The sequence below is a fragment of the Lepidochelys kempii genome, chromosome 1, assembly GCF_965140265.1.
Source record: "Lepidochelys kempii isolate rLepKem1 chromosome 1, rLepKem1.hap2, whole genome shotgun sequence".
NCBI lineage: Eukaryota > Metazoa > Chordata > Testudines > Cheloniidae > Lepidochelys > Lepidochelys kempii.
Window position 1 is genome coordinate 179,114,364 of NC_133256.1, and position 72,089 is coordinate 179,186,452.

A 72,089-nucleotide genomic window follows, 5' to 3' on the forward strand; every position below is an offset into this window, starting at 1 on the left:
CGGGACTGCCAACTGACCTGTACCTGGAGAAGCTACTGACTGCTGCTGTCTGTGAATGCCGGGGAGACAGAGGAACCCCAGTAGATGGAGGTACACTTAGGAGGGGTAGTAGGAAGTAGCCCAGGGACACCAGACATTAGTCTGGTTGTGTTGCCAGAGTCCAGGTCAGTCCTGACCCAGTAGCGGAACCCTCCACCACTGTCAGGGCCCTGGGCTGGGACCTGCTGATATAGGATGGGCCTGGGTTCCCTATCCCTGCTGCTGATACCCCCGGGGGTGGAAGCCTGCTCATCTTAGGCTAAATGGCCTTTGTTGGTTTGCTGTCTGCTCTAACCAAGAGCCTTTGGGCTAAAGACTACTTATTGCTCTGCCCTGTCAGAGGGCTTGAGCCCCTAAAACTGCTTATGGTTCTGACCTTCCAGAGGGCCAGAGTCCCTTTGACCACTAATCCCCCTATTTAGTCTTACATTTATAGTCACATCATAGTGAGGGGACATGGTCTCTCTCTGAGACTGATGGGGAGGGACGGCCACAACCCCCTAGATACCCATGAAGATACTACAGCCAAGAAAATTTGTCCTATAGGCCTGAATTCTGGAAGAAGGAAATAAAGGTAGCTGACATGAAAATTCTTCATATTTCTTTGCTGTCTCACTCTCACAGGGCTGAGTTAGGAAACAAAAGCGAAGATCCCCAGTGTCAACCTGGATTAGCGCTAAAACACATTCAGTGCTGACAGATTAATACAACTCTGTCACCTTTTGGAACCACAGACTGTAACTCATTTGTGTATATATGTTGCATGCTTTAACATGCAAATAACTCTCTCATTTCTTTTTCATAGTTAATAAATCCTTGGTTAGTATTGGCTTCACGTGTTGTCTTGGTGTGAGATCTGAATACAAATTGACCTGGGATAAGTGACTGGTCTCTTGGGACTGGAAACAACCTGTCTTTTCTGATCTTTGGTGTATGGCAACCATCAATCACTGAGTCCAGCTTGCTTGAGTGGCAAGATAGACTGAAGTGCTCAAGAAGACTGTCTGTGACTCCATAGTAAGACTGTTACAGTGCTTCAGTGCTACAGTGCTACATTTGTTACTGGGTTGGTGAAATCTAATTATAGAACATGCAACTAGTTGGGTTGTCTGCCCTGCTTTTTGCCAGTTTGCTCTGAGTTTGGCACTCACTGTTGTGAACCACTCCAGACAGCATGACAACAGGCTGAAGTAAATCAGAGGTTTTTGGATCCCAGAGAACTGGATGTAGTAGTCTTCCAGAACTGAATGAAGTGTTCTGGATAAGCCACATGGAAAGGTCTTGTAGTGTATTCAACCACCGTCCTTTTAAGTTGGTAGAAGTCTTACCATTGACAGATATAGATTCTGAAGAACATTTGCTTCAGCTCTCAAACCTCAGTTGTGAATGTAGCAAGCATAAAATATATTTAACCAAAAAATACTGCATATTTGGCCAACGTGTATTCCTTTTTTTTTTTTTTTTTGGTATAAGGAGATTCTTTTCTATTGTATTCTCTCACAAAATGTGTTCCGATATGGAGTTGACTGATTTTTTTTTTCATTTGAAATTTCCTTTTAATGTGAAAATGGCCTTTTGTTCCAAATTGAATTTTCTGTGCAACCTTTTCATTTTTTGAAAGATTCTGATTTTTATATTTAAAAAAAGCAAAGCAGAACAATGACATTTTTGAAGTGTTTTCCCATTTTCCTCACCTTTTCTCCCTTTTTTCCTTCCCCCTTTTTATTCTCTCTCCCTTTCCCCCTTCCCTTTTCCCATTTTGCTACTGAAAAGGGGGAGGGAAGAAAAAAAGAAGAGAAAGGGAAAAACAAACAATTTTTTTTTTATTTGTTGAAAAATTGGACAATTTCAAAACACTGTGAATTTTTTTTTAAAATTAAGCATTTTGACCAGCTCTACCCCTTCATGCTTTAACTCCCACCTGCCCCTGCAACTAAAATACTTTAAATCAAATATGTCAAAAAAGACAACAAAAGAATTTTCCCCAAAGAGTCTACCTAGACCTGAAACAAAACAACTACCCCGAAGCTGCAGCTGCCATAGAATACAAACACAGTGACATTATATCAGGAATAATCTTCAAAAAAATCTTTCCAGTCTTAAAACAAAATGAATTCTTTCCCAGCACCCACCCCAGAATAACACCAATCAAACACCATCCTCCAAGAAATCCTTGGAGAAGAGGGCACTTTTGCAATATGCAACCAATCTTGTCTCTGTATATCCCATGTGGGAACTTCTGAGCCAAGGACCCCTTAGCAATTATGCCCTGGTAGCAGTACTCTCCTTTTAAAACCAAGAGAGTGATCATAGTTGCTGTGGTAACACCCAGGAAGGTATTTCTCAAAGATCCTCATCCAGAGACCACTGAAGCCAATAGGAGCCTTTCTATTGACTTCGATCAGGCCTATAGACAGAAGCCAAACCATTCAGGGTTTCATGGGTTAAAACTAACACTTAAAAATTCATGCAGAAATGAACTGGGGAACCACTGAAAATACTCCATTTATGCATCACTGTAATCTAATCATTGTTTTATAGATCCAAAGTCCATAAGGGAGTATCACAAGCCCACATATGTCCCTCAAAGCTCAATTTAATATTTTGATCTCTATGTTAGATGTCTAAAATTTCAAGTAGCCATATAACTCCCTCTTGGTTATGCATTTGAGAAGGCTCAGGAGCATAAATTATTTCAGGAAAGGTCAGCGGAATTTACATTCATAAATAGGTTCAGTATCTACCTATTCCAAACAGTGAAATAAATAAATTAAATAAATAAAAATATTCAGATCTATTTTTGTCCCTTTTTGAGATCTACTGTTACAAATATGAAAAACTTTAATGTTTGGACAGTGCTTTGAACATGTAAATTACTGCTTAAGTGTCAAATATTGAACATGTAAAATACTGCGTAAGTGTTAAATATTATTATTTCTTGCAGAGCCACAATTTTGCAAGACAGTTTAGACTCCATTGAGACTACCTGGGGAAGTATAGTGCATGCTTTTTTGCATTAGAATTGCAGAATTGGACTATCACTGAGTACCTTCATGAGAGTAACATGCACCTACCTAATTCTATTGGATCGCCAGCTACAAGAATCAATGTAATTTTAAATAGCTTACACTGTATGCAGTTGATATTACTCTTACTGCCTTTTGAAAGTGCATGATCCAATAGTTCAGTGTCCAAGAATCTGCCATTTACCCAGATGGATAGGACAAGAAATTGGGAGGAATATTTGTTTGGGAACATGTAAAACAAAGGTATAGTTTTAGAGCTTCATAAGAGTCAAGTGAAAATAGAACAAAAGTCTTCATTAAAAAACAAAACAAAACAGGGACAATTTAGGGTGGCAGAATCTAATCACCCGAGTCAGAAATAACTAATAAACTGGATTTAGTACCCTGCTGTTGTGAAATGCTTATATAACTCTAATGCCCACAAGTGGTCAGGCCTTTGATTGTATGTTTCATCTTACAGTTGCCATCTCAAAAAGGACAGTGCCCCTCTAACAGCATGCTGGGACATTGGTTCAGGATTGATTCAGGTCAAAGGGACTCCTCACTTATTAAAGCTAGGCATCTGCTTAAGTTCCTTACTCTATCATGGCCACATTCCATCCTTAATCATTGTGCACTCCTGTCTTTGCTCTGTGGCCCAAGGTTTTCTCTGGGATGAGAGAACTAATTTTATGCCCTGGTGCTTGGACTGTAATTAAAAATTGAACTTGATCCTTTCCACAGAGTAAGTTTGATATCCCTGCCTTGATGGCTGCAGACTATTCATGAATTATAGATGAGAGGTGTTTGTAAGCTCTACGGACCAATATGGAGGGGGAATTGAGGCCATGGCCCTGCCTCCTCCCTGCCCTTTTATACCAGCTTTGGGGCACACACAAGAACAGTCTATTCACTCCCTAAAACTCAGGGACTGCAGTTATTACGGACCTTTGTGCAGGCTATCATAGTGAATTCTCCTTGTGTGCTTGTTCCCTACTCCTGCCCATTCATCTGTAAAGACCTGTCATGAAATAATTAATACTTAGTAACCCGGTAATAGTGGGAGATATTATTGTTCCCGTTTTACAAAAGAAAACACTCAGACACAAGTGAAGGCTTACCTTTTCAAAAATGTCCTCACATTTTGGGGGCCTCCTTTTCTAAATGACCAGCTTGAGACATCTACGACTTACTTGTCAAAGGTGCTGTGCAGGAAGTGTGGGTTCTCAGTGTCTCTGAAAGTCAGGCCTATCAGTGTCTGAAGTTGGACTTTTTTTGAGAAATGTCTCCTAAATAGTCTGCAGTCACACAGTGACTCATAGACAGAAGTGTATGATAGCAGGACTTGAGCATCTGTGGTAAATTCAAAGGAACCTATCAACTTGCAAATCAAATTTCTGACTGGAACTTTTTGACCCACTATAGTTACAAGTAACATCTAAGATTATTGAAACTGCAAAGAAAATGAACAATCATTTTTTAGTTTGTTTATGTGATGCATTTGACATTATTTTGAGTATAGTCATTTTCACTACGTAAACTAATAATCAATTTTCCTTGCTGGAAACAACAGAGGTACAAAACAAAAAAAGCCCCTTATAAAAAATTTAAAGAAAAATTGTTCACTGGTAATTCACATTGTCAGAGTTCCCCCTCCACCATCCTGTGGCAGATTCCAGACAATAAGCATAATGGCACCATCTATGAGGGGGAAAAAAGGAGGGGGGAAAAAGGCAGAGGATAAATAATTGCAGACGTCCTTCCCACTCCCTCCCCTTTACTCAGATTTAAATCTGAAAATTCCCCTCCTACATAGACTCCCCGGTTTCATAAGGGGAGAAAGGATAAGCCTGACTGAATTACCTGTCAATTCAGCCACCTCTTCTCTTCTCCTGTGGGAGTTTCAACTCAATCAAGCAGACCCATAAAAAGAGGGGAGCTTAACTAAGAGGCCCTTCAAAAATTTTATGAGCTAAGCTTGCTTCTGGCATCTAAGTTATGGGATGAATGTGCGAGGCAAGGATGGCACAGATTTCCTGTGTGGTCACTTCAACCTCTTGCCCCAGGAGGTGGAAATACCCCCAAGAGCGTCTCCTTTCTCCTTTCATAGGTGGTCTCATCTTTTCACAAGTCAGGCTGATTCACAGAACTTGTCATAGTCAACAGATGCAGGGAAACTTTTCATGCATGACCTCAGACTGTGGAGAAGAGAAGACACACTGAAGGGTAATATCTGTGATAACTGGTCTCCGTAAAGAGAGGGCTTTGAAAAACTTGGGTTGTGAGGATGGAAAGTAAAGCCCATTGGCCTCTGGGAGGCCAAAATAGCTGAAAATCCAAATTCTGAGATGGGAGAGTTACAAACCCTTCTTGAACCTAACTAAAACAAACTCAAAGGCATGTCTTAGGGCACAGATTGAGGGGTTCTAAAACAGAGAACACCCATAATGTCTCTGTGGTGCAGTAGGAAGGACCTGAAAGCTAATGAGGGAGAATTTTGGCAGGCAAGCCATTGACCTGCCTGCTTTGAGAGGAGAAGTACAGCAGAGAAAGGCTCAAAGAAAACTGGAAGGAAACCTGACATTGATGAGCCAGGAGGAGAGAGATGGAGAATATTTGGTAATTGAGAGACTTAACATGAGTTCATGTCTAGGCAGAGGTGAAAGTAAGCCGGTATAGTTCAGTATGGCGTACTGGCAAGAGCCAGTACGCCGTGCCGAACCAGCCCGGCTTCCCCAGGCTGGCACTTTAAAGGGCCCCGGGCTCCCCGCAGCGGCCGGAGCCCCGGGCCCTTAAAGTGCCGCCCAAGCCCAGCTGCTGGAGCCCCTGGGGTAGCGGCGGCAGGGCTCCGGCAGTGATTTAAAGGGTCCGGAGCTCTGCTGCGGTAGTGGCGGCTGGAGCCTGCGGCCCTTTAAATCGCCCCTGTGCCTTGGGGTTCCCAGCTGCCTCTGCAGCTGGTAGCTCTGGAGGTGATTTAAAGGCCCTTGATATTTAAAGGCCCCACCTCTTCCAGTTGAGGCCATGCCTCTTCCAATCGAGGCCATGCCCCCCTGCTCAGGATTCCGGAGTACCGGTAAGGCCTTTAAGTTACTTTCACCCCTGTGTCTAGCTAACAGAGGCTGAGCTCCCTGGGCTTCAGCAGAAAACTGGAGGGAAACCTAGAACTGAGGAGCAGGGGTAGGGAAGGCTGAAGCCCAGGTACTGAAAGAAACACACATTCCCATTGAAACAAGAGGTTCTGAACTACTAAGCCAGGGCAAAAATGAAAGGGAAACTTTACACTGTGGAGTGAGCTACACCTGATGTGTGAAATGCAAATAAAAGTTCTTTCTGAACAAAAGATCCTGGGATTTTGGCTTGTGCATTAAGTGTTTGATGGGAGGATTAGGTAGAGTCCTGTGTCTCAAGATGCAGTAGTCACAGTTTGCTGAGGGAAAGGAGAGCCAGAGTATGAGCACAGCACTTCAGCCCTTGAGAAGCTAGGAACAGACTGCTGTGCTGAATCACATCACAAAGGAGCTGTGCTCTGAGGTGTTAGACTTAGTCAGACAGACCCTCCTTAGAGAAAATTTGCAGGGAAAAGCACGCATTTACATCACTTAACAAGTTGTAGTGCCATTCTTTTTGGTGAGGTTTCTCTTATTTTAAACCGCTGCTTGTGGGAAATTATTTATTATTTATTTATTTATTTATTGTTAAGCGCAATAGGGAAACAGAGTGTACATATGTCCTTGCCTCTCTTCCTCCTGCTTCAACCCCAAATTAAATTTCAATAGGTCCACAGTATGAAGTAAATACAGGAAAAAAGTGAATAACTGTCAGTGCAAATTTTTACAATGAGCACTGCTGCTAAGGGGCTACTCATGTGCTTAAAATTATGTATATGCTTAAATATTTATTCTACTGAGACATACATTATGTAATACTGTACTCTGAAGAAATACAAATGTTGTATTGAATGGCTGATACATTCTTAACTGTCATACAGCAGTACGAGCAAAGTGGATTCTGATATCTTTTAATTTGCAATACTTTTCTACATATATTTTTGTCAATTTCAAATTTCAGCAACACTTTATACATTGAGGTAAATGAATGTTTTCATGGATTGACCTATATCACAAGCTTAAGGTTAATGCAATCTAATCAACCTATAACACTGGAGTTGATGAAATGATTAATGAATGAAACTGATAAACCCTTGAATGAAATTCTAAACAGTACTAAAGACAAAAATAAAACTTTGCCAGGCTTGAACAATTCTCACTGCACCAAAAATCTCCATTTAAATAAAAATGGTTGTTGTATAGGGAGAATTGTCATGAAATGACGTGTGCGGAGTTAAACTGCATTTTTAAAAAGAGATGTCCAAATCTAAAATGATTTAAAGCCTAATCCTGCTACCATCACAGTCAGTGCTGGACACTTCCATTGCCTTCAGTGGAAATAGGATTGAAACCTGTATGATTATCTTGACAGCAATAATCAAATGTTTTGGAAGGAAAATTTTCGAGTGCTAAATGTAATCTGACATTTGAATGTATTTCAACTGTTCTTTTAAAGTTAACCTGTACTTTCATCCTGTGACATAAACTATTAACTAATCTAAGAAAGTAAAACATGAAAATAACTTCAGCTTTTATAATAATTTAGGTGAAATGTAGCCAGGAATCTATAAACCTCTGTATACTCCTCATCTCCTGAGAGCTGTACACATATTTTCATTGGGGATTATAAGTATCGTCATTTACACAGTATTGCACAGGCTGGATGTGGATAAATATATCTCTTGCACAGATGTGCATTTTCAGAAGCTAGATGTGCAAACAAAGTGCAAAGAAATTGTCAATACAATGGCTTTGGACTGTATCCTATTTGATTCAGGTTAATATTTGTCATTCTGAAGCCTCAGTTTTTCAGGATGTGAACAGCAGAAGTAAACTTGCTAAAAATGTCTTCTGACATTTTACTGCTATTTTGAAAGCTTTACTACACAATAGACAATAAAGTTAAAGGTCAGAATCATAAATAACAGAACTTTTAGTAGCGATTGTTTTCATCTTTGTGAACCTAAGACAGCTAACTCAGTTCAGATTCAGTTTCAATCAAAACAGTGGGATGGTTTTGTCATTGACTTCAGTGCAGCCACAATTTCACCTCAGATTTCTAACAAATGCACACTCATTATGCTAACAAAACTCATATTATTCTGTCATTTTTCAATTTGCAGTACTACTAAGGAAAGCTATCTGAGGTGTAACTACTCTAAGGGTTCATAGGTACAAATGCTGAACACTGGTGAGAATCCAGCAAAGTGCTTAAGTATGTGCTTAACTTTAAGCACATTGAATGATCTAATTAAAGTCAATGGGACTACTCAACATGATTTGTCATACTAGAATGAAAGAGCTAGGTACCTTGCAAGATCTAGCCCTCTATAAATTTTTAAAATGTAAAGGGGGAATGAGAAGCAGTGTTGCATGTTGAGTTTTTTTTTTCAATTAATTGATGTGACCAGTACTATATTTTTATTTGGTATGTATTGCCTTACTCTGCATCTTATCACTTTTTCTGTTAAATAAATATATAATATTCACATTATTCCAAGTTTTTTTTTTTTGCTTTATAATACAGTACTATAGCAGAATAGCAGAACGTAAAGCACGTTTTTTGCTGCAATGGTTATGTTAATTGAATTTTAATGTTGTTTTATTTTCTGGTTATTCACCAGCAATCTCTAAAGTTTAATAAAGCTCAAAACATTTAATTTTATTGCCTTGAAATACTGATTATCTGTTTAAAACCAAGAATGATGTGATCTACTACCTGTGCCACACTGATTGAGTGAATTATCTAAAAGAATTAAGAGATGTGGATTAGAAGAGAATCTTAATGCAGTGAAAATATTATTGTATGCATTACTCATGGCTGTTTTACAAAAACATGCAAACCTTTAATCTCAGTCTTATAAAAGAAAGAAATTTTATTACTTCACAACTGAACTAGATATTCCCTTGGGCATTACACTAGCATTTACATCTCTTCTTCTTGATTTTATTGCCAACATAAGTTATTTAAATGAATGAATAACAGACTGTCTATTTAAAAGGAAGAAGAGAAACATTAAGAATAATACTTTAAAAAAATTGATTTATCAGGGGGCTTTTATTTAATTTATTTAAAATAATATTTTATGTAAGGAAAATAAAAAAGAATCATAACAATCACAATGAAATAAGACCAAAAAATACAAAGGAAGGTAATTACAAAGCTATATTAATTGTATCCTAGAATAATATTTTACATTTATGTACTACCTAATGTTAAGAAAAATCAGAAAAAAGAACAAAAACAATGAAAAAAGTGGAATGAGCTATTGGAAAGGAGGAAAAAAATGGCAATTAGAAAGCAGTTTGTCAGACCAAAGAAATACAATTTAGAAAATTGTCATGGTACAATGCTGTGAATCTCAAGTACTATTTCACCAGACCATTAATACAGTTCATATGTACCTCTCTATTCCATAATTATCTGTTAATGCATTGACTCAAGAAATAAATACTAAATGTGATCAAATCAATGTACTTCTATTCTTCTTTCATAAGTTTCTCTTTCAAAAGATGCCATAGTACTTAATAAGAAAAGGAGTACTTGTAGCACCTTAGAGACTAACCAATTTATTTGAGCATAAGCTTTTGTGAGCTACAGCTCACTTCATTGGATGTATGAAGTGGAAAGTACAGTGAGGAGATTTTATACATACACACAGACCATGAAAAAATATACATTGTAAGGAGAGTGATCACTTAAGATGAGCTATTACCAGCAGGAGAGTGGGGTGGGGGGAGAGAAAACCTTTTGAAGTGATAATCAAGGTGGGCCATTTCCAGCACATTTCCACGAGTTAAGGAGAATGTCTGAGGAACAGTGGGAGGTGGGGGGGGGGGTTGTGCGGGGGGGGGGGGGGGGAAGGAATAAACAAGGGGAAATAGTTTCACTTAGTATAATGACTCAACCACTCCCAGTCTCTATTCAAGCCTAAGTTAATTGTATCCAATTTGCAAATTAATTCCAATTCAGCAGTATCTAGTTGGAGTCTGTTTTCGAAGTTTTTTTGTTGAAGAATAGCCACTTTGAGATCAGAAATCGAGTGTCCAGAGAGATTGAAGTCTTCTCTGACTGGTTTATGGTATATAAGCCTTATACAGAGCAAAATGGATTTATTTGGGGTTTGGATCCTATTGGGAGCGGTGTGTCTGGGTGCTAGAGACAAGAGCACTTTTTAAGCTATCTTCAGTTAAGTCTGCAGCTTTGGGGCGAGGTTCAGACGCTGGGTCTGGGTTGGAGCTGGCATGTCTGACTTGACAAGGCAGAGTTCTAGAAGCCCAAACTGGCAGAGAAAACGGGCTCAGAGGTAGTCTCAGCACATCAGGTGACAATCCCAAGGTGGTCTCTGTGACCAAATCCATCACACCATTTTCCCAACATCAACGTGGGATGATTGGGAAAGGTGCATGAGGGGTGCATTTTTAGGAACACAGGTCTGTTCAGAAAGCTGCAAGCAGAGACTTTCTTTCCAGACTGCAAAATAACCATTGGTGATGTTGAAATGCTAATCGTGATCCTGGGAGACCCGGCCTACCCCTTGCTCCCATGACTCATGAAGCTGTACACAGGCAGCCTGGACAGCAGTAAGGATTGGTTTAACCATAGGTTGAGCAAGTGCAGAGTGGTGGTGGAATGTGCCTTTGGACATTTAAAAGGTCGCTGGCATTGTTTGCTTCCTAGGTTAGACCTCAGTGAAAGCAATATCCCCATTGTTATTGCTGCCTGCTGCATGCTTCATAATATCTGTGAAACAAAGGGAGAAAAGTTTCTGGCAGGGTGGGGGGTTGAGGCAGATCACCTGGCAGGCAATTTTGAGCAGCCACACAATAGGGCAATAAGAAGAGCACATCGAGGGGCTTTGCGTCTCCGTGAGGCTTTGAAAACTAGTTTCAGCAATGAGCCAGAGAAATGTGACACTTATCTGTGTTGTTCCTTACCAAACTATCCCCTTCAATGCATTTTCTCCCCTGTAAACTCCACCCCCACTAACCACCATGTGTTGAATAAATAAAGAGCCTTTTCTCCTCAATCCATTAATTTTTATTATGCACACAAAGACATAGAACCAGCAAAGAAAAGTAAGATATCCTGGGGCAAAAGGGCTGATAACTCTGTGGGGGGAGAAACAAGGACAACCTGCTTACAGATGCACTGCAACAACAAATAAAGACGAGAGAATAGGCACCTTCTGGCCCTTTTACCCTCTCCTGGGGTTGAGTGCAAGGGATACTGGACTCCCCCACCCTACCCCATCTCATAGGAGGTTTGGGGGAGGAGGATGTGCAACTTAGTGATGATGGCAGCAGGTTCAGCCTAGGTTGCAGAGGGACTCTAGCATCAATCTGCCTTTCTTGAACCTCAACCAGATGCCTCAACATGTCTAACTGCTCCTTCATAATCTTCAGCATCTCTTCCTGCATGGCACACTCTTGTTCTTGGCATGCTCTCCTGTCCTCTCTGTCCATGTCCAGGTTCTCACACAGTGTGATCCTCTATGCTCTGAGCTCCATCTTGTCACTCTCAGAGACATGCATTAACTCACTGAACATGTCCTCCTGAGTCTTCTTTTTTCGCCTTCTAATCTGGGAAAGTCTCTGTCCCGGTGTGGATGATGCGCTGATGGACAAGGTTTCAACTGCAAAGAATACAAAGCACAAGAGTAGCATTGACAGTATATACATTGATTCTGGTGCAAGGTTAATTCTTTTTTTAAAAAGCACCCCTCAATGTACTTCACAGCAAGCCACAATGTAATCACAGCTGCTGGCTACTACAAGGGTTGGTTTACTGTTTCAGCCATGGTGAGTAAGGCCACAAGGCATGGGTGAGAAGTCTTCAACTGCAGTTTTTGTGAAGACATCCTTGGAATCACTGGTTGGAGCTTCAGAAAAGCCCCTTTTCTCCTAGCCACCTAGATGGTGCTTGAGGACAGGCCACAGTGTAAAGCCCCCCAAATGGTTTGTTTTTTACAAAAGCGGCAATGGGTTGTGGGGGAAGGGAGACAAACAGGAAGCCACCCCCTTTTATTTTTTAAATACTGGTTGCAATACACAGTGAGCCCTTCCAACCATAATCATGGCACATTTGGGAAAGCGTGGTTGTGTGACACAGATTTCACCAAACAGGGGCAGATTACTTATTGAATACTTTGCAGTTTAAGGACTAGCTTTGAAAACTTCCCCCATTTCCCCTAGGTGGCCATATGCATTATCACTCTCCTGAGTGTAACAGATGCTGCAAGCATCTGGGTACAGACCTGGCCTTATGCTGCAATGCTCTGTGCTGCAATGATGCCAGCAGAGTTAATGCTGGAATAGTGTGGGAAAGTTCTACTGTGGTGGACGAAATAAGGCAGCCCTTCCCAGAAACCTTCTGCAAAGGATTGCAGAGTACCTCCATGAAACCTTCCTTGAGATCTCCATGGCAGATTCGCGGGCCATCTCCGTGCACATAAACAGTCTTTTTCAGAGAGCATCCTCTTTGCATCTGGAGTGGCCACCAATACCCACTACACCTACATTTTTGTTCAGATTAACTATAAAAAGTAATATCATGTAACCCTACTGTTTGATTGGAAAGGTGTACTCACCAGAGGTGCCATCCCTGGCATCACGCTCCACCAGCAACTGGTCCTGTGTAGGGATGGGCTCCAGGGTTAAAAATAATTCTTGGCTGTTGGGGAGAATGGATCCTCCACTTGCCTGCCTCACATTCTCCTCCTCCTCCTCTTCTTTGTCAACAATGTCCTCCTCATTGTTGCTCAAGGTTGCTCGGGGCTCCTGGCAGATATCCACGGAGCGTTTTGGGGTAGTGGTGGGGTCGCTGCCAAGAATCACATGCAGCTCCTCATAAAAGCGGCATGTCTGTGGGGCAGAACCAGAGCAACTGTTCACTTCCCTTGTCTTCTGGTACCCTTGCTGAAGGTCCTTTATTTTCATGTGGCACTGCTGCATGTTCCTGGTGTAGCCCTTCTCCCCCATGCCCTGTGGGATCTTGACATAGATGTCAGCATTTCTTCTGCTGGATCGGAGCCCTGCCTGCACAGTCTCTTCTCCCCGCACAGCAATAAGATCCACCACCTCTTTTGTACTCCATGTTGGAGTGCGTTTGCCACCTTAAGTCTCCATGATCAGCTGTGCTGGTGAGCTCTCCATGCTGATCAAACAGGAAATGAAAAATCGAAAGTTCCTGGGGCTTTAACAGGGGAGCGGCTGTTTCCTGTGTATCTGGCTCATGTGCAGTGGAGTTGAAAGTGCTCCCCAGAGCAGTCACAGCGGAGCACTGTGGGAAACCTCCTAGAGGCCAATTCATTTGGATTACACAATGCAGTGTCAACACTATCCCCATGTCGACCCATGGATGTTGAATCAAGCACTATACCTCTGGCGGAGATAGAGTACAGAAATCGACTTTACAGCCCACTTAGGTCAGTGGAATGAACTCAGTAGTGTAGACACATACATTATTAAATCGACCTAACTTTTAGTTTGTGTAAATACAGTTTAATCTAAAAACGTTTTGACAAAATAATGAATAGGGATGTTTTGTCCAAGAGATTTGGAACAATGGGAGGTAACAAAGAGATGTCATAAAATATTTAAGGTGATGTGAAAGTTTTGTATTCCAGTTGTTTGACTAAGACTATAAATGACAGGGCACTTCACCTTAACAATTTGTCCAGCTTAGGGGGCAGTAGAAAGTTCTGCCACTGACTGAGCGGAGTCCATTGTAACAAGCACACATGTGTTAGTGTAACTGCAGACATTGATCCAGGGACCTAGTACCGTGCTTTGTTGACAATAAACCTGGCCAAACACCTTTGCCACTGAACTGAGCCTGTGGTCTTTCTTTATAGTAACATCTAGCTCTGCTGAATGAGCAAGATGCCTTATCTGCTGTTAGAAGTGATAACATTTGGAGGTCCAAGGGCAGAAGCCCTTGGCAGACTGAACAGTGTTATTGAGGCAACAACAATCCAGTTTTCGGCACTTAACTACACTGCTTAGTACTATTGAGGTCTGCTGAACTAGCTACCTGTGCAGAGCTGGATAGCACATTGAATGAACACACACTCAAGCCACTGAGAACAAGGGATAGAAAAACACATGAAGCAGAGTGCTGGGGGAAGGGACTTGCGATTAACAGTAACTTTTCCTCCAGAAAAAAAGAGAGACCACAGTTTACCTGCTTCCTCCTTTTAGGCCAGGGGTTCTCAAACTGGGGGTCAGGACCCCTCAGGGGGTCGTGAGGTTTTTTCTTGGGGGGTCGTGAGTTGTCAGCCTCCACCCCAAATCCCCCTTAGCCTCCAGCATTACATTGGTGTTAAATATATAAAACAGTGTTTCTAATTTATAAAGGGGTCACAATCAGAGGCTTGCTATGTGAAAGGGGTCACCAGGACGAAAGTTTGAGAACCACTGTTTTAGGCTGAGATTCAGGCTTTTGGAGAATTTCTCAGGACTGTCTCCAAATTATCAGCCATTGATGGTGCAAATTCCATGGCACAGCACACTGTTGAGGGTTCAGAAATAAATAAAAATATATATAAATAAATAAAATAATGGCTGCTTGTGCTAGAAAGAGAATAAATGAGAAACAGAGTCTAGGTCAGCTGCAAAAATGAAAGATTCCATTTATCCAGATTCATTTAAGATCAAGTATATATTATTTTCCATATAATAATACCTAGCTCTAATGCAGTAATTTTCATCTGTGGAACTCAAAATGCTTTACAAAGGGGGTATCACTATCCCCATTTTACAGATGGGGAAACTGAGGCATGGAGCAGCAAAGCGACTTATCCAAAGTTACCGGGCAGGTCAGTGGTAGAGCCAGGAATAGAAGCCAGATCTCCTGGGCCCTAGTCCTGTGCTCTATCTGCTAAAGCAATACTGTCTTCCTATATATCATATGTACATAAACAGGAAAATATATCTTTGGTCTTAAATGAAGAGGAGGAAGATTTTAAAGACCTCCCACACAAAATAGGTTTCTGACTCTTTAACTATATACTATTTCCAACTGTTGAGTCCAATATAAGGAATATAGGACTGATATGTTCTGAACCAAAAATAATAACTATGAATGCTATTTTTAAAAAAAAATCATTTTCCCACCTACTTTCCTTTTTCCTGTAACCAAAATGTAATCTCAGTGCAACAAACTAAGTGAATGCAAAATTTTTGGAGAGTTTAAACCCAGAAATGTCAGAAAATGTAGAGATACAATTTCTATGGTAACATTAACTCTCCCCCCTTTCACATACATATTATGAGAGGATCTTTGATAAGGGCAATAAGATATAGTCATATGTTCAGCATATATCTATATTACAAACGCATGCTCCTATTTTTCATTTTAATAGTTCTACGATCACTGAAAGTAGTTCTCAGATAGGAATGTTTAACTTGGTGAGCCTATCCATCTGCTCGTAACATCTCTCATTAAGAGTTAATTTTGTAGTGGAATTAAATTATAAACCATGTCTAAACAGATCAACATCAAACTATAACTTGGTGAGACTTGCTATATCTTAGCAGATTCACCGTTTAAAGACAGGCTGTTTCTCTCCCCCTCCTCTCCATGCACACACGTGTACCATTTAATTCCAAAGAAACAAGTGGGATTGCTTTCCACATTCATTTTGAAAATAATTTGACTAGTGAAATAAAAAGAATAGTGCTTTTACTTGAAAGGATGACATTTAAATTGCTATTGATCTGTGGAAAGTTCAGTTTGTATAAAACTAAAACATATTTGATTAGAATGTACACTAAACATTAGATATATGCTTATTAGAAAAATGTATTTTGCACCTGCTGGAATCTATAATATTTTCTTGAGTACTCTAAAGTCTGTTGCAAAAGTACACATTGAGATATTGCTTAACTAGAAGTTATGCTAAGAGAGAATAAAAGATTAGGTCTCAAGGTTAAATCTGGAAATATACATGTAAAATCTTAATAGAGAAGAGAAAGAAGAGTTTGTTAAGAAATATATCTTTAACAAGTCTGGCATACTGGTGGCCTCTTTGGCAGCGTATTGGCTCAGCTGGCAATGCTCTGCACTATTATAAAAGATAGATAAGTTTGTTTTTATTCTGAGTGTCATCACTCTGGTAGGTGATGGGAGTGTTCTAGAGGCAAACAGCCTAACCCTTTGCAAGCGCTGTTATCCTGGAGGCTCTCCACTGTAGTGATGGTGACTGTATGGTTCTCTATTCCACTATAGGTTTTATTACTTGTATTTTTTGTGTCCTCCCCACTATGTGAAGTGACAACATAGGTTTAGTCTATGTTTTTTTGGCACCCTCTTCAATTAAAAACAACTTTAAAATATCTTGTGCTTTTGAATGCTAGAATGTTTTCTGTGTCTGGTTAATATTTCCCCTCTGATTTTAATCTATTCAGTTATTCACATGGCCCTCATCACAGTGGTATCTGATTACCTCCCAAGAAATTTAAAGTATCAATATCAATAACAATCTTTCTCCATTCCCAGCATGTTGGAAGAATGGCTTGATTAGTTTTTTAAAATGTGTGTGAGAGAGAGTGTGCTGTGTGTTTGAGGAACTTACTGAGGAAAAGCTTAGTCAAAGAAATGGGTTTTCCACTTAGTTCTCAAAGTGGTGAGGTCTGGGGACACTTATCTTATTTGTATTTTGATATTTGCTGTTTCCTTCCCCTTTTTCATATTTTATTCCCTTGTCTTTAATTAATTTCTCAAACTCATTTTCGTTTGCCCTCCTTACTTTTAACTACTTTTCCCATTCTCATTCTCTTTTATATGTTTCACAGTGTAGTACTACTTCTAACTTGTGCGGATACATCATGACTCTTTTCCTCTTCCTTCTGGAACATCTGGTATAGATAAGTATTGGAGATAGACTAGTGGACTAGATTAATTGATATGTTTAAGTTACAGGCTCAGGTCCTACAAACTTTATTTTGAATTTTGAGGACTCAGTGCTTCTGAAAATCAGGTCTATAAATGATAAATCATTAGAACGATGAAGGTTTTGAAAAATACTATACAGACACCACAATCAAGCAGGAACTTCTTATGGCAAGATATTCACATGATTCTTGTGTTTCAAGTGAAACCTGTGAGAGTAAAACTTTAGATTTCCCGGAAATACACAGGGAGAATTGGAAAGAGGAATAGAAACTATGCAGGGTTTATCTGTGTTCAGTTTGTTGGACTGTAAACTCTTTGGAGCAGGGAGTGTCCTCTTACATTGTGTGTGTTTACAGCACCTAGCACAATGGGACCCTAACTAGAGCCTCTAAGCATTACCACAGTATACTCATACATTAGAATAATAGTTGTTTGGTGCATTGGCTTCCTGACATTTTGTAATACACTGGTTTGAGGTGGCTTATGTTTAAAGAAACACCTTGAACCTACCTTTCATTTAAATAAACATTCAGGTTTCCTAATACTGATTGCTTGGATAGAGCTACGTTAAAATGTGTCCAAACTGTTAGTTAAAATTTCATGGAGACGTAAGAAATAAACTTCAAATTAAAAAGACCTTGTTTTAGTTGAATTAGCAAATATGTGCAGCTAAAATATGAGCTGATATTAATCAGAGAGGATTAAGCTGTTATACTGTTGCAAAGATACATTGGCATACTATGCAAATGAATGGTTATGATGATTTTATGACCCACTCATTTCTTTAATACATTATCTGGGATGAAGCAATTGATTGACTAATGAGATCTTAATGGGAGTAATGGTCTAAGATAGGGAAGTGTAATTGCGTCTTGATTTAATCCAAAAATACAGAGCCACCATGCAGTTCCTTATAACACCGGAACTGGCATTGACATCACTACATACATATGTCAGTTTGAAATGTGCAGCAGCGAGTAATATGGGAATGAATCTCAAATGGAAACATCAGCAAATGTGATACAATAGGTTCTCAGGAAACATATCCACAAGCTATGGATTTATGCACAGAAGTAATTTATGCAACTTGTATCAGAATTGTTTACCAATACCAAACAGAGCTGTCCAACTCTGTGGCAATGAAGACAACATTGGCAACTTTCCAGGAGTCAGGTTACAGTAGCTAATTTGCATATTGATTTATGTATGTACAGTTTTCATTTCAGTTTTCCTTTTTGACCAAAGAAATACAATAAAATGTAGATACATTAATACATGTACCTTGATGTGGTATGTGTTTCAATGTTTTTCCCATATCCTTATTAATTTATTTTACCTCCTACTTTAGTTACCTCTTATCTCCATATCATTTATTTTTTCTCTCCTTTCTGTCAATTATCTCTTTTCATTTGTGTATTTTATTTTTCCTCTATTTCTCTCTCCTAATTGCAGTGGGGGCAGGTTGACACTACCGCTTAATTTGATCTACCTTATGTTGCTCATGGATATGAAAAAGACCCCCTGAGAGACAAGTTTTGCACTGGCCACGCTGGTGCTATATTGGCAGGAGACGCTCTTGTGTTTCAAGTGAAACCTGTGAGAGTAAAACTTTAGATTTCCCTGAAATACACAAGAAGAATTGGAGAGAGGAATAGAAACTATGCAGGGTTTATCTGTGTTCACTTTGTTGGACTGTAAACTCTTTGGAGCAGGGAGTTTGACAAAGCTTCCACTTCTTGCCAAGGTGGAGTAATTGTGCCAATGGGTGAGCACTTTCCTGTTGGCATAATGTGTCTTCAGCAGACAGTGCCACAGTGGTGCAGTTGCACCGATGTCACACTGAAGTGTAGACTCTGATCTTTCTTCCATTTGTCTTCCCACCACTTTCCCTCTAGGTCCTGCCTCTGTCCCATAACCATAGTAGCTATGCATCTTTCTCTCTTGTCCGCTGGCCCTCCCCAACAGCCCTTGTCTATATATGCTTATTCCGTCACCCTTACTAGCTGCTATGTGTGCTTCTGCAGGATGGTTGGCCAAACCACATCTTGGATTTCTAGAGTACATTGTCTTCAGTCTTGCTTCTTACTTCAGACAGGAAGTGGAGCAGTGGTTAACTTTTTGTCTTTGTCAGCCTCTCTTTTAATACTTATGTAAGAAAATGGCTACTATTGTCAACAATTATATATATTTTATGAAAAAGTTAGTAACCAGAAGTGTTGAATTAGACCCTAATGAAGAAGCTGCAGAACATTTTTCTGCATCCACAGATACACATATAACATTCCGTGTTACAGAGCATTCCTTTGGTTTTCATCAAGTCTGTTCACTAGTCATTTAACCAATTAATTTACACTTCAGCTGAAATGGCTGATCTTTTAATTTAGATCACTATTAGGATGCCCATCACGAATTGCATAGCACATGATAGTGTCTTCCTAGGTGGCTAATAGTGGTCTAAATTCTCTTTTCCCACAGAAATTCCTCCTTCTATAGAACATGCTTGTCACTCTTTCCAGGAGTGAGAGTTTTGTCCTCCTGAACAGGGGACCCATGTGGGCAGGGAAGCCAACCTTCAAACACCTTACAGCAAAGTGAAGGACCATAGGTTTATGGAAAAAATCTGGTCCTACCTTCAGTTTTTTTCCCTTTCTTCTGTCTCATTCAGAATTTTATTTTTCCTTCTTAATTAAATGGAAACTTTCTAGCAGAGATGAAATTATCCAATAATATCTGCCTAAAGTGATAAAATAAAAGATTAATGTTATTTTAATACACAAAATTTTTGTGCTGAGATTTTAATCAAATTAAATGGATAATTATATTAACCAATGATTGAAGTTAAAGGAAGGCAGTGGCCCGCCTAAATTTTAAAATTATTTTTAATATTGTATCTCCAGTGTGATTTTCTAAAGATGCTCCACCGTTTTTTCAGTTATGTTGGCCTTTATGTATACCTTTTCTCAGAACCTTCAATTCCATTTTCTCTTACTCATGTGCCTATGGTGATTTAGGTTAATTCACTTCCAATATTACTTAAGACCATCAACTGCATACCCTGGAATTAGGGTTCCTTTGTACCTTTTTTTTCCTGTAATCATTGTATACACCTGTGACAGAACCTAGTGCATTTTTAGAAACAAAGTTGTGGTCTAGTGGCCTGAGTATGGGAGTGTAATTCAATGAATCCTGAATTTTAATCTGCCTATGATGTCATTTCTTTTTGTAGTGTGAGACATATTATTTTACCTTCTTGTCATCTTTTCTCCTGCACTAAAATTGGAATAATAATTTCCTGAGTCAGGAAAATACTGCAATGCATTTTCTGCAAATATTTATTTATTAAATTAATTCACTTTGCATTCATTTTCTGCCAACAACATGTGTAGCAAGAATCTTCATTGAAACAGTAAGTACTGCAGAACGGTTGCAGAAAGCAAATTTCACAGTGAGAGTATACACATGAGAAACTTGTTTCAGTATGAGTGCAACTCACAATCAAGAAAGTCGTGATGTGTCCAATCCAAACAGCTTGAAGTTTGAATATTGAATGTAACTGTCACAAATGACCTAAAACAAAGGATTATTAACAGAAACCATTCATTTAGAAAAGCAATCTGTTCAAGAACTATTTGCAAACAGAAGTCACTCCTGTGTAGTGGTGCTTTTTTCTCCTAGGTGGTGGGTAGATAATATTTATTTTTATTAGCACCTTATTTCCCCTTCCTTCCCCCCAAAATAAAATACAAATATCCAACCCCTTTTTTTCCAGTGACTGCTCTTCACATTTTTTGGCAATTGCAGGAATTGACTTAGTAAGTGATAGCAATTCTACAAGTGGTACAGTTCCTGGTACATTTAGTTATGTATGGCTGTGTTCTGTGTACTGCACTTTTAAATATTTCTGGTGCCTGGCTCCATAGCGGGTTAGCTGTCACTTTTAAAGGCAGAGCTTATGCTGTGTCAAAGAGTTAATCTTTGTTCATTCTTGTTTTCTTTTGTTGTTTACCTTACCTAAAATATGTCAGTAGTAGAACTGGTCAGGCAATTAAAAAAAACAAAACAAAAAAACCCCAAACAATTTCTTTTAATTGGGAAGTTCAGTTTTATTATTATTATTATTGCTATTAGTAGTAGCAGTAGTATTACCGTAGCATGTAGGAGCCCTAATCATGGGCCCACTGTGTTAAGCTCTGTTAGTGAAATACTCCCTTCCCCTCATTTTTGATTTGGTGTGAACATTAGGACTGAAAGTTTATAATTGCTTTTTGTGTATGGAAAACATAAAACGGTCTTAAGTGAAACATGATTTCATACATTTACTTGAGGGATATTCTGGAAGTAAACCATATTTACAGAACATAGAGCTCAAGGCTGTGGTGAATACATCAAGAATTTTACTAAATGTTGCCAAGATTATAATGTCATCTAACATAAAAAGAGTGAAACATTCCTCCTCTAGATATGTCTGGAGCCTCTTATAACCAAGAAAATTTACTTTAATATATATAGCTTCATAGATATGCATGGCACTTTACAAAACAAATCTGGACAGATTCCTTGATAAAAAAATGTTTGCACTCTAAAGGTATGCCTACACTTACAAAGGCATGTATAGACACTGCCAGCCCAGCTTGCATGTGTATAAATAGCAGTGTAAACGGTGAGACACTGCTTAGGTGACTAGAGTACAGACACACCAGAACCCTAGGATACATACCTGTCAAGATTCCTTCCCCACTTTGAACTCTAGGGTACAGATGTGGGGACCTGCATGAAAGACCCCCTATGCTTATTCTTACCAGCTTAGGTTAAAAACTTCCCCAAGGTACAAGCTTTGCCTTGTCCTTGAACAATATGCTTTTACCACCAAGCGTTTTGAACAAAGAACAGGGAAAGAGACCACTTGGAGACGTCTTCCCCCAAAATATCCCCCCCAAGACCTACACCCCGTTTCCTGAGGAAGGCTTGATAAGAATCCTCACCAATTGGTACAGGTGAACACAGACCCAAACCCTTGGATCTTAAGAACAATGAAAAATCAATCAGGTTCTTAAAAGAAGAATTTTAATTAAAGAAAAGGTAAAAGAATCACCTCTGTGAAATCAGGATGTTAAATACCTTACAGGGTAATCAGATTCAAAACATAGAGAATCCCTCTAGGCAAAACCTAAGTTACAAAATACACAAAAACAGGAATATACATTCCCTCTAGCACAGCTTATTTTACAAGCCATTAAACAAAAGAAAATCTAACACATTTTCTAGCTAGATTACTTACTAACTTTACAGGAGTGGTAAGGCTTGCATACCTGATCTGTTCCCAGCAAAAGCATCACACAGACAGCCCAAACCTTGTTTCCCACCACCCCTCCAGTTTTGAAAGTATCTTGTCCCCTCATTGGTCATTTTGGGTCAGGGGCCAGCAAGGTTACCTTAGCTTCTTAACCCTTTACAGGTGAAAGGGTTTTGCCTCTGGCCAGGCGGGATTTTATAGCACTGTATACAGAAAGGTAGTTACCCTTCCATTTATATTTATGACAATACCCGACATGTCTTTATATGTGCTGAAGCAGTGCCTTCCACACCTGCACAGATATTTTTAGCAGTGTAGTGTCCTGCTTTCTCCTGACTGCCAGAAACTTTCAGTGCTGCCGTGAAAGGCTCTAATAGAGGAGAAAGGCAGTGGGGAAAGGCTCCAACAGCTCCTGGCTGCCAAAGCCTTTCACTGCCACACGTAGCTAGACACCAAAGTGTGGACACAGCCTGCCTTTCACCGTGGTGTGTAATTACATGTACCCTACATGCTACCACAGGTGTAGAGAAGGCCAAAGGTAAGATAAGAATCATCGGAGAAGATTGCAAAATCAGGAGGGCTTGGAGAAGTGTGTGGGGGATGATAAACAATAATACTACCAAACTGTTATGTAGCACTTTTTGTCTGTAGATCTCACAGTGCTTTACAAAGACAGTCAATACCTTTCACCCCATTTTACAGATGAGGAAACTAAGGCTTGTCTATACTTAAAATGCTATGGTGGCACCTCTGTAGCCCTTCATTGTAGACACTAACTATGCGAGCAGGAGTGGCTCTGCTATTGGTGTAACTAATCCACCTCCCTGAGAAGCATTCTTCCATTGAGTTATGGCTGTCTACATGGGGACTTAAATCAGCTTAACTATGTTGCCCAGAGATGTGCATTTTTCACACACCCTGAGTGACTTAGCTGGGTTGATCTGTTTTTCTAGTGTAGATCAGTCCTGAGACACAGAAAGGGGAAGTGATAAGCCCAAAGTCACCCAGCAAACCAGTGGCAGAGCCTGAAAGAGGAACTCCAGTCTCCTGAGCACCAGTCCAATGTGTTATCCACTGGGCCCTAGCATTGCTCGGATGGGTATTATATGCATCTTGAGGGTTACAAACCTTATCTGTTTTGTTAATACACAGAAAACTGTTGTCCTGACTCTTCTCTCACTTACATCAGTGTAAATCAGGAATAGTTTAAATGAAGCTTGAGGAGAGTCAGGCCTACCATTTTATAATTCTCCTTGAAGAAGATAGGCTAGAGAAGGGAAAGAGTGGACACGTGGCATGTGAATTCAGGATGTGTGTCTCAGGAGTAGGAGGCTGCATATAATACAGAATACAGATGCACACAGAAGAAGGACATGCCAGGGTTAATCAGATAAGCAGCTTGGACTGAGTACAGAGGGAGTGCGGAAAGAGAATAAAAGCAGATGACTGTTATGGGGAGTTTAAGTCTCCAAAACTGAACAATCAGCTTTTAAGATGGCCAAAGACAAAGTAGAATTACTATTTTCATACCCTTCAAACATAAGAAGATGAACCCCCTAGGATGTAATAGTGAGCAATATCCTTTTAGATCAACGGAAGGGGATTATGTCATAAAGCCATTCATGAACTGGACACAATGGTTTTACCTCCACTTGCAGGACCCAATGGAAATAAAAGGTTAGCAGTAAGCAACAACAATTTCAGGAAAATCAACCAATGTCACCTTTTAGGGTACAGAAGTTACAGCAACTGATGTTTTATGTGGCTCCACAGCTCACTGGGATGACTTACAGTTAACATTCTCAGCACAGCGCTGCTAAGAACTAAAGGCTTACTCAGCAGAAGTAACTTAAGGGGAATATACATTGCTTGTTCACATGGGGTCAGTGTGAGCTGAAAATGTTTCATATTATACTATCATTAATATTACTAGATAGGGAATACAACCGAATGAAAACAGGGCTAGCAATGACCTTGGGGTAAGGGACAAACACCTTATTTCACAGTAGTTCACAAGTGACAATAAGTCATGCGGCTGACAGAGGTAGCCATCAAATATAAGTAATTAAGTAAAGTGATGCAGAGAGGATGCATGAGCTTGGGATGCAGGCCAAGAAAGAAGTAGAAAAACCAGACAGAGCGTAGAAGAAAAAGACATTGTCCGGCCATACAGAAAGAAGGACAGGAGACATTTGATATGGTTTTAATCAAGCTGCAACTTTATTATTAGATGTCTGATACTTCCTGGCAGATAAAAGTGTACAGTGCAGGTAACCCGATATTCATTCAATAACTACCTGGGGGCTTCCGCCAGCCCCACCCTTTTTCCATCCAGGGCCCCAGGCAATCCATTGCTGGGACCTTACCCTCCATCCCCCTTCATAGGAGGGTTAAGATGGGCTATAAAAAAGGGCTTGGCTCCCTGGCGTACCAATCATAGGAACCCCCCCGTTCCTTTAACCAACACCTCCTTTTTAAGTCTTTTTCCAAGCCATTTATCTGGTCACTGTATTCCTTTCCCATGGAGTACCTGCACTGAACATCCACCCCACACTTACATAATGAGTTGCTACATATAGCCTAACTCCCTTAAAAAAGCCTTCCCTGAACCCACTCTGGGGAAGGTGAAAAAATCCCAACTCCACCTAGGCCAATCTGGTGGTAAGGGAAAAATTCCTTCCCAGTCCCTGTAAATGGGAGCAGCTAGCATAATGCCCACAGCACCTGGTATTTCATCACCTAACAGGGAGGGAGGGTGGGTGCTGCCTCAGACTGCTCTGTGTAAAAGAGGCTTCATGCACAGGGTTGTCCCCTTTTAAACCTTTCTGCCCATCTGGTTCCAATGGGATGAGTCAGTGTTGCCATGCTGTCCCATTGTCCCCTTTTGCAGCAATTTGACCTCTTCCTCCCTCAACCAGCTATAAAACACTGATGCCTCCATTCTGCCAGTCAGACAAACCCTCCCTGCCCCCGCAGGTGCAGTCATTTTTGTTAAGGACAGGAGACTTGTGAATGATCTTGATAGTGGCGTGGGCCAACTGAGAAGTGGAGATAAAATGGATGAATGCTATGTAAAAATAAATATCTTGGATGGCTTCATGTCACATGAACGAAACTCACCTTCTTTCTTTTCTCAAGCAAAGCATCTGGTTATGATCTCTAACAAGCCATTACATATATTTTGGGAGAGAAAGGGCAGGGCCAGTGTGGCAGGGCACTATTAGTGGCACCCAGATCACTGATGCTGCTGAAGCATGAAGAACGTTACAGGCTCAACTATGAGCAATTAAACACTGATGGGGGATTATAAACACTTGGGTGGTAATCATGGCTAATGATGTGAATGGGAGGACATGCGTGGAAGGAAAAGAAAACAAGGGGAAGCTGAGAGGGTGAGCCTGGAGGGGGAGGAGTGAAGGCTGTAGGGAAGCTGCCTTTTGCTGTAAGCCTGAATAACATTGTGATGTGCTGTAAAAGAAGACTAAATGCACATTTGGTGAAAGAGTAAAAACCTGGTGTACATTTGTGACCAGGAGACCACATGAATTGGCTGAGCAGTGCAGTGCAATACACTGGATAGTGGTGGAGGTGCCCTGTGACAGCAAGATTAAGGCATAAGCCCCAGGGTTAAGGCTCAGTTCCTGGAGTCATTTCCTGAAATCAGAATCTCTACTTTCATTTTTTTTTTAAAAAAAGTCTCTAGCCTTCATGATTGTGGAATAAAAGCTTGAAAATGTGACTAAAGCGTAACCGAGGAAGTGGTGCCTGCCTGAGTCAGAATACATCCTGAAACAATAGCTCTGAGAGGTTAGAACTGCCTTTTGTATGTACATGTGGAGTTAAACCCCAGATCACTGCTTCGGGGGCTCTTACTAACTCCATTCCAACAGAGATCTTTGTGTGTGGCAAGAGAAGAACAATGCAGTGGGCGCAACCCATGCACCCATTGTATTTGCTCCAGCTGTTGGGATAAATGCCACTTTTTAATGGGTGTGAAATTAAATTGGTATAGCCAGTACTTATACCTTCATCCCCATAGCCTGTGGAGCAGGGTTGTTTTGAGTGTGGGGTGGGGGCATGGGCAGGCTATTTTCAGCTGTGACATGGTCTTTAGGAGACTACTGCAAACTAGCACAAGTTAGAGCAGCCCCCAGGGTCTAACCTGAACAAGGGCTGGAGCAAAGAATCCAAAAGCTGTGATTCTTAACTTCTCCTTTCTTCTCTCTCCTAGACTTTTTTGGGTGGCTGTATATGGGAGAATACCCTTCCTTTGCTAAGTGCTTCCGTAGGCTCAAGCAAAGGGCACCCAACTCCTAACCTGGTCCCCATGGGGCTCCCACAACCTGTCGGGGAGCAGGTAATAGAGCAGCTGGAACTACTTCCTCTTCCATCCCCTACAATACACCAGACAATCAGCAGGAGAGATGCTGAGCAGCTGCCATAGGGGAGAGCTCGCAACTGCTCAGAGAACTCCTGGCTCACATCAAAGCTGCTGGTGGGGCTGCATGGGACGTGGTGGGAGTTGTCTGAGGGAGAAGATAGTAACAGATTCTTCACTTTAAAAATCATAGAGCATGGCTCAGGAAACACATTGTCTGTTCAGAATCAAATAAAAACTGTCTCCTTAAATTGTGGCTGTGTTAGAGCCTCAAGGGCCACAGGGTGGACACCCCTAATCTATCTAGTAGGAAGTCGCTGAGGAAGTCACTCTCAGAACTCAAATAGCCACTTATTTTGATGCCTAAATTGGAACTTTTGGAAATCAAGCTGAAGGGTGTCATAAAAGATAAAAAAAGAACATTTTGGTTCACTTGTTCTGGTGATACAACTGCTTTGTGGCCTCCATACTGGTTGAGGTATGACCCATCAGGATCAATCCCCAGGTTTTAGCTTAAATCTCGAAGAAATGAATAGGCAGTGCTGGAGAAGTGGTGGAGATTGTTACCTCTGCAGGGGAAGGTAGATTAGTCCTTTGTGTGCTTACACACTTAGTCTAAGATCTTTGCATACTTCTAAGGCCAAAGATAACTATGCAGATATTTATTTTTATGTAGAAGTTCTCCAATCTGTCTTCCCTTCTTCAGCAATATGAATCATAGACTTTAAGGTCAGAAGGGACCATTATGATCGCCTAGTCTGACCTCCTGCACAACATTCTCATCTTCTTTTGTAATTAGAGAATGACTTTGCACAATGATTGTGCAAAGTTATTTCTATATGGAGTACTCAGGCCTTTTTGGTAGTGCCAGAGTTCTGCACTGAGGGGAACATTTTCATAAGGATCTAAGGATTTAGGAGCACATTTTCCACTGACTTCAGAAAAATTTTAGATAGCTTTGAAAATCTTTCCCTAAACGCCTGACAGGTCCTCTTTGTTAGGAACTGCATACAAAGAACAGGACACAAGAAGCCATTTGCAGTGCATAATACAATTTTCACTGGTTCTACAAAACCCGGGAACAATTCTGCATATTCATGAGTGTCCTTTACTGGAACCTTACGCATTCACTAATACCTATTACCTGTTAACTAATACTTACTTAAATACTGACAGCTCTCTTTTCTTGAAGACTCCTGGGACACTCATCATCCTTCCTGTTCCCTCATTTCTCCGGGGAATGTATTCTATTTCAAATTGAAAACCGATAAATGATGTCAGCTTTTCTTAAGCACAGCCCCAATTAGAAACCGTGGTGAAAAAATCAGTGTAGTTATACATGTTCATATCATATGAGGTTGCTCCTATCTCATGCACAGATACAATTCGGTGTGTAGTCTTGTTACAGCGAGTGGTACTTTGGTAAGATGCTTCATATTCCTCTAACTTCTGAAACTGATCATATTTTGAATTGGAGAGTCGTCAGTGGTTTTCTGTGAGCCAGTACCTGCAGTATTTTACTTGCTCATCTACGGTCTATCCTTTCTGCTAGAGAGAGGAGTCAATGAAACATTGTAGCCTATTCAGTTTGAGTGCAGACTCTTTTGTTACTTGAAAACTTCCTCATGTAATTCATGAGATTTTCATCGTTTTGTGGAATTTGTGAAGTTTCCCTAAAATGGACAGATTTATGCATATTCACATTCCCTAAAATTGACATTTATTCATATTCTTCCCAAGATGAGCATTTATTGTAAAAGACAGCAGAGATTTGTATGAGGGAAGGACTCTTTCACCATAAAACAATTCATAACATTTGTTAGAGCATATTTTCAAGTATAGTATAAGTCCAGCTGGCACTGTCTACTAGTTGATTGCAAATCTTTGCCAACCTACACTTTAAATACTAAATGGGGTTCTGTGCTCACAGTCTTCCAATTGTGTTCCTCATATTTTCATAGGCTATTTGTTTTTAATATTTCAGCCTGGCTGGCTTACACATTTATCATTGAATTATTTTCCATTTTGTTTATTCTCTAACGTCTTAAAGAGTTTGGGCTAGTACTGGCACCTAAATTATAAGAATTAATAGTCCAAAAAACTTCCTCTGCATCTGCACCTGGTTTAATCCTTCAAAGCCATTTAGCTTCACTGACGGACCCTTTGAAAAACAGCCTGCAGAAACTGCAAGGACAGTTCCCTCTCTCTCTTATTGGGCACATTTCCAAGGCTGCTGAAAAGTCAAAGCCAAATACATATTCTTTAGTGGGGTTGCAGGGATTTACTGAGAGCAGACTTCATCCCCTCTGGTGCATGTTCTATGCCCCCATTTCTGGTATTGTTTTACATGAACAACTCTCACTGAAGTGAGGGCCAGCTTTTTACCCTATATGACAATAAGCTTTTTTCATCTTAATAAAAATTGACCAGAACAATAGACATGAAAAGTATGGGGTAACATGAGTTACTGAGAACAGAATTTGGCCCATTATTGTGTGAGGGGGCTGAGCTGTGGTTCATGTGGAAATTAAATTTTGAATTTCATGACTTGTGTGTGGGTAAAAGTCCAGCCAATTTGTTGCATCAATGAAGTGCTGTTTGGTGGTTTTTTTTTAAATTATGAATTAATATACAGTTGATATTTTCTTGTGTAGTGTATAATGCAAATTGATGCTTCTGTAGTTCATAAATGTTAAGAATTAGAAATACAGTCATTTATTTAAATATAATATTTATACTTGATTTTTTGTGATGTGCTGTGTTAAAAAGGTAAAGAAAAACTATTGTACCAGACAGATGTTAATTTACCTTGATGTTAAATTTTTCCAATTTAATTTAGCATTGCTTCACTTTTATAACTCCAGCCTGTTTGTCATAACTTTTGAACAAACTGTCATTTGTTAAATACTTATAAGCAACAAGAAAAAATACAATGGATATGTCTGGAGAATTTGTACTATCAATTTGCCCAAATAGAGTCCTATTCTGTATTCGCAAAAAGAAAAGGAGTACTTGTGGCACCTTAGAGACTAACAAATTTATTTGAGCATAAGCTTTTGTGAGCTACAGCTCGCTTCACCAGATGCATTCAGTGGAAAACACAGTGGGGAAATTTATGTACACGGAGAACATGAAACAATGCGTGTTACCATACATGCTGTAAAAAGAGTGATCACTTAAGGTGAGCTAGTACCAGCAGGAGAGCGGGGGTGGGGGGAACCTTTTGTAGTGATGATCAAGGTGGGCCATGTCCAGCAGTTGACAAGAACGTCTGAGGAACAGTGGGGGGAGGATAAACATGGGGAAATAGTTTTACTTTGAGTAATGACCCATCCACTCCCAGTCTCTATTCAAGCCTAAGTTAATTGTATCCAGTTTGCAAATTAATTCCAATTCAGCAGTCTCTCGTTGGAGTTTGTTTTTTGAAGTTTTTTTGTTGAAGAATTGCAACTTTTAGGTCTGTAATCGAGTGACCAAAGAGATTGAAGAGTTCTCCGACTGGTTGTTGAATGTTATAATTCTTGACGTCTGATTTGTGTCCATTTATGCTTTTACGTAGAGACTGTCCAGTTTGACCAATGTACATGGCAGAGGGACACTGCTGGCACATGATGGCATATATCACATTGGTAGATGTGCAGGTGAACGAGCCTCTGATAGTGTGGCTGATGTGATTAGGGCCTATGATGGTGTCCCCTGAATAGATATGTGGACACAGTGGGCAACGGGCTTTGTTGCAAGGATAGGTTCCTGGGTTAGTGGTTCTGTTGTGTGGTGTGTGGTTGCTGGTGGGTATTTGCTTCAGGTTGGGGGGCTGTCTATAAGCAAGGACTGGTCTGTCTCCCAAGATCTGTGAGAGTGATGGGTCGTCCTTTAGGATAGGTTGTAGATCCTTGATGATGCGTTGGAGAGGTTTTAGTTGGGGGCTGAAGGTGACGGCTAGTGGCGTTCTGTTTTTTTCTTTGTTGGGCCTGTGCTGTAGTAGGTGACTTCTGGGTACGCTTCTGGCTCTGTCAATCTGCTTCTTCACTTCAGCAGGTGGGTATTGTAGTTGTAAGAAAGCTTGACAGACATCTTGTAGGTGTTTGTCTCTGTCTGAGGGGTTGGAGCAAATGTGGTTGTATCGTAGAGCTTGGCTGCAGTCAATGAATCGTGTGGTGTGGTCTGGATGAAAGCTGGAGGCGTGTAGGTAGGAATAGCGGCCAGTAGGTTTCCAGTATGGGGTGGTGTTTGTGTGACCATCGCTTATTAGCACCATAGTGTCCAGGAAGTGGATCTCTTGTGTGGACTGGTCCAGGCTGAGGTTGAAGAATTGGAGTGCCACAAGTACTCCTTTTCTTTTTGTGAATACAGACTAACACAGCTGCTACTCTGAATTCTGTAATTGGTACACTTTACCTAGGAGTTTAACTTGTCAACTCTAAACCCTTCCAGTGCACAATAAAAAGTAAACAACTAAAAGAAGTCCAAAGATTTTTTCCCCTCTTACAAGATACTCAGAATAAATTTCTATAATATTTATTGCTTCATGTGTGCCACAAACTGCTGCAGCTCAAGTCTGCAGTGGTAAACTTTAGAATGGATCCACCTCTAGAAATATCCACAGGAAGTTTCACATCCATTATAGAGCTCAGACTGATGTTTTTAGTCCCATATTCTCAGCTAAAATAGTCACTTGAAGCAGTGTACTTCTCCTTCATTTTACTGCTCAGGTTTCAGCAGATTATGGTGTCACCATCTTCCTCCTGTCCCCCAGAGAGTTCTCAAAAAACAAAACAGGGAAGATGTCAGGAGACATATTTAATTCCCCACCCCTTCCCCCAACTACTACCAGAATAACAAATTAGAAGCCATCTTTACATATTACCAAAAAGGACACATACATTTAAAAAGTTTTCCAGTTTATCTTTAAAGCAGACTAATGTTATGCTCTTTATATAAATCAGTGGTAGAATGTTACCTGGAATTCTCCATTAACTTTCAGTGAACTAATTTTAAAATAAAACTCTTCTTAAAAAGTCATACAAGAAATAGAGAAATATTATAGGCAGTGCCACAATTTTTTTTGTTTTGTTTTTTACCAGTGGAACCAAGACCACAGCTCTCTCATATGACTTGAGCTTTCAAGACCATACAAAAATGTCTTTCTTCTTTCCTTTTTCTACATCCAATTCTTTGAATTAATCAGAAAATCAAGACTTAGAAAAATTTCTCAATAGCCTCATAGCACCTTGCTGGCTCACTAATTATTGGCTTTCAGACATCATTTTAAACAACATTACCCTCTAACACTATGGCACAGCTGGATCTCCTCTCACAAGTCCTAATCCTTTACCTAGATCAAAAGTTACTCTGTTGACTCGTGTGTATATATAGCTAGGGAGATATTCCTAATGAGAGGTTATTCCAAGCAACTCATATCATATTTGATGTCTTTAAGAAACCTAGAAAATGCAAAGAAAAAAGAAACTTGTCTGTATATGATTATGACAAACACTGCCCTACTGATAAAAATCAGAAGCTGTCTGTCAAATTTCAAACATTCTAGAGTTTCTCCAGCTTATGTAGTTCCAATTGTTAATTTGAAGATGTAGATTTTGGTGGAAAAATATTTCCTTGGACATGATGATCCTTTTATTCTCTCTATTTCTTTATCCTCCTATATCTCACATAGATTTATTAAATTAGCCCACATGTATCAAATTATACAAATATCAAACTTAAAAATACAGTAACATCACTCCCTTGGAAAATGACCATTTGAACCCTATGCTCTTTGTTATATTTTTTCCTTACACACAAGGAATCCTCTTTCCTGGAGACTGAGTGATGGGTTAACCATGCCCACAAAGGCACAAGCAGCTTAAATTTAAAAAAAAAATTGAATCCAAATGTGTCTTTAATAAGCAAGACACGAGAAGTCTTCCACTCTTCTCCATGCTAATTAGGCTTCAACTTGTGTCCAGTTCTGGATGCCACATTTCACGAAAGACGTGGACAATTGGAGAAAGTCCAGAGAGGAGCAATGGAAATGATTAAAGGTCTAGAAAACATGACTTAAAAGGGAAGATTGAAAAAAATTGATTTGTTTAGTCTGAAGAAGAGAAGACTGAGAAGGGACATGATAAAAGGTTGTTACAAGAAGGAGGGAGAAAACTTGTTCTTAACCTCTGAGAACAAGAAGAATGGGCTTAAATTGTAGCAAGGGTGGTTTAGGTTGGACATTAGGAAAAATTCCTAACTTTCAGGGTGGTTAAGCACTGGAATAAATTGCCTAGGGAGGTTGTGGAATCTCCATCATTTGAGACTTAGAAGAGCAGGTTAGACAAACACCTGTCAGGGATGGTCTAGATAATACTTAGTCCTGCCATGAGTGCCAGGGGCTGGACTAGATGATCTCTCAAGGTACCTTTCAGTCCTAAAATTCGATGATTCTATGATTTCCCCTATGTTAGCTCTGGAACGTCACCACAGATCCAGCTGAGATGCTTCTAAAGCTATAAACCCTAAGAAACTTTAAATTCATACCAATTATGTACTTGGGTTGGAAAGATTCCAGACTAGATGATACTCTGCTATGAGAAGACATATTTGTGGTAAATTCAAATTATGTATTCTTCAGTGTCATAAAGAGAAGGAATCCTCTAGGCTGGTGACTTACTGATGGGGGTAAGTAGCAAGCAGTCCAGCCTTCAAGAAAAATGGTGCTAGGGGAAGAACAGACTGAAATGAGAAAATAGCTCAAGGAAGAAGACTATAATTCCTGACTGATAAAGGCAGCACCTTGTGAAGTTAACCTATTTATGGAGATTTCTAGATGGTCACTTTGCAGATCTCCTCAAAGGTACTCTATTTCTTTTTGCCCCAAATAAGGAGACAGATATTGTTAAATATTGTCTGAGGTTGGAAAAGTGACATTCTTCTTACAGGTTTTTAAATGAGTAGATCTAATGTACCTGGAGATGGTTGTTTTAGATGCTATGAGATCTTTGTTCTGGCCAGTTTAAGAGTTGAATATCCATCTCATATCTGCATCTGGCTTCCTGAGGACTTTGTCATGTCCAGGAGGAATTTGATGACTCTGTAGACATCAGACAGAACCTTCTGAGGTCTTGATAAACAGGTTTAGGCTAGTATTGCCTTCACTGAAGTGATAAGGAGACTCTTGCTTCAAGCAGGAATTCTGGACTTATTCGAGCACCATTTTGTCTGGGAAAACCTGAAGAAAAATGAATTTCCTAGTGGGAAGATAGCAATATGTCTGGGGGCTAAGACACTAAAGTTTGGAGTGTGAATTTGAGAGATTTAGGATTTTCTGAACTATCTGAGGTTTAAGTGAAAGACTACATAGAACTATGTGAGTAGCAAGAAAATGTTATTCATGAGTATTTTGGTGAATTAGAAAATGAATTTCTGTTTACCATGTTGGCACTAAATTTATGTTTTGCTTTCCACAAACATTAGTGGAAGCAAAAATGTGTTAATGAAAAAGGAATTTTGAACCTGAATGCAGCATTTGTTTAATGAGTAAACAAAATTCCTGGAGAGAAGCAGTATGGTAGACATCTTAAAAGTCTGTGCAGTTTCTGAGAAAAGGAGGAGGCAGAATAGGCAAAGAGAGGCAATGGAGGAAGAAAGATCAAAGGTGCAGAAAGGGGCACTGAAAAATAAGGAGAGAGAAAGGAAATGACACAGTAAGTATGATGATGAAGAGAGAGCAAAAGGAGAGACAATGCAAGGAGGACCCATTCTTCACTAACGTGAATCCATGTCACAGAGATTGCAGCAAAGAAGATCTATATCTCTGCAACCACAGTGAGAAGTAGGTGAAGAAAGATAACGTGGCCATCTCAGCACTTTGTGGGCACTTTTGTAGACCCTGTGTAGAGATCTATCTCCAAATTCTGACAGTATTCTTCTTTCAGTCATCAGCAGCTAAGTTGCCCACCCACTGGAAGGCAGTAGGCAGGGCCCTAACACAGAATCCTGAGGGAAGAGTGAATATGTTTGTAAAAATCAAAGTCTGCTTGCAAACGATTAATGAATAGGAGGAAAAGGTGAAATTCATCAAGTAATTTGTTCACTGCAGAGAGTTTACCCAGTTCTAGTCTAATTGAACCTCAGGTTCACCCAGCACTAGTCCATTATATGATGTTTGTTTTTTATTGAGATGTGACTATCCTAATGACATTGATACATGAACTGATAGAGTAATAGTTTTTTAATTGAACAGAAGAAAAATACTTATGGTGTCAAAGTTTTTCATAAATGAGCAGATTAAATGTTCCATGAAAGGTACCATATGTTTTTTTTTAAAATCTGTAAATTAGTTGCAAAGTCACAGTTAATTTAATTATATGGTCTCACTGTCTTGGGATAATAAAGCAGACTGAGAATTATAATAGTTAGTCTGAGGATGAAACCTTACTGTTGAGATACATTTTGAAAATGAAACAGTATGGCTAACTGCTTTTAAATGATTCTGCTTACGTTCATAAGGATATTATTTTAAAGATAATGGCATATTTAGATCATAATACAACTGATTAGTGTTAGGCAATTCATTGACTTGTACTTCATTGTTCTGTTATGTTTCTCAATTTAACATCTGTACACATGCAAATTTTGCTGTCAATGCCTCTAAAATACTGTTGGGAAAATTTAGGATGCAAGCACCACTGGACGGCTTGTATCCCCTTACAAACCCAAACAGCCTGAAAAAGAGAGCACTGGATTGTTTTGCTTCAACAGGTGAGGCCTCCAACAAGTGTTTCACCCGAGAGCAGGCTGACTACTAGTCCCACCCTTAGTCTGGTCTGTGGGGTACGTTCGGGGGCGGAGCAGGAAGAGCAGCCTGCATTGGTTCAGGAAACCCTGGAGTTTCTGATGATCCCTGTCAAATCATTCAGGCAGTGGCATCTCGGGGGCTGGTTCCAGTGAGGCATGGTCCGCTCGGGTACATAGTGCCACCACTTCTCCCCATGAGCATGCAAAGGGCTTGTGTACGGCCTGTGCTGAGGCTTCAAGTGGGCTACTTGCTCATGCAAGTTTCTTGCTTCCAGTGCACACTGCATAGCGTGGGTCTGTAGTATGAGGTTCTCCGCCTGAGCCAGGTGACTTGGTCCTGCACCTGGGTCACCTGGTGTAGCCAGACAGCCAGCCCCCCCCCCTCAGACCAGCATTGCTGGAAACACAGGAGGAAGCAGGAACAGGGCACTTAACATATATTCCAGCACAGCCTTTGAAGCTGTGAAAGCACAGGTGTGCTGCTACAATGTGCCTCTGGGAGCAGATACAAGGATTAAGCTCACAGCAGGCAGAGGCCCTGTGACAGACATGGCTCTTAGCCCCTACTAAATAGGGTAATGCACACACACCAACATCCTAGGTGGGAAAATATTTACCCTGATAAAAGAAATGTCCAGTAGTCGAAACTTATTGTTTCTCTCCTTTGCAAGTGTAAACTACTCTTGCGAAAGCTGGCGTCACCCCGACAGACCAGCCTCAATTTGGCATAAGAAAGGAGAAAGAGAATAAAGGAGTACAGAGGTATAAGTAGGGGACCTACAGCACCATGATTTTTGAGTGCTTTTCACTATCTTTCTGCTGGTCAGATAAGTGACAGCCTCCCAAGGCTTCTGCAGCTAAGAGGGTCCCTATGCCTTGTCCCTTATTCGTCTTTCCGCGGAATTGAGTGACCGATCCTGGCTTGGCACCGCTGGAATCGAGAGATGCAAGGAGGGTAAGAAGCACCCACACCTGATCTCCTATCTTTAGTGTACACATATTTTGAAATAGAGCTCTATACTTTGTTTTCTTTCTTTGGGATTGTGGCTTCAGTTTTGTAACTTGTTTGTGTGTGTAACATCTCTACATTTAAATAAGTAGGCACTAGCAATTTTGTAACCACATGATTAGAATCTAGCTTAATAAATTTTGGTAACCATTTATGCATAAGCCTGACTTGTTTTCTCTGGTTTACTGTAAAGCAGCCAACACAATTAAAGAACCTCAGCCGTTTTGGCTCTAAAGACTGGCCATTAGGTGAGAGTACTAAGAGCCTAGAGTTGAGTTGTGCTGCCTCCACGGGGCAAACTCTTGGGGCACCTGTCAGTCAATCCTGGCTGCCCGCTGCGAAGGAGCTCTGAGCTCTAGCAGTTAAAGTCACGGGTGTGGAGAGGCTCTTAGTGCTGCCATTGGGGCACCTGTCAGTCAGTATTGACTGCCCGCTGCGAAGGAGCTCTGAGCTCTAGCAGTTAAAGTCACGGGTGGTTAGGACCTTGGGGCATCCGTCAGCCTAGCCCGGGCTGCCCGCCGCGAAGGGACAGTGTGTCCTAGCGGTTAAAGTCACGGATGGTATAAACGGGCATAGCTGGCACCTCACCAAACATCCTTGGCCGTCGGCTAACACCTGGTGACTGTGGGCTGCTGATTAGAATGCCTCCCACCCCCTCCATCATCTGTGAAGGGGTTGGATGGATTGGGGAGGGGAGAAGGAAGAGTGGTCTGAGCAAACTGTCATGACTGGGGCATCAGACTTAGTGGTCAGAGCAGGAGTCAGGCAGAATTGGGTACCAGACAGAGTCTAAGGCAAACCAGAGGGCAAACCAAGAGTCAGGCATCAGGAAGCAGTTAGAGTCAGAAGCCACAGACTGGCATTTCTCACACACAAGGTCTGAAACAAAGACAGGCAGTCTGTGTTGTTGCTCAGACTACTCCCCATCATGGCTTCCTGACTTAAATACTGTTGCCATCAAATCAATGGGCTGTGAGAAAGTGCCACTCAGGTCGTGCTGAGCCCAGCCTTGTAGGGTCCTCCTACAAGAGCCCACCATAAGCCTCCCTGTGTGATGTGCAGGCATCAATACCTCCAATTGCCTGCCCCATGATCCCAGGTTCTATTCCTGCAGGTTCTTATAGCTACCTACTGGCAATTCAAGTAAAAATTATTTAGCTTCTCTTCCAGAATTTATTTTTTTCAATTAAAATTTCTTTTCATATCTCTGCTTTTCCAGACAGGAACTCTGTCTTCTGTGAATGCCTAGTGTCATTTAGTGGCTGTAACAATATAAATAAATTAATAATAAGATAGAAAATACACCCATCAGAAATGTTCTATGAACAATTTTCTTCACAAATGTATTTAATAAAATCTGAGCTGACAAAATGTCAACTTAAACTCACTGACCTGCAAAAACTAAGACCCCCACTGCTCAACTTCTGTCTTATTAAAACCTGGCTAAATAGATAGTCTTGAAATATAAAATGATGATCAGAATCTTTAATAGTCATCTGATTTATTATAGTAAGGTAAAATGATCAAGAAAGGCTAGAAGTTATGTCCAGTAGCAGCACTTACTTGATAGAAAATGTGCCAACTTTGAAGAAAGAAAATGTTCAACATACAGAGGAAAGGGCTATAGATATCCTGGATCATTAAATGGATCTATAGAGAAACATTTAAAATGTATGTTCTCTCTTCTCCCCTCATTTATTCAGGTATAACGGTGTTTCCATAGTCCCAAGATATTGTATCTTTTATTTAATAAATGACAATGTCCTCCGCCACCAAAATAACCATGTCTGTTCAGAACCACGTCTTAAATACTTTCATTCATAATCATATATTCTAGATTTATATAATTGCTTTCATTGTTTTTAATTATTTTAAAATATTTTCTGTATCTTCTGATAATGCATAATGTTAAACTATGCAACAGATTTTCCTGTAGACTATGGAAATTTCCACACATACACAATACACTGAATTCTTGCTGCTCTGAATAACCCTATTACAGGGAGGCAAAACAAAGCAAACTACTGCAGCTAAGGAGATTGGAACTTTTCTTCATGGAAAATGGCTTGCTTTATAGTCTTGATATCCTGCTTTCCAAATGCATCTTTAGAAAGCATAATGGGCTACATGCAGATTGACTAGTAGTTGAAAAGAGCTTTTGTACTAATACTTCTGCACCCTATGATGATGAAGATTGTTCCCACTGACTGGTGACTTGCATTTCAGCTAACTGAAAGAATATTTGCTGAAAAATATTTTTTTTAAAAAAATGTCATTTAAGGCCAATTTTTTCAAAACTTCTTTGGTGTCTAACTGGCCCGATAAGAGGCTAAGTGGAAGAGGACTGTGAAGCATAGTATTTTTAAAAGGATTTCTTAGGTGTAAAGAAGTCTACTCTATGCTCAGGGATTGTTGTACTTAATTTCTGGGTGTTGCGGGAAATGACAAAAGACTAAGGCCCAAGTGGGTGGGGGTGAGGATGCTTGTGATGTCGTAGCTATCTGAAGTTTAGGTATGTCAGGTTATGCTCTGGTAACAGGAACAAGTTTCCCTTAGGTGCCAGCGCAGTGCTGGAAAGATTGCCCAGGTAATGCAGAAATAGATGTTGAAGAAACACCAGAAACCTGAGTGTGATCCAAATGTGAACTTTATCAACAAGTGATTTTGGGTGCAGAAAAGAAAGGAAAGGGAAAAGGCAAGAATTCAAAGGGGAGTATTAATAAGCTTGTTTCTTTTTGGTGGATGTCTGAGGGTATGTCTACACTGCAATTAAAAACCCATGGCTGGCCCTTGCCAGTTGACTCAGGGTTCAGGCTAAGGGTCTGTTGCATTTTTCTGTAGATGTTTGGACTTGGGCTGGAGCCCCGGCTTTAGGACTATGAGATGGAACAGTCTCAGAACCCTTTCTGCAGCCTGAGCCCCAAAGTCTATGCTCCAGTTAAACAGCCCCTTCGCCCAAGCCCTGTGAGCCCGATTCAGCTGGCACGGGCCAGCCACAGATGTCTAATTGCAGTGTAGTCACCCTAAGACAGATTGAGACTGTGCTTTCACCAGTTGAGTGCTGACATGTAGTTACACTACCCGGAGGCAGGGCCCTAGTTGTGCCACATATGGTGATGGTGGGAAGGTGGAGGCATCTGAACAATAGGATAGTGGAGAAATCCTTTCAGCATGATTGAACTGTGAGAAAGGAAACAAAGTACTGTCAAAATCAAAAATGGCACACTGAAAATGGGACTTATTAACTGACTGCCTTTCAACAGTCAAAATCTCTGCTGTCTCCATTCTGGGTGGACTGTTGCCTTGCTTGTGGAGATAGTAGGGGTCTAAGGGTGAGTGAACCTTTTTTGAGGTTGGGGTACATAGAACACTGTATATGGGAGTTGGTCAGTGTTTTGTGGGCTTTAGTATCTTGCAGGGGGATGAGGCATACTGGTGGGAAATTCCAGCTAAATTATTTATGCAGTAAAACACACACATACCTTGTGCTAAAGAAGTATTTACTTGCAATGTATCTACTGCCTGGATGCTCATTAGTAACCTGTCAAGACTCACTGCTGAATACTGTCTCTGGTACCAGAGTCTTAACAATTGTGCTGTTTGTCTGAGACAGCTCTGGCCACCTCCTGTTCTGGCCACTGGTACCCAATCTGTTGTTAGGTGGTCAGATCTCTCATTCACCTCCACTTCTTCTCAGTGTGTGCCAGCCCAATCCCATTACCTCCAATAGCATTAAAAATCTGGAGTTTCCACCCATATTCGGTCTTTCACCAGCTGTACAGACAGATCCTGCTTGACTTACTGATGTAAGATGTCCCACTGAAGTCATTGAATGTAAAGGCTGCTTGATGGCCTATTCGAAATACATTGGTTGTCTCAGTAATAGTTTTGTCCAATCTAAGAATAAAACTTTTTTTTTTGTTATAGTTTATTGGCTTCAGTCTGGTACTTGCATAAAGCAGGATTTGGTTGTATGGTTGAGAAGGGTAACGTGACTACAGCCTTAAGATGTATAAAGGGAAAGCCTGATGTCTTTCAGACAGTGCAGGACACATTACAGATACTTATCATTTCACATTTATCTTAGGTTAAAAAATGGAAGAAGAAATAACCAAAACGTAATTTTTCCTTTTTTTTTTTTTTTTTTAAAGATAATACCTCTTCAATCCGGCACAACCCATATTTAGTCTGGTGTTCTGACTATTACAATTCCAGCTACTCCTGACTATATATTTTATCTTCTAAACCCACTTTACACAGCTCAAGAAGCACAAAATGGACTTGAAATGACCAGCAGAAGTTTTCCTGCAAAGTTGAATTTTCCACTGGTGGAAAGATGGGGGAGGTGGTGGAACGGTTCCTGTACCTGGCCTCCTACCTTGCATAAGGCATCAAAGGAAAAGTGTCAGGGTCAGGCGGGGGGCAGGGCAAGGTGTGGTAAAGCAGAGCTCCCATTCCTTACCTGGTGTTAGATCATTGAGGGACCTTCATGCAGGTATTATAATTTACAACTGCTGTGCAGCATTCCTATCTCGGTTTAGACCGAGGCCATGCAGGTTCAGGGAACATCAACCAGCGCCAGGCAGCTCCTCTCATTGGTTTGTCCACACACAGCTCAGGCAGGTGGAGAACTCAGCACTGTGTGTTCATTGTGTAACATCTATCTAGAAACTGCATCTTAAAATGCTTTACAGAGTTAAAAATAATAGCAGGTATTAAAAGATAATGGATTACTGAATAACTGTTCAGTGGCATATGATACAAAGTGTAAATAGAAGAAAATATATAACAATGCAACATAAAGTCCACCTGATTAGCTGGATGCAAGATATGACAACAAGACTTTTTGGATTGAAGATTAGTAACTTGTATCTGAAATTAACACCCCCCTCTGCCCTCCGTCCCCAAAAAACTAGTATCTCATCAAATTACTGAAAGTGGAAAGGAAATGTTTCATCCAGTGCTCAGAGGGAGCCTCCAAGTTTACACAACTTGTAGAAGTAGAAAAAAAAATTAGAGCTTGGTCACAGCTGTCTGAGATGCATGTAAGAAGAGATGTTTTCCCCTCTCTAAGAAAAAATGTGGATGGTTGGAGCTGCAGATTCCCTGTTTCCTTTGCATCAGGTATTTTGCCATGCTAAAAATGTTCTGTACTGAAGGGTTTTTTCCAGAGGAGTATGTCTTTCATGTATATATTTCTACCAGCCTTAATGTGTAATATATTTTAATAGTTATCTCCACATACTATTAACCTCAGTAACTAAAGGATTAAAATACAACCTTAAAAAAATCCCTGCTGCAGCTCTGCTAAAGTATGGGATCGCAAACTGTTAGGTAGGAATAAGAAAAAAATGGCTCAAGTCATTACCAACGCATCATATCATGAGGGGTTTTAGGTAGAAATCACCCGAAATATCACAACAGGTGAACCAGCTTACACATATAGCCATTACGCTGCCAAGGTCTGGTCTCACTTTGGCCCTTATTCAGCAAGATGCTTCAGTGTATGTCTGCTTTTGAGCACTCCTACTGAAGGCAAGGGGAGACTAATCACAAGATGGGGATTGGGGCCTGCCTTATTGCACCTTCTTCTGGCTGGACCCCAGCTCACTTTTCCTGAGCCAGCACCCTCCCTAGGGGAATTTTGCCTGGGATTTTCCTGGAGTCCAGGGAAGGTAACTTCCAGCAGTGTCAGTGTCATGGTTTCTTTTTCTTTTATTTCAAGTCTGCTCAACAAAACAAGATCAAAACTTCCCCAAGTCTGTCCTTCACTTTCCCATAGGTTTCTCAACCCAAAGTTACTGGCTCATTACTCAGAGCCTTTGTGATAATAAGACTTCCCACAGTGTCTCATCTGTCCATTTTGTCCCAGCAGTAGCTCCAGCCTCTGTCAGGTACTGCAGATTTCCCTCTCCATTTCCTGCTTCTCCTTTTATGATGATCAGCCTGTTAAGCTGCGGGTCTTTCCCCATGGGCAGCAGGCAGGGCTAATCAGCATACCAGTCAGCTGTTGGCCTCTGATTTCAGTGGAATGGCCCTGACACCTTCACAGTTATAGGCAACTAGTAACTGCTGATAGTAAAGGGGCACAATTTTAAAGGGTATGGTGGTATTGCATTGCCCCATACTTGGTGCTTGCAGCATAGTCCAAATTTAGCCCTAACAGACCTTACAGGAACACTGTGAAACTGACTATACACAAAGTGCCATCAATACATAAAATAAACAAGCTGAAAAAAAGTAGAGGAGATTCTTCCCCCCCCACCACACACCCCCTAATCTCTTTTGGTTCTCGTAATCTTACTTGTTAGCTTGTCACTATAGTGGGAACAAAGTTTTTGGACAAAAATGTGATTTTTCAAGTTGAGATTGTGCCTTTAGCTATGATCCTACATTTCTGCCCACCTGGAGAGGAACGCAGGACTCCTCGAACTGTAGGGAATTCCAGACTGACTGTCCCAGGCCTGGTGTAAAACAGGACTTGGATGGTGGCCATCTTAATAAAAAATGTAAGCACTTTTGCAACCCTACTGTCAGGAAATATGACTCTACAGCCAACCTTAGAGCTTTCATATATACTGGAAACTTGACAAATCATTATCAATCAAGCAGTTTGTGCTCCAGAAAGACTCCAGGAGAAAGTATGTTTCCAGAATCGCTGTAAGTGGTCTGGTCCATATACAAGTAGAGGACACAAAAGTAATTTATTCCTGCCTCTTCCTATTTGGGAACTTGTGTTCTCCCTCAGATATAGAAACACCTAAAAAGAACATCTGGTGGAAAAATGTCTGCAGAGATACTCCCTGCTGTTAGTAGGAGGAGGAATTTGTATGGTTTATTTTTAAGTTGGAACAATTGCCACATATTTGTACCCCTGTAACAGATGCTTTGACAAGAACAAAATAAAGGTGACAGGCATTCATGGAACACCACCCTGAACTGGAAAATTATTCTTTAGGGCTCCTGAGATCAAAAAAGACACTGGGAGGTTCTATTGAGCTCAGGCCTGAAGGAACTCTCATGATCAGTCTATCCTCCTGTTAATTGGAAGGGATAGCTAGATACACAAGAGAACTTGAGCACACAGAATTGTTCTGTGTAGCAAAGGAAACTCAATGGGTCTGTCATACACAAGAGTGCATCCAACCATAGTTAAACATTATAGGCCTATATTTCTTTGCACTAGTGGGGTGAGTCTATAATGAAATTGAGGACCCATACCTTAAAAGGCTCAAAGTGAACAACACACTTGAACTATATAAAGAAAGAGTACTTGTGGCACCTTAGAGACTAACAAATTTATTTGAGCATAAGCTTTCGTGAGCTACAGCTCACTTCATCGGATGCATATATATATAGAAAGATGTAGCCTGCTGTTAACCATGAATATCCCGATAACTCCTGGGTTTTTGACTTGCAATAAAAGGAATATTTAATTTGCAGAAAAAATAAAAATAAACTGAATGAGTCAGCTGGTAACATACAATTAAATGCAGCACTGTAGTGCACTATTAGAAATCCACAAAATAAATGCATATTTACCCACCTTTTCTGACCCTGCCTTCAGCATTCAATAATATGAATAGCGCAACTCAGAATTTATTGTGAAGATGGCAGTTTAACAAGATGAACAACAGACATTACTTAGTTATTTTTAATACGTAAGTTGGTTAGAGAGTTCACATTGCATAGGGTTCATTTAATTTTATATATATTTATATATAACTGAACACCCTCAATTTTAAATCTAGATGGACTCCAAAAATCTGTCATACTTGTTTCTAATACCAGGAACACAGAAACTGCCAAATTATCAGACTGACTCAGACCAGCGATCAACTGAGTTCAGTATTCTGTTGTTAACAACGACTAGTACCAGATGCTTCAGAACAAAGTTCAAGAAACCCTGCGGTAGTCAGTTATGGTGTAAGGTGCCCAAGGGAAAGTTTACTCCTATTCCCCAATAGCAGAGGTTAGCTTATGCCTCCAGCATGTTAAGGGTTTATATTCCTTCCAAAATTCCTCGGGATATTTCTTTTAATGTGAAATTACTATTATAACTTGGATATTCTTACTATCCATAAACGTCTAATCCTTTTTGGACTCCTCAGCTTCTAGCCTTAATGAGATCACAGTGAGTCCCACAAGCTAGTTTTGCATTGTGTGAAAATATAATTCCCTTTACTAGATTTGAACTTGCCTTTTGATTTCATTTAATATCCCCTTGTTCCCACAGTATGAGACAGGGTGAACAGAAGTTCCCAATCTACCTTCTCTGTACCAGTCATTGTTTTCTATACATTTATAAGGTCCTCTCTTATTCATCTCAGCTAGGATTTTCAAAGGAGCCTAGGAAAGTTAGGCACTGAAATCTCATTCAAGTTCAATGGGAGTTGGGCAACTAACTCCTAGGGCTCTTCTGAAAATCCTAGCACATCTCTTTGGTAAACATGTCAGTCTTTTCAATATCTTTACATATGAGAGCTTATCCATGCTTCGGATCAATCTCAGCACCCATGCCTGAACTCCCTCTATTTCTGCTTTATCCTTTTCTGATCCGATCTGCGCATAGTATTCCAGATGAGGGCATACCATTGATTTATACATTGGCATTATTTTACTCACCATTCCATATGTATCCTAACATTTTGTTTGCTTTTTAACCCCTGTGGTTGCACAGTGAGTGGAGGTCTTCCCTGAGCTGACTGCAGTAATGTTCTGCTCTTTTTCCTCTTAATACAGAATGCACTTCAGTATATGACTAGATGAAATTACTTCATGAATTATGAAAAAAAAAATGGTATAAAGCTTGGCTAAAATATGGGTGTCTAAATACATATTAGATCAAAATGTGATAGTGTACCTACTTTATACCATTTAATTGAGTTGTGGTAAGGGCACTTAAGTGTAGTTATGAACTAGCAGGCAAAGGAGCTACTTCTCTCTGGAGAAAACTTGCTATATCGCAGTTAAAGAGGAAGACAGCAGAGTCTTCTTCATGGCTTCTGCTAAAGGTTTTACTCCTCCATTAAGTGCAGAATTGGGTCCTTGGATTGAAACCATACTGTACAAACACTGCAATTAGTACTCACACAAGTAATCAATGCACCAACATTAGCTGCATTTCACATCACTACCCTAACTGATTTCAGTAAGAACACTTGTGTAAATAACATTGCACATGTGTGGAAATGTTTGAAGGTTTGGGCCCTAATCTACTCATTTAGGGAGTGCCACATTATTAGTCACAAAATTCTGGAACTGCTAACTTAACTCATTCCTGAAGCATTTCCCATAGTCTGACTTGCAAAACTCCTTACACGCATGATAAATAAATGTTGGGGGAGAAACAAGCAAGTAAAATATTGCTTTCATTAAAATATTGTAAATTCAACTTAGTAGAATTTGTGCCTCCGCTGGTAAATTTTCATAACAATTTTGCAAGCGTGAATCAAATGCAAAATGTATTCATAGTCAAGGAAGAATGAGTAACTTGCACCAAGTTACCTTGATATCGCTCATATGTCAGTTACTCAGTTCCATAACCTTGCATGACAATTGCTCTTAAATGTTCTACAAGTGTTGGTTGCAGATTTTTTTAAAATGCATGAAGAGCCATAATCGTTGCCTCAAAGAAGGCAATAACCTCCAGACACAAACCAAGATTTTTCCCCCCTTTAAATATGTGCTCCAGTTAGGCTCCGAAATACAATACCATCCTCCCCCTCCTTTGAATTTCATATCAACACACAACAAATCTTTGGAGCATGCACTGGAGTTTTAAGTGCTCACCAGCTACTAGTAGGCTGGCCAGATCATATGAGACATTGGGTTTCCTTTCATGAAATATGAGTCTGATTCTGCACTCATGCTGTCAAGGTTCCTCCCCCACTCTGAACTCTAGGGTACAGATGTGGAGACCTGCATGAAAAACCTCCTAAGCTTATCTTTACCAGCTTAGGTCAAAACTTCCCCAAGGTACAAAATATTCCACCCGTTGTCCTTGGATTGGCCGCTACCACCACCAAACTAATACTGGTTACTGGGGAAGAGCTGTTTGGACGCGTCCTTCCCCCCAAAATACTTCCCAAAACCTTGCACCCCACTTCCTGGACAAGGTTTGGTAAAAAGCCTCACCAATTTGCCTAGGTGACTACAGACCCAGACCCTTGGATCTTCAGAACAATGAACAATCCTCCCAACACTTGCACCCCCCCTTTCCTGGGAAATGTTGGATAAAAAGCATCACCAATTTGCATAGGTGACCACAGACCCAAACCCTTGGATCTGAGAACAATGAAAAAGCATTCAGTTTTCTTACAAGAAGACTTTTAATAAAAATAGAAGTAAATAGAAATAAAGAAAGCCCCCCTGTAAAATCAGGATGGTAGATATCTTACAGGGTAATTAGATTCAAAAACATAGAGAACCCCTCTAGGCAAAACCTTAAGTTATAAAAAGGATACACAGACAGAAATAGTTATTCTATTCAGCACAATTCTTTTCTCAGCCACTTAAAGAAATCATAACCTAACACATACCTAGCTAGATTACTTACTAAAAGTTCTAAGACTCCATTCCTGGTCTATCCCCGGTAGAAACCAGCATATAGACAGACACACAGACCCTTTGTTTCGCTCCCTCCTCCCAGCTTTTGAAAGTATCTTGTCTCCTCATGGGTCATTTTGGTCAGGTGCCAGCGAGGTTACCTTTAGCTTCTTAACCCTTTACAGGTGAGAGGAGCTTTCCCCTGGCCAGGAAGGATTTCAAAGGGGTTTACCCTTCCCTTTATATTTATGACACATGCAATATTTGGAACTCAGACAGGGCCTTATTTAAAGTAAAATACCTGTCTCCTACTCTTATGGCTTTAAAGGAATCCTGTGTATTGCTAAAAGCACATCAAGGATTTCCCTCTAGCTTATTGGGTGGCTGGAGGAACCCAGGCCAAGAAACCTCTCTCTCCCACAGAAATCCCCCATCCTCCATGGGTTTTGCCTCCCCCAAACACCCCCCCCCCATTGCTAGTCCCTGGCCCTGCTGCTCCCTGCCCCAGATGCCCACCCAGGCTGGTCACATGGCTCCTTCCTTGTGCCCCCTACCCTGTGACTCCCAGCCCTGGCCTGTGTGGCCTCCCCATCCCCCCATGATCCCCATGATGGTCATCCCCAGCGGCTCCCCCCCATCCCTCCCCTGATCCCTCTGATTTTGCCCCGTCACTGCAAGAAAGAAGCTCCCCTTCTTACTCATCAGCAGTGGCAGGCAGGCTACTCTGATCCAGGCATGTACCTGAGCACAGCTGGTGGGCGGGACAGGACAGGGACAGCTTCCCCCCACCCCCTCTGGAATGTCCCCCCCACACGCATCTGGGGAAGGGCATGTAACCATTCATGCCCCTCCCTAGCATCGCCTAAGCACAGCTGAACATGTGTTTAAGCACCTTGCTGAGTTGGGGCCACATTCTGTTACTTTTACTCTTGCTGAGTAGGTGACTCTATACTTGACTTCAAAACACCATTGCTTTCCTCAGATTGCATGTTTTATCTATAAACAGTATTAAAAAACTAACAAGTATTAAAAAACTAACTTGTGCAAGCCTGTATTAATGTAAGCAGTGTCAGGATGAGCTCCACCCTGACATCTGGTGGTGAGGTGCGGCAAGTTTTGGAAAAGAACTTCAGGGGCCAATCTCATTTGCATAGGCACACCCACCCCGCCTAGAATGAGGCCATAGCTGCCCAAATGGTCACTTTGGCTGCTGTGGGATCCCCAGTGTCTCTATTATTGGGGCAGGAAGAATAAATTGTTATTACCCTGATTATGGGAACTGTGCTTGGAACTGTACTTGGCCTTGTTATGATGGAGGGACTCACCATCAACTAAGTAGCATTCGCTAGGCAAGGGTCATAGGTTCCAAAACTCTGTGAATTGAGAGAGGCTGGGGGCAAGTATTAATACTTGGTGGTATGGGCCCCTGGGTGATGGCCTTACATGCTAATTGCACTTCCTCCTCTCTCCTCTGTGGAATATCAGAGCTAATTTTGATTCCATTAGGAGTCTAGTTACAGGCTGCTGAGCTCACTTTGGGCTAATGGGGTACTAGCACTGAGGCTCCCCTACTACAAGCTGAATTTACCAAAGAGCTGAACTGACTAAGAGCTGAAATCACTGAGTGTTGTGTTAAGTAGTGGGGGAGCCTGAAGATATATTGTGGAGCAGTTTGTGGGATGGCTGGAGTGCCTTGTGGACAGGCTGGTGGAGCAGTTCATAGGATGGTGGGAGCTGCTTGTGGGACGTGGAGCGGAGCAGTTCATGGACCGGCTGGTGGAGCAGTTTGTGGGACGGTGGGAGCTGCTTGTGGGCCGCGGAGCGGAGTGGAGCCGAGCAGGCCGAGCGAAGCAGTTCATGGGGCGGCTGGCGGAGCGGAGCGAAGGCCTATGGAGCTGTGGGTTGGTCAGCTTCAGATCATGTAAGGTGCCCCTTACCTCTCTTCTCCCCTCCCCCCATCTCCACCCAGGTTGGGAGGTAAAGGTCTGCAGATAAACTTTCGAACTCTGGGGCTGCTCTGACCAGGGACAGAGACTTTTGGGTCATTGGACTTTTAGGACTTTGGGTGATTTGGGGTTGCTGGACTCAAGAACCAAAGGGAAAGGGCATACCCCAATTTGCGGGGTGGGTTTTTTTTTTTTTGCTCATGGGTTGTGTTATGAATCCTGTTGGTGGTGTTTCCCCACCATAATGCCACATTGTTTCTCTCTGTTATTAAAAGGCTTTTTGCTACACTCAGACTATGTGCTTGCGAGAGGGGAAGTATTGCCTCTTGGAGGCGCCCAGCGGGGGTGGTATATATTTGTCCCAGGTCACTGGGTGGGGGCTCGAGCCGGTTTGCATTGTGTTATTGGAATGGATCCCCTAGATATTGAACCCGGCCCTTGTTGCTGCCAACTCTGATGGGCAGAAGGGTTACATTAAAAATACCTAGAATCTTTGTGAAGTAAAGTGTAGTTTTTAGGCTTACTACCTAGAATACATTCCTTGTGCAGTGAAGTCCAGGGAGCCAGGCCACCTTGGAATTAACGAGAGAAAGAAAGAATGGATACAAATAGAATGGACAGCAAAGTAAAGATAACTCCTTGCAATTTTGAAGCCAGTGTCCAAGGAATGATGGAAAAACTTTTTGCTCTACAAGTAAGGATATTTGTGTGTGCGTGTGTCTTTGCCATTCATTTCTTATCAAGAGGGCTAGAGTTTGTTTGAAAACCATGACAGGAAAACAGGAGTGTGTCTTGGCAGATCTCTTTGTAAAACAAGAGGTATGGCAAGGTTAAGAAGCCTGAGGAAAAAGAAGATAGTTTCTTGCACATACAGCTGTCAATGAAATAATGGGAAAAAAAACAGGGAGTTGTCTATAGTGTTCATGGCTAGTACAAGTGACACTCTTATGAAATGGTAGCAATGAAAAAATACAAAATTAGAGGGGTGGAACAGGACAACTACTTTTTTAAAAGTATCTAAATTCTTAAATAAATTCAATGCCAGTAAAAGATGCTGGATTAATGGCCCTAGAGATTGAAGTGTTTTATTTATTTACATAACCAGAGCAACATTGGTAGAATGTGATTGTTAGAGCTGGTCAAAAAGAATTCTATTGAACAATTTCATTGAAATCAAAATAATTCACAGGGAATGTTGATTTTTTTTTATTGGAAAAAGAATACTTTGTTTTGACTTTCTCATTTTGTTTCAATACTGTCAAAATGTTTTGGTTTGGCTTCATCATTTTGAATTTTATATTGAAATATTAATTGTAATGCTATATTATATATGTATTATATTAATGTATTTAATATATTAATATAATATTACAAATCTGAATGAAATGAATCAACATTATTAAAACCAAATGGTTTACCTTGTCAAAACATTTCATTTTCACATTATAAAAACAAAACGGTTTGATATTATCAAAATGAAATCTTCTGATGGTTCTGAATTGATATTTTTTATGAATTTTTGTTCCATGGGAAATTTTGAAATTTCAGCTCTTTGTTCCAATTTGGAACAAAGAATTTTCAGAATTTTGGAAGTTTTGACTAGCTCAAGTGATTATGATGAATGTGAGTACCATTATTTCTGTTTAACAGACTAATCCAGCCATGCACAGATAAGGTAATACTTTTTAATTCACTAGTATTCTGAGGTGCATTTATTTTAAGTAGGTGGGCATTAAAGCCTAAAATATTATATTTTAAAATGCCACCCTCCTGCCTCAATGGGTGGGGAAGCTTGTGGGGCCTGCAGTGAAGGGAGATAGTTCCAGCAGCAAGGGAAGGAGGCACTTGCTAAGGGTCACTAGGTAGCTCCTCCCCATGGGAGTTTCTGGCACCCATTGGCCAGCTGTGGAGAGGAGGAGTACTGTTTGGCCAGTATTCCCCAGCTCCCAGGATTTAACCCAACACAGGGGGTATGTAGAACCTCTTTTGGCTCCATTCCAGCAGCTTACCCTACTCGAACTAGGAATGGGAATCCAGTGTGACAGATGCTTCAGGTCTAGCTGATCACCCATCTGGGTATCAGGAAGGAACTTTTTCTCCCTGGGCCAACTGGCAGAGGACCAGGAAATTTTTTGCCTTCCTTGCAACACCTTCAAGCCACAGTATGTTAAGTAGGAATGCACTTAGTACCTAACTAAGGTACTGGGGTGGAATTGTTTATTCATTGCAACTTGTAGCCTGTTTCCAGTGCAGTTAAGAGAATAAAATGAATGGCTCCCAGAGGTAAGAGACCTAGGATTTCATGGGCCTTGGGCTCTTGTGATACAGTGAGACGTTGTGGGCTGAGGTTCCCACCCTTCTGCACCCTCTGTTCCCCCTGTGGGAGGCAGGGTGCTAAGACTCAGAGAGAGCTTAGTCCTGTGGGGTAGGCTGAGGAGATCCTACCCCCACATTATGGATTATATGGTAAGGGGCCCTTTAATGCAGGCACCAGTTACAGGTTATATGATAAGGAGCCTCTAAGCACTCATTTAATACTACTACTAATAATAATGAAAAAGGAATCCAGCCATTTAGAACTCATCCAAAAGAGTACAGTGTACAAAGAACTCGGAGAGGGTTTGTTTGGTTGGTTTGTTTGTTAATAATTAAGGTACTTGTTAAAAGTTAAGAAATTGGAGTTGGTTTTAAAAAAATGGAAACTAACTTCACAAAAAAAAGTCAAAATTTCTAATTTGTTTCCATTTCAGAGGGTTCAAACTGAAACAATTTGTCACTCAGTTTTCCTTTTCGCACTCTAATTTTTCCAAAGGTGAGGAAGTTTTTTAGCTTTTCAAAACTATATATGAAATGAAAATGTCAGTTTGAAGCAAAACAATTTTCTGTTTCATTGCATTGGAATTTTTCATAGAAAATGAATAATGAATAAATTATATTTTCCAATTAAACATTTGGTTTTCAACAAAACCCCATTTTATTGGGATAAAAATTTCTTGGTTGAAAAATGTCAACCATTTCTGTTGTAAATCTTTGCTTTCTCAAAACTGATGAAAAATGGCTATTCAGAATTAAATAATCACACTTTTAATCTTCTGTGCGTATAAGGAACATATATGGAAATGCACCTCAAATAGATCATAGAATCATAGAGTTAAAAGGGACCACAAGGATCATCTAGTCTAACCCCCTACTAAGATGCAGGATTTGTTGTGTCTAAACCATCCAAGACAGATGGCTCCAGCCTCCTTTTGAAAACTCCATTGAAGAAGCTTCTGCAACCTCTGTGGACAGTCTGTTTCATAGTCCTCCTGTTCTTACAGTTCGGAAGTTTTTCCTGAGACTTAATCTTAATCTGCTATGCTCTAGTTTGAACCCATTTTCTCTTGTGCTGCTCTCTGTGGCAAAAGAGAACAACTTTTCTCCATCTTTTTTACGGCAGCCTTTCAAGTATCTGAAGACTTCTACCGTAACCCTTCCTAATCTCTTTTTCAAACTAAACATGCCCAGTTCCTTCAGCCTTTGCTCATATGGCTTGCGTTCCATCCTTTTAATCATCTTTCTCTCTCTCCTTTGGATCCTTTCCAGTTTCTCTACATCCTTTCTATACATTGATGACCAAAACTGGACACAGTACTTCAGCTGAGGCCTAACCAGCGCTGTGTACAGTGGTACTATCCCCTCCAATGACTTGCATGTTGTGCCTCTGTTAATACCACCTAAAATTTCATTTGCTTTTTTTTTTTTTTTTTTGCAACATCATTACATTGCGGATGTTGAGGCTGTGATTCACCACAACTCCCAGATCCTTCTCAGCAGTGCTGCTGCCAAGCCAGTTGTCCTCCATTCTGTATTTGTTCATTGGTTTTTCTTCCCTAAGTGTAGCACCTTACATTTGTCTTTGTTGAATTTCATTTTGTTGTCTACAAACCAATTCTCCAATTTATCAACATCTCTCTGAATTTTAGCTTTGTCCTCCAAAGTATTGGCACCCCCCGCCCCCTAGCTTTGTGTCATCTGCAAACTGGATCAGTATGCTCTCTATGGCTACATCCAGGTCATTAATAAAGATGTTAAACAACACTGGACTCAGAACAGATCCCTGTGGAACCCCACTTGAGACCGCCTTCCAATCTGGTTTTCCATTAATAGTTACTCTTTGTTTGCAATTTTTTAACCAATTATCCACTTAATGGTAGTTATGTCAAGTCCATATTTCTCCGGGTTACTTAGTGGGACTGTGTCAAAAGCCTTGCTGAAGTCCAGGTATATTATGTCCACTGCATTTCCCTCATGCACCAAACCAGTTACCCTGTCAGAGAAGGAAATCAAACTGGTTTGGCATGATTCGTTCTTGGTAAATCCATGCTGTCTGTTAGTGGTTACCCCTTCATCGTCCACATATTCTCAAAATGAATGTTTTATATATTGCTCTAGTAGCTTTCCAGGTATCAAAGTCAGGCTGACTGGTTTATAGTTTCCCAGCTCCCCATTTCCCCCCTTTTTAAAGATGGGCACTATGTTATCCCTTCTCTGGGACCTCATCTGTCATCCACGAGTTTGTAAATATTATTGTCAGTGGCTCTGAGATTTCTTCAGCTAATTCTTTCAGTATCCTCAAGTGAACAGCATCTGGCCCCGCTGATTTGAATTCATTCAAATTGGTCAGAAGATCTCTGACATGTTCTTTACTTATCCTGATCCTCATTCCTTCTCCTTTATTGTCTATGATAACTTTGCTGGTCATCTGGTCACAGGTTATATTTTGTGACAAGAAGGTAAATCAGGCCTAAATCCCTGCAATCAGACTCAGATGGACAGACCCTTGTACCCACATAATGACACATTGATTTCATTGAGACTCATTGACTTCAGTGGGGCCAGGATTTCACCCTGTTAATTTTTGCATATAACTTGTCTTGATTTCCCGGTGTGGAAATCACAGCAATTTCTCTGTGACTTCACTGTATATGGGCTCAATTCTGTTATGACCAAAGCTAAAGGGAGCAGAATTGGGCCCTTGCTATTTTCATATATCTTGCTTTTTCCAGTACCATGTAGAATGAAACGAGTTTTAACTTCCCCAAGGTATGCAAATGTAAGTTTCTCATCAGAGTTATTATGCATGTCTGGCTTCCCATATTCTCACATCATCCAGAGGTAATTGATTTTTTTTCAGTACTTATTCAAGCTTTAACTAAACAGTACCATATTAATTAGAAACACTCAACTGTATGTTGAAATTATGCAAAACTTTAACTTGAGTTTGAGACCCCTAAGTAATAAATACTTGAGATGCAAGGGGATCATTAGAAAATGTATAGTTTGCTTTGACATTTGTAGTTAGAAAGTGTTGCTAACTATGGAAATTTAGTACTGCCTTAGGTCACAATACTGCAATGAGCTTCATGTGTGTTAACCCCGATACCTGGGCAAAGCTCATTGGAAGATGAAGGTCTTAAACTTCCTCCATTTCCATTCAGTACAATATGGATTGAATAGGGTAAAAAGCTAGTGCAAAAATTGGCAAATAGAGTCCATTCTGAGAGATGTAAACATCAACAAAAGGTAAATGGTAGTTTACTGTAAATCTGAGCAGTATTCTATTTATCCACGATATTTTATTCATTCTGTTTCTAAAATGGACCATATTACCAAGAAGAAATGAGTAACAAACACATTTTACATTCCATGTGTCTTGGATACCTAAAATATTATTACTGTTAGTTATTGGTGTCCTGGTAGCACTGTAAATATGCAGGGCATTTTCTACTTAGGAAGACACACACTTCACCTCCCTTCTCCAGCACTTATTTTTGCCCCAATCCAATACCCACACTATAATGACCTCAATGCACATTAAATGGAGGAGGCCATTGTCTGGCTTGTAGGAAAATGTGTGTGGTCCATTTAAAGGCGAGAGAGCCAGAGTGACTTGCTGTGGCAGCTTCAGATCAGGTCAGAGTAGGGATGCTGACACATTTCAACTTCCCCCACCAGGTGGCCAGAAGAGAGGGGGCACTATTTAGGTCCAGACTGGTGCAGAAAAGCCCCTTTTACCTGTACCAGCAGAGCAACACCCTCCCTCCCACATATCGGAGTACATAAAGACCAGGTTTTGTCATGATCTACTGTGGGCATTACACTAGTTGCTCCTTTTTGGGGGTGAAGCTGGGAAGGACATTTCCCCTACCTCCAGATTGACCAAGGTGAGGTGAGGTTTGTTTGATTTTTTTTTTTTTTTGCCTTCCCCATGGTGGATTGGGACTTAGTTGGTGCAAACATGAAATGAGGGCTAGGCTATGATGTTGCAGCTCATTATGTAAGCTGGATTGGGGTAGATGTCCAGTGCAGGGACTCCATAGAGAAGGGATACAGCGATTAGATAAAATGGATAGAGAAAAGATTTAAAGGAGGCATTCTTTGAAGGATCAGAAACAACGCAGGGCTCATGGGTCCTATGACTGCTGCGGCAGGGAGCCAACATCCCTTTCCCATAGCCGTTTCTCCCAACCCTGAGGAGGATGGCAGCAGCAGGTTGGTTGGGGACCAGGATGGATAAAGGGGGAGGGCTGATATGTAAATTATTATGGAATTACCTGCACTGTTCACTTTTGTCTGCTGGGTAGTCCCAGACATTTAGGAATAAAGTTGCAGCCTAATTAAATGATATCCAGTGTCCTCTCCTTCTGCCACAGCCAGACAATTGGGGGCAGGAATTGAGGGCGTTTGAGGCCACAGTAACTGATGAAAAGACACCCTCAATAAAGTTACACACAAGAAACTATGTTACAAGACTGAGCGAGGTGGAGTCTTGTGGAATAAATGGTATGTGATCATTTCTTTAAAGACGGTAGGATAATTCATATGGACAAGGGGACCGAATTAAGGTTGCTTACGCATTCATTCTCACATTTACTAACCTAAGAGTCCTTGACATTGTAACCTTAATGCTCTTTTAAATTAGTGTGTGTATGTGTAATTTCATAGTTTTTTTTAAAAAAAAAGCAAACTGAGAAAACAAATGTTTTCATGTGGAATCATACTGATAGCCACATAGACCAACAGCAGGGTTAGAACATTTAAATCCACTGAACAGACTTATACCACTTGGGCTAACAGAGTAACTGATGGCAGTAGTAGGTTGTCATCCTCCATGCAGACTAGAATTAAAGGGTGGGACGATCATGAAACACACACTTAGCCAGTGGGTTTCCCAGATATTTGCTGAGAGCGGAGGAATGGTGAGGCTTAGTAATTTTGGTTTCCATTTAAGGTTCTGAAGTAGAGTGTGGTTTGTGGTCAGAGCCCCTTCTGCCTGCTTCCCCTAAGCCTGATACCTTCTGCCTCTGTCTCATTCAGCCTGTCATGCTCTAGTCCTAGGTCTTTTCCACCACCTTCTCCCACATTTCCATATCTCAGTCTGATCCTTCCCTACCAGCTCTGAGTTCTAGCCCCATTTGCTCACCTCGTTTGTCACAGTCTGCCCACCCAATGCTCCTCTTTTGAGTCCCAGCTTCATCCCACCCTGGTTCCTCATCCCAGTCTGCCTTCCTGGGTTCCGCAGTCTGGTCTTTCTCCTAGGATACTTGTCCCAGTCTCCATGACCAGTTTGTCCCTTGATTACTACTCTGATCTCACACTTCCTCAACACACTGGCTCCCAGTCCCCATTTCCCTCCCCCCACTCTGAGCTCTGGGTCTCCTTGTCCCATCAGTCTCCCTCTCCCACTTTTATTCCTCATCCAATATCATTCTTTCCCCATCTCTGGCTCTCAGTCCCCCTGCTCCCAGTTCTTGTATCATCCTCCAGGCTTCTTGTTCTAATATATTCCTGCCACCCCCTCAAGTCTGTCTCTTTCCACCCTCTGCAGTGAAGTTAGGCTGTTTCCTCCTCTATACTGCCTGGATGCCAGCAAGAGCAAAGGAGAAATAGTCTCCTTGATCTCAGTTTTGGTGTCTTGTGCCACAATGGCCCACAGCAGCCAGGAACTGCAATGGCAGAAAAAGTTCTGCTCAGTCCCTACATACCTGGGCTACAGCAGGCACAGTACAAACAGAATCTTCAGAGAATTTACCTGCCAAACTCTAACAAATATTTACTGAGTATGTGAATTACAGTTTTTTTTAAAGTCAAATTTGGATATTTCCCCATGTTTACAGCAAAAGGCCCATCCCTGACACCAGGGCAATGGCTTCTGCCAAATATCAAGTCCCTGCTCCATATCATAGAGGCTCTAGAGTGTCTACAACAATAGGTATAAGGATTTATTTAACATGGGGAAAACAACATATTTCCTGCAATCTTCTCCAAAACAGCTGAACTGTTTTTACTGAAACTTGCATAAAAAAAATCATATTACTGTACATGCTAGGTACAAATAGATGTTGCACACAGGTATTATTTCCACTATTCTAATCTCTATCCTTCCAAAATACTGTAAGGAAACCCTCAGTCTGCATTTGTATTTCACTTCTTTTTGTACCCTATTTGCCACAATCCAGTTATGTGGTAAAATATTGTTTTGAGAAGTAGCCTTTAAAACTCCACTCTTACAGAGCAACTGGTATAGAATGTATTGCTCATTCCATTAATAACTCTATTCTGCAGACTGGCATGAGAATATCCAAAATGTATCCCTTTTTTTCAATAGTGTGTAAAGTATCAGCTGAAGCAGCACCAGATCTGAGAGCATTAGAATGACAGCATCTGCAGTGTTAGTTGACTGAGGCAGCTTTCCTGTGCATTTCCAATTAATCCCAGCAGGTTGTCTCTTTCTGTCAAGATACCATAAAAACTGCACAATAAGTGGTGTGGTATTGTCTTTTCTACAGATTGAAAATAAATTCCTGGTGTCTATATTTCAAATACAACTATTTATATATGTATATATTTGTATATATAATATATACAACTATATCTATTTCATCTATATCTATATAGTTGTATTTGAAATATAGACACCAGGAATTTATTTTGAATATTCTTATATATTCTGAATATTCTGGAGGGTACAAGCACCATCTAGCCAATGCTCTTTTCCAGCTGAAGTTCACATGGCTTACCTTGAAAATCAAAGAGAAAACACACGCATACATTAGCAAAATAGTGAGAGTAGAGTCCTTTGAACCAATGCAGATTAAATAATTAATCTATAAATAGGAAAAAAAAGTCACTGTAATGTATTGTTTTTTATGTTTGACACATCTGGTACGTGAAGTATCTATATGCCTATTTTGTATGATACTGTTCATCTAGGTGTATCTACTGGAACATACTATGCGAAGGAACAGACATTTCCAATGTAATGCCAAATTATGTGACAATGAATCCATGAAAATACAAGTTTCTGTTACCTCAGCTGGAGGTAGCACCTTCGCACACGCATGCGCAAACACCACCCCTTGGAATGCCTGTAAATCATTAATTATTTAACAGTATTGGATTCTTTCCAGACACAAGGATTCATTATCCCCGCCTCCACCCACTATCAAAGCATATACGGATCAGTGGATGGATAGTTTATTATAATCAATTGTATTCCATACAGAGTGATACTATTACCATTTCAAATGGCAAATGAATAGCAGGACACCTTTTGGATCTGTTAATGCATGCTCGATCAGAGCCAAATAGCTACTAGCTACGCACAGTATGACACTTCTGAATTCTCTTGTTTTCTACGAGGGTGATATTTACAGAAGCAGAAATGGTTAAACCACTAAGCGTTTTTTTCTAATGACTTCATGAGCTGTATTTAAAACCTAGTTGCATGAATAAACACATATTGGTTTTAGAAATTAAATTATTTTTAAGTATATTATTTTTACAAAAGTGTATATATATATCACTTTTTTTTGTATTGTTCTGGTAAAAATTGTGTTGAGCTTCCCATTCTCTTTCCTATTCAATCCAATCTATTTACCGGGGATTACAGATTTAGATATATAAACTTTTACAATAAATTAATGTTATTTGCATAACATTCTTATTGAGTTATTTAGCTAAATATGTTAATTTGTATTTAACATGTCAATGTCTGGTTAGATGAAGCAAAATACACTTCTGGTTCAAAACACTGATTATTTTAATTGCATTTTAAACACAACCCAAACATCTCTGTGCTATTCACTCATATTTACTAGTTAAAGATTTGCACAAAATAACCAAGAATAAATATTTTCTGTAAATTACTGGAAATAAATTTGCAAAAGATTATATGGATTCCTGTTTTGCAGGACCAGTCTATAGTAAGTGATTAGATTTTAAAACTGAAAACAAAATATTTCTTTCACTTGGTAAACTGCAAGCTCTAATAGTGTGGTAAAATAGATAATAGTGTGGTAAAATAGATAATAGGTAACAGCAGGAAGTAGTCTTTGATGTGTTCTTTGGAAGTTCTGTACAAATGGTACCTTTCTGTGAACGTTGACAGAATTGAAAACTAACTACAGGAGTTAGACATCAAATATACTTCACTACAACGCTATTTTGATGATCGTGGTACAAAATTTTATAAACTGACTGTGCCAATGTAGTAGACTTTATATTGATAGTGTGGTTATAGAAAAGATAGTTCTTTCACAAAGATCTATTAAACTATCTGAAAAGAAATATTGCAGCAAACATTTTTAAAAGTTAGTAAATAACAGAGCTGGTTGAAAATTGTAATTTCCATTTCTTTGGGAATTCTGATATTGTGAAATATGTTTTTTACCCAAATTGGAATAAAAAGTTGAAATTCTACAATGGGCCTATTATACTTTAAATTACACCTTACATAAGAGTCCAATGAGATCCATGTCTTGTTGTCTTAGGAAATCTATTGCTTACTGTATGGTTAAGTGAGAGAACAGGAAGATGCTAATATAAGCTTCTTGTGTAAAAATATGTTTTTTACCCAAATTGGAATAAAAAGTTGAAATTCTACAATGGGCCTATTATACTTTAAATTACACCTTACATAAGAGTCCAATGAGATCCATGTCTTGTTGTCTTAGGAAATCTATTGCTTACTGTATGTTTAAGTGAGAGAACAGGAAGATGCTAATATAAGCTTCCCTAATCACTAAAATAGTCATTTTATTTAAATGTAGTGTTTCAAAATGGTAGAGGTCTCTGCTTTTGATGCTCATGGCAGAGAAGAGCTCACATTGTAGCATCATGTATTTTTGTACTCATAATCCTGGGTTCTCCCTTCACTGATGACCTATTGGGGCTGGGGGTTATTACAAAATGGTGGGCCATGCTTGGCTTTGAAATACTTTGAATCTCAGACGTTGTGGACAAGCTTCCCAGAAGAGGAGAAATGTATAATGCATTGGCTAAATTTTCTGGGTTACTTTTCTTATAGCTGGTGCACAGGGATGATATGAACTTATTAGGGCTCCAAGATAACAGAATTCTTCCTTTGGCTCAAATGCAGAAGACTGTGCATTTTGGTTCCGAAGTGATGATTCCAGTCAGGATCCATTGTAGTGGGTAATTACAGGACAAAATGTCTATTCTGAAGACAGATGTGGGATGCAATGATAACAGAAAGAGACTACCAAATGCTTCTACCATTTATACCCCTTTTACTTTTCTGAGAATTCAGCCAGTATTTATTGAACTTGTTGATAAAATGAATATTTTTATAGAAATAAGTGATGGGTAGTTTTTGGTTCAGATAAGTAGCTACAAGTCTGGAAGCTTATCCAACGGTGAAAAAACCTCTTGAGTCTGCAAATCTGAGCTGGTATTAAAGTTTTACATCTAGACATATTAATGAAGCACCACTGATAAAGTTAATGTTGTATTATAAATTGTTAGCCCCTGTTCTGAAACTTCCAGTACATAATACTTTTCACTATTAATTTGTTATTCTACTTCATCGTCAGTAATCTGTCTAGGTATCTTTTATTGTATACATGTTGTGTGGTGTCTTTCATGGACTCTTTTTGTTTGGAATACAGAGCACTACAAATTGCTATACATGTGTATTTAGGGTTGTAGAAAAATATATAACATCATTATGTTACGTGAGAAACAGTAATGATCATAAAGCTAGACTATTTTCAATGCCTGTGCATAAGGAAGAGTTAAAGTTACATGTGTACTTTCTGACTTTTAAATGCTTAGGGTGAAATTCCTACTCCATTGAAGTCAACAGCTAAACTCCCATTGATTCCAATGAAGCCAGGATTTTATCCTTAAATTAATATATTTGGCTTTACATTAACATTAATTTGCATATGTATCATGGCATTTAAAATATGAGAAATGTAGAGAAGAAAACATTTTATGTAACTATAGTATTTTTAATTTTATTTATATATAGGTATACATAAAATATGCTTATTTCTTCTTTTCTAATTTTCTTCAATTTAAAATATAATGATACTTACTGATCCAATATTTTTCTTCTCTTTGTCCTTTTTCTATGTTTATATTTTTTCCAACACAGGGCTATATATTCCCACCCATATGCACCTTACTCTATGATTAATCTAACTAAAATCAGTGCTAGCAAGTTACTTCTCAACATGAATAAGGGTGACAGAAACTGGCCCACAATTAACTGAAAAGCCTTCTAATTTTGTCTTTGATAATATATGTAAATCTTTGTATGATCAGGACCTACCTAAGGTTATCATATTCCTTGTTCTTAATGTTGCAAATAATGTACCAAGGAAATACTATTTAGTGACAAGGAAACTGAAAAGTTTCTCTGGGTTACCACTCTTCTGACAATTTGATATTTTCTTTTCTCAGTAACACTGTGATTTAAGGAAATAAAATACTATAGTCCCTTACTACGCAAAATTTGTACTATTCATGTACAGTTTAAATAGCTCCCAAATGATTATTTAAGCCAAACAAGATTTCACTGTGACTAGAGAGCGTCAAGCAGGAACTTATTGGGATTTGCATAATAATTGGTTTGAAACAAGTGATATACATTACAGTACTATGTACACAGAGTGTAATGAATACGGTAGCCACTGTCTGTTAGATCAGTATCAGGAATATAATGAAAGTTGAATATTTTTCAGTCTTTGGAGGTTTTGAAACATCCAGACTTGCTAATGAGCTAATTTAGATAAGCATTAAACAGGAATTTAATTACATTACTTGTCATTATTATCAGGCAGTACATATAAAGGCCTTTTAGTTTCCTTCAAAAGTTGTAATTAACTATGAAAAAATTATTTGACCTCATTAACTGAATATACATAACTAAACTAAAGAAATAAGATTTAATGGGGATGTTTTGCAGAGAAACTTTTTTTCTTATGTGTTATTTAGCTGAAAGCATCAGAATATGTTCTCTTCTATGTGTGAAATTAACAATCAAAGTTAGATTATGGTTCTGGAAATATCTGGTGAAATTAAAAGATCTGAAAATCAAACTCTGGGCATTTTATAGCCATGTTCTAGTATATATGGGGGGAGGGATAGCTCAGTGGTTTGAGCATTGGCCTGCTAAACCCAGGCTTGTGAGTTCAATCCTTGAAGGGGCCATTTAGGGATCTGGGGCAAAAATTCGGGATTGGTCCTGCTTCAAGTAGGGGGTTGGACTAGATGACCTCCTGAGGTCCCTTCCAACCCCAACCTTCTATGATTCTATGTGCCTTACTCAGGGCTAGTAACTGCCATCCTTCCTCTCATTGGACCTGATCCAGCAAAGCACTTGAGCACATAGAATCACAGTACTGTAGGGCTGCAAGGGATCTAGAGAGGTCATCTAGTCCAGCTTCTTGTGCTGAGGCAGAACCATCCCTGACATGTTTGTCCAACCTGTTCTTTAAAACTTCCAATGACAGGGATACCGCAACCACCCTTGGAACAAGTTCCAGTGCTTAACTATCCTTACAGTTAAAATGTTTGTTCCTATTAGCTAACCTAAATTTCCCTTGCTGAAGATGAACCCACTGCTTCTTATTCTACCTTCAATAGACATGGAGAACAAATGATCATCTTCTTCTTCTCACAGTCCTTAACATATTTGAAGACTGTTATCAGGACTCCCATCTCAGACATCTTTCCTCAGGATTAAACATGGTCAGCTTTTTTTAATTTATCCTCATAGGTCAGGTATTCTAAAATGTTTATAATTTTTGTTGCTCTCCTCTAGATTCTCTCCAGTTTATCCACATCTTTCTTAAAATGTGGTGCCCAGAACTGGATACAGTACTTCAGCTGAGGCCTCACCAGTGCTGAGTAGAGCTGGACAGGTACCTCCTGCATCCTGTTAATACGTCCAGAATGATGATAGCCTTTTTTGCAATTGCACCATATTGTTAACTCATATTCAATTTGTGATTCACTCTAGCCCCCTGATCCTTTTCTGCAGTACTATTGACTAGCCAGTTATTCCCCATTTTATACTTGTACATTTGATTTTTGTCTTCCTAAGTGAAGTACTTTGGACTTTCTTTACTGAATTTCATCTTGTTGATTTCAGACTAATTCTACAATTTCTCAAGATTACTTTGCATTCTAATCCTGTCCTCTGAAGTTCTAGTAATCCCTCCCTGCTTGGTGTCGTCATTCACAGATTTTATAAGCATACACTCCAATCTATTATCGAAGTCATTAAAATGAAAATATTGAATAACAATAGATCCATGCAGAACTCCACAACATGTGTCCCTCCAGTTTGTCAGCAAACCATTGATATCTACTCTTTGAGCAGGATCTTTCAACCAGTTTTGCACCGTCTTTATAGTAATTTCATCTAGACAACATTTTCATAGCTTGCTTATAAGACTGTCATACTTTAAGTATATATGGAACACCCTGAATTGCACTTCTGACATGCTCAAAGTTAAGCATGTGTTCAAGTGTTTTGCTGGACTGGAGCAAAAATATTGCTCTAAACTATGTCATGATACTGTGTTCACTACTGAGACAAAAGTTGTAGGTGCTTAAAAATGTCAAAAATGTAGAATCTGTATATTTTATTAAAGTGCCCATGTTTGAAAATTGGGTTTATTGTAAATTTTCAGATAACTGATCTAGGTATCTTTTTAGTCCTCGAGAGATTGTTTTCTTGCATATCTTAGTCTAAAACCATGTGACTGGTTATCTTTTCTAGCAAACATTCTAATATGTGATCATAGTGTTAACTCTTGTAGTTGGTTTATAATGCAATGGTTTACTGACAGTCTGTTACTACCTTAATACCCCCCCCCTTTTTGAAAAATTATTGCAAATGAATTACTGCTCGCAGAATGCTAAATGCATTGGTTGATATTTGTTGTTTCCATCTCTCAGGTAACTTCAGTGATGTTAGATATCTAACAGCCACTCACACCTTACTTTTTGTACCTTTTCCACTAGAGGAGTGAACCAACAAAATTAATGCAAAATTCTATTAATTAATTCAGGAAATAGCAAAATATTTTAGGGTCTCAACCTGGCATATGGATTGTGCCCACAATTTCTGAATAACTTGTCAACTGGTAAGACAAATGCACTAAAGGGATCTGAAATATACTCAAGAATGGATCTTGCATTCTTTCACCTTTCTGCAAACAGCTGAAAAGTAAAAGATGCAAGTGAAAATAGCTAAAATATTATCAATTTTTTCAAAGGTGAAGCCTAAAGCTGGTCAAAAATACTAATTATTTTTCAGGGACATTAAAAATCCATTTTTTCCATTTTCGTTGAGATTTGTTGTGACTTTTGTTGAATCAAGCTTTGATTTTCAACATTTTTGGTCCAGGAAAAATATTTTGGTTAAAAATCTGTTTTTGAAAAAAGTGACTTTCTTTTTTAGAAAATATTTATTTTACTTCAAACTTAATTTTTAATGAGAGATTTTCAGGGTTTTTTGTCAACAAAGTTTCCTAAGTGAAATCAGACCCATCTGAGCCAAATTTGTGAGTTTCCAAGCAGCTATTTTCAATATACATATACAACACTTTCCTTTCAACCAAAATCGCAGTTTTTTTTTTTTAAGCTATTCCATCTGAAAGTTAAAGGGAATACAAATAGCATGCACTAAAATTGCTGCAACTTTCTGTGACCTTATTTCTGCATGCATAAAAACTCAGATATACATGTGAAAATTATCTAACGATTGCAGACGCAGTTTTGGTCACAAATGTTGGTTTATTCAGAAATTGTGGGCACAATCCAGATAGCAGGCTGAGAGCCTAAAATATTTTGCTATTTCCCAAATTAATTAATAGAATTTTGCACTAATTTTATTGGTTCACTTCTCTAGTGGAAAAAGTACAAAGAGGAAAGAAAGTAAGGTGTGAGTGGCTGTAGAGATAACTAAAAAAGAAGCATGTAAACGAAATGCTTATGCAGTAAGATATCATTAAGCCATCTCAGTTATAGCTATGGCCATCTTCGATTGTAGCCTATTGATTCACAGTATCTATTTTAAACTAGTTGCTTAGAGACAGACGCATGGAACAATTTCTATACAATAATGTAAATAGAACATTCTTTAGAAAATTGGAGAGATAATGCTGAAAACCACAAAAATCCTGTACCTGAAACTACAATAAGCTAAACATGAAATAAAACTACCATGGTGTCTGATGTAGAAAAATCCTGCTGTGTGTCTATGCATAGTTTCACTTTTTTTTTTTTTGAATGATTTCATGGCTATTGCATATAGTGCCAAATTCCTAAGGGGAAAGGCTTTCATCTCTCTAAAGTGTATTCTGCAAGCATTGTATATGGTCTATGTGAGAGGCCTGTATGAACTAAAAAAAAGGATCTTTCTAAAAACTGCATTTGGAGTGTGTAGATCACATTTAAACGGTGAACAATGTAATACTTACAGCTCATCAGTCATGTTCCTTTCATTGGATACCAAAATATTATTTTTTTAAAAATTTGTATAGCAGTCAGAGATCATTTTCCATTAAATGACAGAACATACAATATGTTTTCAACAGTATTTGAGACTTGTAGCAGCAATTACTTACTTAATTGTATTGCTTATAATTAACTTTTTAAGATTTGTATTTTATAAACATATTAGGGGATATAGTGTAAATTGGCCCTGGAGCTAGGTGGATTTCCACCAGCTGAGGATCTGGCATCTTTATTCTATAATAAGGTAAAATGTTTCAAGCTGTTTTTTGACGGGAAAGGCACTCTGCAAACTGTACTCCTTTTTCTTATCTTGATGAATTAGCATGTGCCATCAAAGACAGAAGAAATATTTGCCTACTATGCAGGCCAATTTCCTGCTCTTGTGTGATTTGTGCATAATCAAATTAAAACCATCCTAAAGGTGATTTGTAACCTGTGTAGCTACTTCAATCAATGAGTCAAATTTACAAAATTTCTTACTGACCAGATAGGAAGAAAAATCCACCTTAATATCTATAGAAGCAGAGAGTGCCAGTGGAAACTCCATTCTTTCTGAAGGTTTTAGTGATGAGCAGAAAGTTGTGTATGGATATGTAGGCAAGCACCAGCAAGGCAGATGTTATATACTCACTGACCTTCACTCACTGAAACTGATAATCAGTTTGGCTGTCATTCATTGCCCTTTGAGGCTTTCATATAGCAAATCAATGCCAAGGAGACATATTTGATCCTACAGGCCCTGCCAGAAATTAGGTTTGGATTTGGATTTTCTGGAACGCATCCAAGCCTAGTTTGACAACAAAGGGGAAGCTTCTGCAGGAACACATGCAGAAGATATGCTTCTCAATCTGTTTGTGTGCTCCAGAGGAAGGAGACATTGGAATCCTTTTGCTGTCTTTCATGCAATACATAAATATGAAGGCAAAATATACTGTAAACTACATATCCACTTATACACAGAAGCTTGCTACTGAGAGTATGTTAATATAACTAAATTAACAGAGATGTTATCGAAGAATATCTCATTTTCTCCTTATGAGCTTCTCAAGCATGTGGGTCTTTAATGGTAACATAGGTACTATAGAAAGAATATTTCTCTTCAGACTGTGTTTTCAGAACTACAGACTGAACGTGAGTTCACAGATCAACAAGATAAATCGTTTCTCATATGATTAATGATGCTCCAGGTACACGTGAGTAAACATCCACCAGCTCAAACTAGTTAGGTAAAAGGGAAGGACTTCTGAGCTTATTTTCTTCATCATTTTTTCTCCCAACACTTTATTTTGTGATTTTTCTAGATATCAAAAAGTGATGCAATGGAACACAAGAGTGAACAACATTGCAATGATATACACCATTATAATCTTGGGAGTTGCTGCTTGCAGATAGTTAACATTCCTATGATTTTTACAAAATTTCCTGTACATAAAATAGGGAATAAATAAAGTATAGGAAATAGCATGGTAGCATAAACTCATCAAAGGCAAAAAGGTAAAGACTTTGATGATCATCATTATACTGCTGGGAAGACAAGGAGACATCAGGGAATGTCCTACTTACACTATAGAAATCTTATGCAGAGTAGTGTAGGCAGGTCCCCAGTGGGAACCCCCTGTATATGGCTCTACTTTTTTGGTCAAATCTAACATTGATTGCAAATTACATATTGAGATAATGCAACGATATTTTAAACATTTCAGATATCATCTAATGCAGGGGTTCTCAAACTTCATTGCACCGCGACCCCCTTCTGACAACAAAAATTACTACATGACCCCAGGACGGGCCTGAGCCTGCCTGAGCCCCACTGCCCTGGGCGGAGGGGCCCAAGCCCAAGCCCTAGGGCTTCAGCCTCAGATGGGGGGGCCTATAACCTGAGCCCCACCAACCAGAGCTGAAGCCCCCAGGCTTCGACCCCAGGTAGTTGGCTCAGGCTTTGACTCTGGTGACCCCATTAAAATGGGGTTGCAACCCACTTTGGGGTCCCGACCCACAGATTGAGAACCACTGGTCTATTGGTAACTGAATTTCTTAGCTTCTGGAGGCTCCTGAGAAAAAATATTTACTTTGCTGTGATTATGTATTGTCACCTGTAATTAATTGCAATTATTGGTGTTGCAATTTGAACCTTCTGATCCAAATGCAGAACATCTATGCCACTTGAACTAAAGAAATTTCAAGTAGCTAGTAGTATAATAGTTCCACTACTCTAGTTGTAGTATATCAATGTTCATTTTGGCCTCCACCCTCTATGTGGGGGACTATTACATATGTCCCTTTTTACAAAAGATTTAACCCTGAATTTGTTCCAGCAGCTGTATTAGATGACTGCACCAGAGGTCAGTTAGGGCAAACTCATCAAACAGCGATTCAAACCACTGTGCTACTGTGATGAATGTGTTTGTCTTAAAATTTGAGCTGTGGTCTTTCAGATCCAATTGAAGCAGCTGTACTTAGTGAACTAAAAAGGAATCTTCCCTGACTTTCAGTAGTCTTATTTTTGTGACTTAGCCACTAGAGGGTGAGACTTTTACATGCTATTGATGCCCGTGAAGACAGAATTGACATTAGAGCTGGTTGGAACATGGGATAAAATTTTGGGTAGTTTTAAAAATTGTTTCTGTTTTCATCAATTTTATTTTTGTCTATTTTTCCAATTAGCTCTAATTTATACAAACATTTAAAGATGAATTGAATACTCATGAATGTACCAGTACACAGCCCTGAAGACTGAAGTCCCTACCAAAACAGAAAATGTAAATCACAGGTTGCAGCTGTAGGCCATCACTGTGTCTCAAACCTGTGCTGGAAGGAGCATCTTCAGAAGCTGAGAAAGTGTGAACTGTCATGGTGTTTTGTGGTGTTTCAGTCTTGTTGAGATCAGATTAAAGTGACTGAAAATTGTTATCATCTCATGATTACAATTTACTTGAGATGAGTTAGTAGTCTTAGTAAAGTTCTTAATGGACTAGTATTGTGGACACCTGTCCATTAAGAACTCTTCTAAGACTACTAACTCATTTCATATAAGTTGCAGCCATGAGATACTAATGATTTTGTCACTGTATTCTAATCTCAGAGAGACTGAAGGGGTCAGTAGAGGAAAACAATTCTATTTCTTGTGAACTGGTGAGCTATTTTACCTAGGGTGACCAGACAGCAAATGTGAAAAATCGGGACTGGGGTGGAGGGTAATAGGAGCCTTTATAAGAAAAAGACCCCAAAATTGGGACTGTCCCTATAAAATTGGGACATCTGGTCACCCTAATTTTACCAGCCCATGAAAGAAACAATGCCTGGCCCAAGTCTGTTTCAGCCTTGTGCCTCAGGGCACAATTTATTATTTAACCAAACAAACTTATGAAGTAGCACAAAACAAAGTGATTCATCTGGCCAAAGCAGGCTGCAGAAGCCAGAAGCTGTAGCAATCTGCATGGAACTTAGAAGGAGGAATGCAAATTGCAGGAAGGAAGAGTTTGGAGGAGGTACAAGGAACTTAGTCTGTGTGCACATGGCTGGAAAGCTAACTGCAATTACAGCATCTCTGTAAATAGTTGCCTTAATAAAGAGCCAGTTTAGTTTTAGAAACAAGGAATGCTATGATATGCCTCCAGCAGGCAGTAAATGAAACTGAGGCCTCTCTCAGCTCTGGAAAGAGGAAATGCCCCTATCTTTAATATTCTGCTAAGTCATTTGGCAGGCAGGCAGCCTGTAACCCTTTCCTGTCTCTTTCACTTCTGTCGCAATCCTATTTCCAGTGCCATGAATCATTCAGTCATCCCTGAGATATAGAATAAAAACACTTACAAACATAAAAAGAATGAAAAAACTCAAACACGAAACTATTCACAACCCTTGCTATATCTGAACATTGACTCTTGTATATGTCATGCAAGAAATGTTTAGTGTATGTAGGCTGAAATCTGACCCTTCTGAAGTCAATGGGAGATTTGCCACTGACCCCAGTAAGGCCAAGATTTCACCCCTACTGTTTATATATATCAAACTACTGTTTGCACACTGGGTAGGGATTTCTTTCTTTATCTGTCTCAGTAGAATTTTTTTTCAAGAAAAATTCCTAAATAAAAAATTCTCTCTTACATTCCCTTTTCATAGACATCATTTGTTCTGTTGCTGGTCTTTTAAGGAAATCCTATATAAAATGCCTTGAAATGTAATGATAAACTTGCCATATTACTCTTAATATATACTTTCTAAAAAATCTATCTGCATCGATCATCTCCCGCTGCAAAGACCCCAACGAGGGCGAGACCTTTTTAATTGTTTTGCTACCTGTTGTTTAGCAACTTGGATTTAGGTAGAGCTACAATCAATATGCTGCTTTGAAAAGAAAGGAGGGGGTAGTACTGCAATAAGTGGAATCTTCTAAGTTCAGAAATGAGTGAGTAGTGGCCTTGAGGCTCATGTGAGCAAAGGCTGCATTCTAGCACTGGTCATTGATTTTGCTCTCAGATGTCTGCTCTGAACTTCACTAGTGCTTGACATTAGACATGTATGTGCCTTGCAGCCATTCAGAAACTCAGTCAGAAAAAAACATGCTATGATTATAAGTCAGAGAAGAGAAAGAAGCCAAATTAAAAACAAAAAAAACAAAGAAAGAAAAAGGAAAGATTGTGGGTATAAAGTAAATAAAACACTGATAAATATTGGAGATCAGACTAGAAGGGCCCAGTCCCTCCATGCAGCCATGGAACACACAGCACAACTCAGGAGGCAGGTCACCTTTATATTAACTGACTCTTGAGTTGACTATCTGCTTGTCTGGTCCTCCAGTATAAGTTAAAGAAGCCAGAACAGCTGCAATCAGTTACACCAGCAGTAAAGGCTCCAAAGGACTGTTATTGCAGCCAGAGAGTGAGTGGGGTTTGGCAGGGAACACGTGAACATCCCTACTCTCCTCCCCGGCCCTTCCTCCTATACTCTGTTGCACAAGAAAAGTAGCATAGGAGTAATTACACCAGCCCTACACCACTGGAGTGATCCTTTCATGGCCATCTATGCTGGCTTCAGTGCTCCTATGCACCACTGGTACTAAGTAGGCTCATCATAGTCAAAGATTAGTCAAAGACATAGTCAAAGGGGACAAAATATCCAATCCTCCAAAACATTAGCATATATTGTCTAGTTCAGTTCCCAGTGCTAAAATGTAATTTGAGAAATTCTGCTTTCAAAAAGAAATACTTAATTGAAGACCCCTAACACACGATGAGCTCCAATGATGTTCAGAAGGGAAAGAATAGCAAAATCTTTATAGGCAGGGGGACAAATTCTGACTTCACTTATCCATACATACAGCCACTTGTCTATAAGATTTTGCACAGGATGTTTCTTGCATGTAAACATTTTGCCAATGGCTTTTTAAGACTTGCAAACATGAAGCTTAATATCTGATTTACTTTTTTCTACTTTTAATTTCATTACGAGTGACCTTGTAAATATATCCACATTAACTTGTAAAATCAATGTCAGGAGGAAAACTCTCTCTCTCTTTGTGTTTGTTTGTTGGTTTGGTGTTTTTCACTAACCTTTCTTTTGGCCCAGTCCTCTAATTTGTCTAGGTACCTCTGTATCCTACCCTGAGCCTCCAGCGTATCTACCACTCCTCCCAGTTCAGTGTCATCTGCAAACTTGCTGAGGGCGCAGTCCACGCCATCCTCCAGATCATTCATGAAGATATTGAAAAAACCGGCCCCAGGACCAACCCCTGGGGCACTCCGCTTGATACCGGCTGCCAACTAGACATGGATCCATTGATCACTACCCGTTGAGCCCGACAGTCTAGCCAGCTTTCTATCCACCTTATAGTCCATCATGGCCATACAGGTAGTATATGTATTGTATTGTAACACGCAGAGAGTTGCATATGTGGCCCACAAAGATAAATAGGTTGAGAACCACTGGTCTTTATGCTTTTCATTGAGACTGGAACTGGTCAAATACAGGAAATGAATATTTGTGAATGTTCTTGTAAATATTGTCCATTCACTTTGCTGGTTTTTGTTACTCGTTTTCATTCATGTATTTGCAAATATTGGGTGAGTGAGGTTTTATTGACATGAATGTTTGTGAAAAGCAACAACATCACAAGTACTTACATGTGTGAGGTTACTCACCAACATACTCTTGTGGCCTTTTTGAAAGCTCTTTCTGCGGTAAGAAATGCAAAGGAAAGAGGATTTTGGGGTGAAAAAATAAAATTGTTATTACCAGTGAATGTTATTGGCTAAAGTATACAAAA